The sequence below is a fragment of the Carassius carassius genome, chromosome 20, assembly GCF_963082965.1.
Source record: "Carassius carassius chromosome 20, fCarCar2.1, whole genome shotgun sequence".
Lineage (NCBI taxonomy): Eukaryota > Metazoa > Chordata > Actinopteri > Cypriniformes > Cyprinidae > Carassius > Carassius carassius.
In genome coordinates, this window is record NC_081774.1 from 4,159,104 (window position 1) to 4,231,192 (window position 72,089).

Here is a 72,089-nt window from a genome sequence, read left to right on the forward strand (position 1 = left end):
AGGTCATTATTATACCTACAGTGTTTGCTCATTTTCATGTGGAGCCGACCGGGGTTAGTTGTCACAATCTTTTTCACTTCCATTAATATTGCTCACTTTTATTTCTTTAGATGGTATATGTTCTGTGAAACAATATCAATTTCAGAATTCACACAAAAAAGTTCAAAATACACACAAAAATATTAAGACAGCTTGGTTGTGGAAGTTTGAAATGAATATATTAAACCAATGCTAGAGAAGACAACAACTTACTGAAAAGTAGAACTGCATACCCTTTTTTAACCATTTAAAGCTATGACAGAGAATATTAAGAGTCTGTAACATGATCAAAACTACTGCAAAGAAAACTACAAACATGACAGGAAACAAGAACAGAATGGGGCAAAATACAATTTAAAAGTCACTGTAAAGAAAAGCAGTAAAGTAAACCACAAGAAATATAAAACATGCGGCATGTGACAAAGGAAGCCATTTTGAGATCAAGTCTCATAACAACTTCCCCATGACACATAGCCAGTTTCATTTTAAGTGTCATCGGCTGAAATGGCGAATAGTTTCTCATTTGGTTGTTTGTACACCTCTGAATAAACAGTATGGTCTGTTTCAGGGGGGATTGTAGGTTTTTTGTGTTGTCCTAATGTCCAGTAGACTGTGATGGGTCGATCATTTCCCGTTTTCTCTCGTGTCTGGTCTTCAGCCTAATGAAATGCATCAAGGAAGTGTTTTTTTAATCCCTTACTGAGAAAAAAAATTAATGAATTAATTAAAATAAAATATGTATAAATATATATATATATATATATATATATATATATATATATATATATAGTTGTAAATATAGTTGTAAATATAGATTATTGGAGTACATTTTACAAAAAATAAATAAATGTTGTTTTTCATGCATAATTGAGTGTGTAACTTGCCGTTCCTTTTTAATTGAGAAAGAACACTTGAATCAAGCAAGAAAACAAAAGTACAAAAACACTGCACAGTTACCCAGGTAGATCAACAGTTTCATCCACAGATGTAACGCACAACAAATATATAATAATACTGTATGTCCTGGGACATAACAAATCTAAAAAAAAAAAAATCTAAATATCTACAACACTTTTTAGGTGTCTATAGTTTCATCCTTTAACATTGACACAACCTGTGCATTGTGCCAAAGGTTTTTTGAAGTGAAAAAAAATCTTTCTTTAGATTAACAAGTAGTTCATCATACTGAGAAAAGTATGTCCTTTTATTTAAATGATGTGTTTATGTTTGATATACTGTTAAAGATAACATGAAGATATACGTTTGAACAGTTTGGGAATCGCTGATTTATGGAAGCTTTGTGTTACTGAAACCAAAACATTAATACATACAAATAACCAATCATTACAGAAATAGATGTACATGTTATATCCTCCCATATTATTATGAATTATATTGAACATGATTAATAAGAACTACACTGCATGAGAACACATGGTGTCTGCGAGCTTAGTGATGAACAGTAGTTTGAAGCTTACCTCGACTTGAGCATAGACTGTATTACCTTCTACTACCTCCTCCTGAGCACCTGTGAGATTTACAATGTACAGCAACATATCAGCATCAAGACATATCAAATAATATATATATATATATATATATATATATATATATATATATATATATATATATATATATATATATATATATATTCGTTTATTTATCTTATATTGGCTGTTAATTCCAAACTGCTCTAAACTGAATTCTTTTAATATTATGTTGTGAAACTTCTGCATCTAGGGCTTTCCTCGTGTTCTCAGTTGAATACAGCAGGTGTAGTGTAAAGCATTTCATAAATTAAGACAATATTCTACAGTATTAAAATTTACTAAAAGAGAGAAAAAAATACAATAAATCTGTTTTCATCTTTCTTTTTTATTTCTTTACAAAAGCAGTAAAGTACTTAATTTATTAAACTGATGAACACAGAGATCATTTTTTTCATAGAGAATGAGGCAACATGGACATACCTTTTTTATACTTGAAGTACAGAAAGACTAAAAGACATATCAAAATGCACAATGCCACCGAACAGACAACTGGCCACAGGAGAGAAGACACAGTCTGGTCATTGTTTAATTCATTCTCTGGAAAATAAGACACAATAAGAGTACAGTTGTCAGTTTAGTTGAGCTTGTTAGACTAAATTTATTCAACCAAAGTGAGATATTTTGAGAGATGTTGATTTGCACTCTGAATGATTGAGTGTCTCTGTGTTTGGTCAGATACCTTTATAAATGCAGAGTTCTTTGATGTTTATTTTGTCTTCATTCCAGCTGACAGGGTTGCTATGGTTACAGATGATGGATTCCTCACTGCAGTCCAGGATGAGAGTGTTGATCTGTGATGTCACTTCCTGTGGAGAGCATCTGTTGTTCTGATAGCTGGAGTTAATCATGAGCTCATGAGCTCTGCATGTGAAGTTCACAGTACAGGAGTCACTGCTGGACCAGTTTGAGTTCACAGTCAGGACAGGAGCCTCCAAAGAGTCTGAAACACACATTTAAACCAAGATCCCAATCGCATCTAAGCACAACACAAATTATTAATGTTTTTTTGCAGTAGCAGATGCTGAATTAAAGACAATGTGCCAAAAGCTGGTCTTAATGTGCACATATGTAAAACTGTTAAACTGTTCATAAACTGCACTTATGAATTATCTTTTATGCAGGAAAACATATAATCACACAAAGAAATGAGACTCACCTATAACAGATACTCTGTATGAGACCAAATCTATGTTTATTGATCCACTTATTCTTGCTCTGTAGAGTCCACTGTCGTTCTTCTGCATGTTCTTCAGAGTCAGAGAGAAGGTTACATCATTGAAAACCACTCTGTCCTTGTAGGAATCATGAGGTGTTACTCTTTTGGTATCACTGATATATCTAACTATACCCTCTGATTTATTATTCATCCAGGCTAAAAGATCAAACTCTGGTAGTTGTTGTGTCTGTATATCCAGGTGAACAGAAGTTCCTGTCTGAACAAACACAGAGATCTCAGCACCGAACCCTGAGGAGAGAGAAAGAAGCCCATTTTTCAAAATGTGTACCGGTACTACAGGAGTTTTATGCTGTTCACTCTTTGTGAAAAGTTTGTATGCAGGTATGTAGTATTTTAATGTATAAAAATACTACATGCATACACACATTTTACAACGATAGAATAGCATATTAAAAATGTAATACAGCAATAATGCCCATATCTGGAGCTTTGTCTCTGCTTACACATATAAAAAATAGGTAGGAGAGATTCTGCTTCAAACTTAGACCTTGTACTCTGTTTGTTTCACATTTTTTTTGTTATTAAATTTAAATTACATTTACATTTAGTCATTTAGCAGACGCTTTATTCCAAAGCGACTAACAAATGAGGACAATGGAAGCAATCAAAAACAACAAAAGAGCAATGATATTTAAGTTCTATAACAAGTATCAGTTAGCTTAAACACAGTACACGTAGCATGGACTTTTAAATAATATAATAAATAAAAAGTAAACAGATAGAATAGAAAAAAATATAGCAAGCTAGTGTTAGAGGTCTTTTTTATAATTGTATAATAAATAAAAAGAAAATAGATAGAATACAAAAAGATTAGAAAGGTAGTCATTTTTTATAGCAGATTTATTGCAGACTGCATTACGAAAGTAAATAATATATGGTTGTTTTGATACGTTTCTGCTACCATACTGTACATATTATATATTACATATTTTAATTAATGTTTTACCTGTTTTGAAGGATAGAAGAAAAAGAAGGAATCTGAGTATGTGATTTAATGCCATTGTAACGAATTTAAAACTTTAAATCACTGCTGTTGCAATGACTTCCTTGTAGATACTGAAGTTCACTCAAAGAAACAGAATTCCTGAAACTACATACAGCAGCAAATTCTGTAACTGACGTCAAGATGCATGTAAGCCAAAAAGAGGAAACTGAGAAAACTGCACATTTGTTTGGAAACGGTTAGGAGTCTCAAGAAATAGTTTTAGCTCAGCTTGTATGGAATTACATTTGGTTCAATAAAAATGAACATAACTTTATACAACTGAACATAACTTTTTCAGAAACTATGCTATTACAAAAGAAGAAAAATACAATGAAAATGAAAAAAATTAACACAGTTGCACAAATGTTACAGGCTCTTCAAAAATGCTTCATTCTTTGTTAACGTTTTTCAAAGATTTGTTTTCGCTAATCGTGGATTCTGAATGCATTGGCTCAGATTTCGCTCACGGTCCACAGTTTTTCGTTTGGTGTTTTGACACAAACTTCTCGTGGGGCGGGGCGGTGATTTGTATTACTAAGTATGTAAATAATATTTAAATATTAAATATTTAAATAATATTTTTCATAGTTTCTGAAAAAGTTACGTTCAATTTTAAAAGGTTTTGTTCATTTTTATTGAACCAAATGTAACTCCATACGCTTGGTCTGTGATAGAAACATGAGCAGTATGGAGTAAGTTGAGACAGCAAAAACACTTACTATTCCTACTCTGCAGAAGGCCGTGAATTAACTATTTCACTAAAAAAGCAAAAATTGATCATAAATGGGAATATCCTCATAACATTTGATTTACTGTAGATGGAAACAAAAACTATTCTGGAAACTACGCAATTGATATTATGGCAATATACAGTATGTAAGAATCTGCACACTTCAATGGATAGTTCACCCAAAAAGTGAAAACGGTCATCATTTACTCACCCTCAAGTTGTTCCAAACCTATATGAGTTTTTTTCTCTTCTTCTGATGAACACGAAAAAGATACTTTCAAAACTGCTGATCCCCTCTGACTTCCATAATATGGAAAATACAAATACAATGGAAGTCAGTGGAGACCAGCAATTTGATTATCCTTTAGACGTTTTTTTTATATTAGTTAATGTTAAATAATGTAGTTAACTAATTATAACTAATAGAATCCCATAAAAATTAATCTTTAATGCAGATAAAAACAGGGACATATACAGTATTCTTACATATACTGTAATATTTCCATCTGGTAGACGACTGTAAGTCATTCTTTTGCTTTGTGTGAAAAACAGACCAAAATATAACATTTGAGTTAAAAATGAGTCAAAATGCTAAATGTTAATAATGCTGAACTCATATTTAACCAGGAAAAAAAAGTATCTCATTACTATGAAAGAGAGGCATGTGCTTCACATTTATTTACTTATTTACTCCAATGATTATATAAATCCAATTAATATTATGAGCTGTTTCAGTGCATAAAAATGTGCAATAAAGTCTGAATACAGTTAATTAAACAAACAAACAGTTTAATGGCAATAAGTCCTGTCAATCATTTCCGAGCAGTTTCCCTGTGTTTGTTCCTTCCGTGTCTGATCTTGGATTGTTATACCGCCTGTGATACTGCTGCCTGCCCCGACCTCTGCCTGGTTTTGTTATTGATTCTGGATATCCCTTAAAACATTTGACACTTTAAACTAAATTGACCAATTCTGACCATTCTTAATAAAATACTGCATTTGGATCCGAACGTCTCTGACTCCTTGCCACATAAGGAAACTTCAAGAAAAAAATTATCACTCATATTATCACTCATTTATAATGAATGACTTAAATTGGCATGCTTACCATATGCTAAAAATGTAAAAAAAAATATTTTAAGACATCTATTGACAAACGCACATTTTTACATAGATTTAACCTTTGGTATTTATGCACAGGTCATCTTCCTTGCCTGTTGAATAATACACTATTGAATAAATTGTATGGTCTGTTTCAGAGGCAGATGAACCATCTTTTACATGAACTTGTCCACATTCTGTATAATCTTTCTGTTGGGCACCTAAGAGATTTAATAGAATAGATTTAGAAAGTGACTTACATACAAAAAAATAATTGCTAGGGCTATACATTCATTTCTATTTCATTAAGGCAGACATACTCTCTTTACGCTTCTTGTAAGAGCAGCATATTACAGGAACTGCTGTGAAAACCAACACTGATACACCAGCGATGACCAAGAGCCAATGGAGAGGAAAGGAACTGTTGATTTCTTTGATATTCTCTGCTGAAATTAAATATTTCACATTAACAGTCATCAGAACACTCATATGATAAAATTAAAGATAATTTGCATTATTTTGTTATGAGAATTAAGTGGTAAGAATTCAAATATGGATGATGTAAGAGTATTTATTTAAGTTCATGAGATGGGCAAAGTTGGTGGATCTCTACTGTGTCATTCTTCCAGCTGATTGGGGTGCTGTTCATTTCTCAATACTTAGGTCACTTTTTAAAAACTCCTCAGTGAGTACAACAGCACTCTATGTGGAATAAACTGTGGATAATTTTTCTTCATTCAGTCACTAAATCTCTCTCAAGAAAAAGTGTGTGTGTGTTTGTTTTATAGGTGACAAAGTACTATATGTTTGGGTAGTAAACTTTGCCAGTGTTATGGAATAAATTAATTTAGAAGTGTTTAGGTAGTTTTAGTGCATTTTTGATGAAACATTTTCTGCTGTGGCAAGATGAAAGTTGATTAGGAAAATACTGTAAAGGGTTTTGAAAAAGTGAACTAAAGCTGCTTGAGATTAAAAAAAAAATAAAATAATTATAATACTTAATAATGGGCTTTTCAAAGTTCATGTTGTAGCCAAGGTGAAGCCTGTGCTAGTCAGTTAATGCCTTATAAAATATATAAAATGAAACTTTCATTCCTACTTTATGCCAATCCATTCCTTTTTTGCCTGTTCTTTCACTAAATTATTTTAATGCTTTTCAGTTCACTTGATGATTGAGCAGACATTCTATATCTGATACCTTTTTAGATGCTCTGTTTAATTTTACATCCTTTTATATTTATTTTGCAGATGCTTTTATCCTAAGTGATTGGGGAATACATAAAGCGATACTTCTTAAAGAGGCAAACAGACACAGGAAGTGCTTGTAATACCAAGTTTTAGGCATTGTTCAAATAAGTACAAGCTAGAAAGGGGAAGGAATAAATAAAGAGAAAGACCAGGGTTTTTTTTTTTTTTTTTTACATTTAGGATGAAGTCAAGTAGTGTCGAAAGAGATGAGTTTTCAGCTGTCACTTGAAAGCCAAGAATGGTAAACAAGAATGTTCTGGAAAGTGATTTTGAGCCTCTCTGTGATGTTACCAGGAGGGACCGCTCACTAGCAGATCACAGACTTCTGGAGGGGATGTAGATTTGTAGTAGTGAGTGGAAATAGGCGGGTACTGAGCCTGTGGCTGTCCTATGTGCAAACATCTATGTCTTGAACTTGATGCGATCCTCAACCGGTAACCAGTGTAAGGAGATTAAGAGAGGTGTAACATGGGCTCTTTTGGGGTTGTTTAAAACCAGTCGTGCCGCTGCATTCTGAAAAATTTGTAGAGATCTGATTGTGCTTGATGGAAGTCCATCTAGAAGAGTACTGCAGCAGTCCAGCCTAGAAATGACAAGGGCCTGGACAAGAAGGGTGCTGAATTCAGCAACCACAGCATCACATGACAATTTATGTCAAGTTAGCTTCACATATTAGTCAATGTAAATTTGTATTTGCTTTCATTTCCAAGTGACATTAATAATCTTTACAATTGTAAATTCTTGAGACTGAAATAAATAAATAAAAATGCATTGTAAACTGTAATGCAAAAACTAAAATTATATCTACCCTCTTTGTTCTGTTCTGTGACATGATTGTGCTGATTCTTATGATATTCTACTCTGTAAAGCTCATCACAACCAGAACATGAATTAAATGTGCAAAAATGAAATTAATTTCACTGAATTATACTCACCTATAACTGATATGTTTTAGTCAGCAACACACATTTCTTGTTTTCCAATAGTCATTGCTCTGTAGAGTCCACTGTCTGTCTTAAGCATGTTCTGTACGTTTTGATTTCTCCAGATTGATTTAGAGGTCTGACTACATTTCCTGATTTATCATTCCTCCAGACTAATCTACTAAAGTGTGATGGTGTATTTTTTATGTCTAATTTAACAGAGCCCCTTGTCTGTATGACCACACTGTCTCCAGATCCGGATACAGAGGAGAGAAACATGAAGAAATTGTATTTTTAAAGAATGTATAATGCCTTTGTTCAGTGGCTTGCACAGACCTCCAGAGGGCAGGGGCAAAATGGTGTTTTATTAACATTAAAGGAATAATTCACCAACAATTTAAAATAGGCTAGTGTTTTATTTGTATACCTTCATTTACTCGCTCAAAATTCATTTTAAACATGAATGAGTTTCCTTCTTCTGCTAAACATAAATGATATTTTGAAGAAGGTGGAAAACCAAACAGTTGCTGGTATCTAGTGACTTCCATAGTATTCTTTCCCCATACTTTCAAAGCCAATGTGGACCAGTAAGAATTCTTTAAAATAACTTTTGTGTTTAGCACAAGAAATAAATTAATACAGTATAGGTTTAGGACAACATGTGAATAAATAATGACAAAAATGTAATTTTAGGGTGAACTATCCCTATAATTACAGTTGGCAGTAGTGGTGAAAATGTTGAGTCTTTCAAGAGATTTGGGCCCGGTTCCCCGACAACGCACAAAGTTGTTTATGTTCCTAAGTGTGTTCCCAGAAGTGTCCCTTAGGAAGCTACTTAGCATGCTGCCTCTTACGTCCGACGTTACAAGAGCGCTGTCCCAAGTAATGGTGCTGAATTAGTTGGCATCGATTGCTCAGGAATCGATTTTCCACTTCACGCGAAGGTGCAATACAGGGTTAAGAAAGACAACACGTTCTATGCAAATGAAACATTCCTCAAATTATTACAATAACATTTATTTTAACATAGTTTAAGTTATCAGTAGAATATAGACTATAAATTAAATTATCAAACGGTCAGTAATATGTTCACACGATGTTGTGACGGTTAGACGAACCGGGTATCCCTCGCTAATCATCCACCCTCCTTATCCCGTTGTGCCACTTGTGCCGCTTCTTGACATGGGTTTAACGACTTCTAAAAATTATTTAATACACTTTTATATTAATGGTAAGATACTTTACAATCAGAATTGATTGCCAAGCAGCTGCAGTTACTTCTGTTTAATGCGGTATTGATTGCCATTGGTTAATGTTTTCAATAAAAAGCAACCTATGAACAGATAGAGAGAGTAAGATACAGAATATGGTCGGGAAGCAACGTATGAAAGGGCACCTAGCTTAGACCATAGCCCTCTCCCACGACCTCGATGAAGCTCTCTGTAGCAAAAAACCTCAGCGCTGCAAGCAGCTGGTCTTCAGGGCTTAAAGCAAAATTCCGCTGTGTTAGCCTGGCAAGCGCAGGTCTGAGAAGGTCCAGCAGCTCCATGAGTTGTCTTGGGAGGCGAATATTTTTTAACGTAGCCACGTCAGGCAAAACGTCAAAAGGGCTTAAGTTTTGCCGAATAAAAAAATTGACATGGACTAAACATCTCCACGGCCAGCGCCGTCTTTGATTCAATACAAGGACACGTTTGATCACTGCCATAGTTGGTCACTTACTTGACACCACCATGCTTACCCATTTATAGATCTTAGTCATTTAGTGCCAAATTGTTTTATTTATCAATTGTTTTAATTGTGAAATTTTAATTATCAAAAGTGATTGCCAATTTAAACGCTTTGACATTACGAAATAGCCTAGGCTAATTATCACCATTTTAGTTCTGATATCACATAAAGTCAACTTCATAAATAGGCCTGTATCCATTGCGAACATATTTTATTATGAGTCTTAAAATGTCCATAACATAAAATCATTGTTGAGCTACAACATTGTCAACATACCATAGTTTGACTTGTACTGCGCTACGCTGATTTCTAAAGACTTCTGTACAGTAGCGTCTTGAGCTCAAACAACAACAAGAGAGAGCTTACGAATGGTCCAGACCAACCTTACGAAAGTGTGACTTACAGAAGATATACTTAGCGTACGAACGTGTCGGGAATCATGCCATAAGGTTAAGAGAGAGGTTAAGGAATAGGATAAGAACTACTTAGCGATAAGAACGTTTTGGGGAACCGGGTAGGTGCTGTGCAGGTAAACCTCACTCCCCTGTTCTCAAGAGACGCACTAGCGACTGACACTAGTGGCTGCAGTCATTTAGCATCCTTGTTAGTGCATCCACCTCTCATGCCTGAGACCAGGGTTTGAGGCCCACTTGTGGCGCTGAGGACCCGGGAGAGAAGGGTTACACATGCAAAAACAAACTTTTGGTACAGCATATAACAATGAGATGAATGAGAATGAAAATGAATGAGAACAAATGTGAGATTAATGTTTTAGCTCAACTTAGCTCTGTGGCGAAAGCATGAGCAATAAAAAAGAACCAGATTTTCCGATGCTCAGTCAGTTGAGACCGTACTTCCTACTCAACAGTGTGTGAGTTTACTACTTCATTAATGAAACAAAGACTGATCAGAAAGAAGGATTAGAAATGGGTATACCCTCATAACATTTGCTTTAGGTGAAAACAAAAACTATTCTGGAAAGTACACACATGATACTATGGCAATAAACTGTATGTAAGGATCTGCACACTTAAAGGGATAGTTCACTGAAAATGAAATCTGTCGTAATTTAATCACCTCAAGTTGTTCCAAACCTGTATGAGGTTTTTCTTCTGCTAAACACAAAAAGGTTTTCTTCTTGCTTCATTTTACAAATAAATGTTCTTCATGGCTATAAGAGAGAGAAGTTTGACACCATACCTTTATTTACTCATGCTCCAATGATAATACTGTATAAACACAATTAATATTATGATCAGTTTCAGAGCAAAAATCTACAAAGAAGTCTGAACACCGTTAATTAAAAAACAAACAAACAAACAGACAAAAAAAACTGTTTAATGGCAACAAGTCGACTTCAACAAAACAATTATCACCAATATTAACACTCATTACTACTGATACTTGTCATGATTTGTTAAAGGGGTCATATGATGCGATTTAAATTTTTCCTTTCTCTTTGTAGTGTCACAAACTCTTAATGCATAAAGAATATCTGTAAAGTTGCAAAGACTTAAGTCTCAAATTCAAAGAGATATTCTTTATCGTCATGCATAGAGATGATTCGTGCTGGTCGCTGAGGAAATACATCAACTTCACGCTGTGGATCGCCAGATCGGTTTTCACTGTATCCACTTTCAAGTGGATAGCTTGCAGATCAGAGCACACCTCGCTTTTCAGAGAGACGAGCCTTGTAAAAATCGACACATTTCAGAAATGTTCACACAAAGAAAGAAGTTGTTGTTTGTCATTTCTTAGATCAAAAATGCAGACATGTTTATATGTTTACATGGTGCCATATGCAAGGCAAAGTGTAAAAGAACAGAATAAATTGTAGAAACTTAATTTTCTTGTTGCCATGCAATGCTTTGTATCGTATAAAGGGTCTATACAAATAAACTTGAATATAAATCATTATAATCAGTAATTATGCCACCACTGGATGCAACAAATGCCTGTTTTATAATGGGCTTTATTGGTTTTGTCTCATCGAGCCAGGACACGTGGCATCACAGTATAGCAAAGGGCACAACATTTCTGTCACATGCTTGAGGCATATGGTAAATCACAATGCACTGGATAGCTGGCTAATCAGAGCATACCTTGATTTTCAGAATGAGGAGCCTTGTAAAAGTCTACACATTTCAGAAAGGCCGGGCATAAAAGAGAAACAATAATGTACAGTATGTGGTAAGTAATATTTGTTTTTTGTTTTTTTTAACCTTAAACCGCATAATCACATTTAATTTCACCAAATACACAAAATAATGTTCTTTTTAGCAAGTCATATGATCCCTTTAAAATATCCTAAAAAATATGTTAAGATATCTATCGAATACACAATTTAACACATTTAACCTCTGCTATTTATGCACAGGTTGTCTGCCCTGCATGGATTTACACACTGCTGAATAAATTGTATGATCTGTTTCAGAGGCAAATGAAGGTTTTTGGTTTTGTCCTATTGTACTGTAGGTGGTGCTGGGGTGATTTTCCTTTTGCACTTGTTTCCGTATCTGTGAATATTTGTATATAGGTCTATAGTAAGTATATAAAATAGTAACAAACATATTTACATATTGGCCTTTTGACATCTATCTATCTATATTTGTAAGGTTTTGCATTAAAGATAGAAGTAAATGTGTCCCTCTCTTTCTTACCTGAGGAGTAGGCATTGTCGGACTGATATTGTGAGTTTGCTTGTATTCCCCTGTAAATCCATACACAGTTTGAGGATTCGCTGATTTCTCCAACATCTCCAAGGGTCTTTGCATGTCATTCCTCAGCTGCAGAGCAATCCAGAAAAACTTTCTGTTCATGCACATTTGCATTTAGACTCTATATACAGTAGCTAATACAATGTGGACACCACCTTCCTACTGAACAAATTTGAAAGACTTCCAATGAAGCACATATTCTAAATTCTAGAGAATTATGTGTTAGGATTTATTGATTCATTCATTCTTGAATTAAGAGTATTATTTTATATGATGAATATACAAAAAAAATATCTGAAGCTTACCTGAACTTGTGCATAGACTGTCTGATCATTCTGTTGAGCACCTAAGAGATTTAGAATAGAATAGATTTAGAAAGTGACTTGCATTATAAAAATTATACTGAGGCTACAGTCATTTCTATTTCATTAAGGCAGACATACTCTTTTTACACTTCTTGTAAGAGCAGCATATTACAGAAACTGCTGTGAAAACCAACACTGATACACCAGCGATGACCAAGAGCCAATGGAGAGGAAAGGAACTGTTGATTTCTTTGATATTCTCTGCTGAAATTAAATCTTTCACATTAATGATCATCAGAATAGTCATATCCTAGTTAAAGATACTTTTTAGTATTTTATTTAAGAATAAACTGCTAAGAATACAAATATGGATGATGTAAAAGTAGTTATTTACGTTCATGACTTGTGCAAAGTTGGTGAATCTCTACTGTGTCATTCTTCCAACTGACTGGGTTGCTGTAGTTACAAACAATTATGTTCTCTATACAATACAGGACTAGAGTCTGGATTCCAAATGATGTCACTTTCTCCTGAGTGCAGTTGTTGCTGTAGTATCTGTTGCTTATTGTATGATCACGGCCACTGCATGAGACATTCACGATACAGACGTTAACACTTATCATGGTGAAGTTCTCTTTCAGAATAGGAAAATCCACTGGATCTGAAACATTTTGCATGGAGAGGTTATAGGTTAAGACTTTTCAAAGTGCATGTTGCAGCTGAGGTGAAGCCTGACTTGGACATGCAATGCAATGAAATAAATGCCATTGTAAAAAATAAAAAAATAGTACAATATGTAATCACCTATAACTGATATGTTGTGTTTAGCAACACATATTTCTTGATCTCCTTTTGTTTTTGCCATGTAGATTCCACTGTCTGTCTTCTTCATGTTCCTCAGTGTGACAGAGAAGGTTTCAGTATTGAACTCCACTCTGTTCTTATATGAACTGTGCTCTCTTATATATCCAGACTGACTTATGAATTTGACTATATTGTCTGACATATCTTTCATCCAGACTAAACTATTAAACTCTGGCAGTGTTTTATTTTTTATATCCAGTTCAACAGAGCCCCCTGTCTGTATGAACACATGGTTTCCAGGTCCGGATGCTGAGGAGAAGAACAAGAAGAAGTGGTGTTCATATTAAAGAATGCATCATGACTTTTTTTTATCAGGTTCATATTTTTGCTATATACAACCTTTTACCCATACAACGAGCTTTACTCCAAACAGTGAGAATCAACAAAAAAATTGAATTTTCATATTCAGTAGATAACTAGATAAAGATCTTTAATGTTTTGGTGATAATTAATATTATTTACAATACAAATATGTGGAAAGATTAATGTGCCTACTCCTTTTGCATTGGACATCACATAGTCCCACACTGTTAGCAAGTGATGCACTTTTTACAACAAATGTTACATTTACAACAATGCATTGTATTCATGTTTTTAGTGTAAATCCAAATGCATGATGGGAAAATTTATAGACAGTCCTGTAATATTATTGTAACTACACTGTAGAAGCATTATTTTAAAGCCACCGCAAAGCATTGTGGGATGACTGCTGTTTGAACTTTGAAATCATGCGGCCAACGGTACCAGAAGTATTTAAACATTTTTGGAAGAAGGAACACGTCTCAGGTATGTCACATAAAATAAAAGATGTAACACACCGCAGGACAGGCTGTTAGCTGGATTATTTCAGACACTGATTTGTAGTGTTCATTTCTAAACGTCATCTCCCCCCTTGGCTCGCCACTACTCGCCCTTAAATAGTCTTTAGTAGTTTAAGCTAGTGTAATAGCCTTTAAAAGTGCCCTTTTGGTCTTATCGATGTGCCCCAAGGAATGCAATTTCTCCCATGCCCCTCCAGTGGTCTGTGCCCGCCACGCATATAGCCAGTTATGGAAATATATCATCACTTAAAATAGTAATAAGTTTTGTGTATTGCACATAACCACATAAATAACCATTAACTAATATTCAGAGCAAAGTAAATGGGCTTTGTTACCTGTGCTGGAGATCAGAACTTTCATGAAGAACACAAGAAATTGACCAATTTCCATTGCAACAGGCGGAGGGTCTCTGTCTTGCTGTTATGATGTGCTACCTACTCTCTAGAAGAGGAAGTAGAGCATTTTTTTGTGAAACACTCTGTGAACCTCATTTAAATCCCCTAGACAGGAAATTTCTAAACAAAACACAAAAACTAAATTAAAATGCAGTACTGTGTGTCTGTTCTGTCCCTCGCTGTTCTAGTATGTTCTTGCAGCCACCTACAGAACTAAACCGTCAGAGATAAAGCAAAGGAAGGTCGATATTACTATGGTTACTTACCACTTTACAAAACCACTAGCCCTTAGAAGAAAGTGTGTGCAGACCAAAGATTTTGCACTTGTCAACCTATCAGCTTGTCTTCAGAGAGCAGTAAATTCTCAACTTTTTATCTCTTATATTTGATGTTCATTTCATCATGATGGACATTTTAAGGCCATCTTAAATTAACAAATGTTAAAATTGATAAAACAGAATTTTTAGTAGAAAGATAAAAGAAAGTTATAGATGTATTCTTCACACAACACCAACAATAACAAAAACCTAAGGATATTTGGTATAACCAAAGTGAGCAGCATAGGAGGCCATATGCAGCATACAGTTTTAGGACATTAGTTTAGTTAATTCAGCCTTAATGCTTAATCTTTAACATGCATTAAAAAACTTTGTACAGAGCATCAATTTTATAAGCTTATGATTTCTAAGCATGCAAAAAATGTTTTATAAAGTAGACTAATTAGAGTCAGAGTTTTCTACCATTTTTGTTTTTGCCAGTAAGTTTTCTTTTGTCTTCAACTTTGCCTTATATGTACTGTAGGCCTGTTTAGGATGAGAAAGATCAGAAAGCTGCTTGAAGCCCACATATTCTTCCTACATCAAGGAGGACATCTAAGCCCTTACCAGAAGCTGTTGCTATATAGAGGGGCATTTAAAAGCTTTTGCATGTCATAGACCAATGAGGCTGTTCTCAGAAATGGTCAATGCACAACTGTGGCTGGTTATTTTTTCTTGCATCACTACATATGTTTCTCATCTGCGGCAAAGAATGTAATTTCATTCAGCCATTTTCTGTAAATGTCTTCTTCTTTAATATTACTTTAATAGGTTATGCTCTTTTTTCACTTTTTACATAATTTATAATAAATTAAATGTATGCATCATTATAATTTTTTGTGCCCTTGAAATAAATTTCTTCAACTACATCTGTTCTTTTCTTTGAAACATTTTTTTCTTGTTCGAGAAGCTGTTCCACTCGGATATGACAATGGAGAATAAAATACTATTGCACCTTCTGTTTCATGCTGATTTTAATGCTCTTTATACAAGAAAAATCAAATTTAAATAAATGTAAAACTAAATTAAACTTAATACAATTCAAAGTAAAGCACAAAGCAACAGTCTATTGATTGTCTGTACCACAGATTACCTGTACCATATTAGTCAAGGCCTGTTGACCCTGTTTTTTTATTTTATTTTTTCTACTGTATAGTGCACTCTTTTGTGTGCTTAGATGAACACCTGCATGTGCACCACCTGAAGGTAAATGTTTCCTTCACTCTAAGCTTCTGTTTTTGAAAAGTAATTGGGAAATTATGGTGTCTCTTGTGAATATTAAGGTAACTTTAGATAATTGTAACACAATAATATTCTACTCGACATTTCACCTAGTGTGTCAAATGTCATAGGTATTAAACATGACTTAAGTGATTAGTATGAAGTAGTGTTAAATTTATATTTTAAGCAAAAAATTAAAATAAATAAATAAAAATAAACACCTGTAATTTGAAGTAATTTGAGTGATCTTGTTCACAAGTAACGCGAGTTAAATAATCAGATTACTTTTTTCAAGTACTGTAACTAGTAAAGTAACATATCTTTATTGCTTTTACTAATAAGTAACACAAGTAACTTTTTTTCCTATTAAGTAACTGAGATCTTTCCTGTCTCTCTGTTGAGAGAAACTGGGAGTTTTTTGGATTTTCTGTTATTAATAATAAATAAGCAAGCCCAGCCCATGTGACAAAAAGTACACAAAAGTAACACAATGCATTACTTTCCATAAAAAGTAACCAATATTGTAATGCATTACTTTTAAAGTAACTTTTCCCAAACCTGCTCATCTCTGCACCTATAAAATGTGCAACACTTTTAGATTTGATGTAGCTAACTACGATAGTCAGCATTCAAAGTGGTTCAAAACCTTTCATCAAAGTTTTCCTAAAACTAACATAATAGCCGTTCTTGTCTCAGGACAACTTTGATGAACTTTTTGGATCCACGTTGAATACTGACTACTATATTTTTACTTTTTTTTAACAAAGTTTTCATGACTGTTGTTGAAACTGATGAATATGAAATGATGAGAGACACTAGTCTGAAGTGGTATTAGAGTGGATCTGTGTGCATAAGACATTTGACATGCATTCAAATTTGGTACATGAGCTAAACCAACATAGTTTTTTTTTTTTTTTTTTTTTAGATTTTACTGTGTAGTACAATGCAATGTTTTACACTGTAATTCAGATGTATAGAGCAAAATGCATATATTTACATTACTTATACATTAATGCATTTGGCAATAGAGGTGGGCGGCAAAAGAAGAGGCTGATAAAGAAGACCACACAAGGCACCATAGAGCAGAGCTCGGACACTTGTCGCCCGCCGACTCTGAAGCAGACCAAGTGCCAGGCAAGTAGAACCAGAGAAGGACACACGGGGACAGGTCAGGAACTCTAACACAAGACTAGACAGGACAAAGCTCCACAAAAACACAAATAAAACCCAAGAGAAGGGAAAATATAAACCAATTAACCAATAAAAAAGTAACAAAAGTAAAAACAAACAAACAAATGACTAAAACAAGGAGCAAGACAAGAACATGTAACTACAAGTACTAGACAAAACAAGGGCACAAGACCAACCAGACAAGGTGACACGGACACATATTCAGCCACATCCACAGACAGAGACCGTGACTGTGACAGAGGGGGTGAAAATGACCACGAACCAGCAAGCATAAAAGGATAAGGGGCACTATAACTATTAGGCTCAATCCCAATTCTACCCCTTATTCCTTCTCCTTTCCCCTACTCCTACGTTTCGCACGTTCACGTGAAGGGGTAGGGGTGTCTCGATTCTCTTTTGGTTGGAGGGGTAGGGGTAAGGGGAAAGGCTAGATAGCCCTTCAAACTAAGATTTTTCAGGACTACACTTCAAACGAAGGGGTATGAATTATCTCGGCAACATGGCTGCTACAAGCAAACAAAAAGACACATAAATGTAAGCTTTTTTGGCATAAATAAAGAAAATAATGAAAAGTAATCATTTGTTTTATGTTACATACACTCTTAAAAATTGATGTTAATTTACGTCAAAATTTTAACTGTATAAACCTGTTATGTTAAAAAGGAGTGTTTACCTGTTTATTTACGTTCAGTGAAATGACGTAGATAAAATTTTACGTTATTTTACCGTATTTATTGCATGAAGGAAAGAAAACAGTACTTAACAGTATTTTGGGAACAGAAAGCTGCAGCGAGCACATGTGGATTTTCATCCATCTTTATATTGTGATTTAACCGGTGAGTGCACCTTTTCCTTGCTCCTTTCTCACAAAATACACGTTTGCAATTGCAAATAACTGTGCAAATAACTGTGATAATAGTGGATGCTGAGGCTGTAACGGTTTTATATTTCCATTTCAGTGCTAAAACCGACAACGTGCCAACGGCATCATAGATTGGAGCTGGATTGATTCAGATATTCCCCGATTACAAGGTGAGTTTAATCAAACATGATATAAACTCTTCTGCAAAGTAAGCCTTTAACACAATAGCAACGAAGTAATATTGATGTATCTGTAACACGCTGAAATTATCGTCACCTCGTTTGCTAATTTTAGCTTGCTATCTTTTCATTTAATGCCTAATAGTGTATATTAGACAAAACATTGATTTCAATAATGTTGTGCTTGCGAATTTGGGTAAGCTTGTTCTAATTTATAACTGTATTCCGAGGGAAGTTTTTCTTTAATAGTGTTGTCGTTTTGTTTCTTTAATGTTGGCTGTATTTTGGATTGCTTCGATCCAAGTTGGCTTGATAGAATAAGTTATGCAATATAATAATCAATAAGAATAATTCATGTTAAATTTTTTTGTGTTGTTGGTTTGTATTGCAATGTTACTTTACCCATTACAGTAGGCCAATGGCAGTTTCATTTTTGTGGAGATTTTCTTTTGTTGTTGTTGAGATTTTTTTGAGTTACGTTTTTTCGTGCCCATAGACTGTCCATTTTGACTTGTCAGCATGTTTGCGTGTCAGTTATGTGGGCAGCAATGCAGTACTCCAGTGGTCTATGTGAAGCACATGAGGATTCACAGCAATACCCCTAACTTGTTTCTTCATTGTTGCATCCAGGACTGTAACAGGAAATTTGCTAAACTAGCAGCTTTAAAATCACATCTTTACAGACAACACAATGAGTGTGTGGTGGTGCCTAGATCACATTTGTACCCAGCAGTAGACCTTGCATGCCATGTTGACTTGTGTAGTGTCAAATGTGATACACTAACTCAGTTTTATTCCCATCTTAGAGTCCACATTAAAGAAGGACGAAGAGTGACATGCCTCTTTATGCAGTGTGATCAATCATTTTCAGTGATATCCACCTTTACCTCTCACATATCAAGGAAACATAAAAATTCAACAGAGGTAAACCTAAATGAATCCATTGTTGCCACATCACTTGTGACTGAAGCTGGAAGCTTTCAAGACATTGACAGTGATATGAAAACGGGAGAACATACTGGTGTAGTTGGAAATAGTGAGAATTTGGAGGTTAGTCCAGAAAATATTGATGAGACATTATTTTTGAAGAATCTTGCTCAGTTGAAGGATATTTTTGAAGATGTGTGGGATGGTGAAAACACCACAAAAAACTTGGCCCAGACAGAAAGATAATCTTTAGGCTTGATACTTTATCAAGATTCATTTGAAGTTGTTAATCCCCTGGGGTCAGGAAAGAAAAAACACAAAATACTAGCTATGTATCTCACACTTGCAGATCTACTGTCACACAACCGGTCAAGTATTGACCAGATGCAACTGGTTTTTCTTTGTAGAGAACAAGATTTCAAGTATTTTGGTCAGGAATTGGTCATGGGACGCTTGATGAAAGACCTTCAAGACCTTGAGACTAATGGCATAATGCTACCTGATGGACAAGTATGCAAAGGGATCTTTCGAGCCATTTGTGGAGACAACCTGGGTTCACACAACATCAGAGATTTTCTTGAAAATTTCAGTGGCAGTAGGTACTTCTGTCGATATTGTGAAATTGACAAAGATGTGTTTCACACAGATCCTTTGTCCAAAGCTAACACTCGGACACCAGAGTCATACCAAGAGCATGTTCAGAACCTTGAGGAGCATTCTGTTCATGCTGGAGGTATTAAATTTGACTTCTTATTCAACAGCCTTTCTAGGCTACTTTTTCATGTATGTCAACCTGGGTTGCCGCCGTGTCTTGGGCATGATTTGTTTGAAGGTGTTGTTGCCTCTGATCTTGCATTGTGTATCCACCATCTTGTCACGGTTGACAAGCAGTTCACTTACACTGAATTAAATCAGATGATTGATCAGTTCCGATATTTAGGTAATGATGCAAATGACAAACCTTGTGAGGTGAGGCCAGGAAGTGATAGACTGAGTGGCCATGCTATGCAGAACTAAGACTGTTACCACTGTTGATTGGAGAGAAGATTACATCTCCTGCTGACAATGAGATATGGCAACTGGTGTTACAACTAAGAGAAATTGTGGCATTGATTTGTGCACCAGCAATTTCTGCTGACCAGATTGTAGGTCCTTATTGAAGAATATTTGCATTCCGATGAGGATGGGCTTGAAGTTGGTAAGATTATTATGATACTCAATCATAAAAACTCTGCGGTCTAATTCGTCGCTGAAAGGTATAAGGCTTTGTGTCTACATGATGTAGGTGTTCACTGCATCACACCAATCAAGAGCTGTTACTACTGTGTGAACCAGGAGGACCTACGGGATTATTACCCTCTACCTCAGTATGCAATTCATGACATGGCACTTATTGTTCTTCACCATTCTTTTCCCTCTTTGTAGTGCAATGAGCATTGTGAATGAAGAGGTATCATCCTCAGAACGTTGCCAACAATTTCCAAAGACACTCTACAGGCATTGATAGACAAGCTATTAAACTCTGGTATGGAATCTACACAAGACCTGAAATATGTCAATCAAGAAGATATTGCTGACCTACTGCCGGCCATTCAATTACGGAATCAATGGCTCTGATGTCAAAAATCTCTTGAAATGATCTTTGAAAATATTAGTGTCATTTGCTTGCCCATTCTGAAAAAGTACTTCATTTATTTTACTAAGTATATTTAAGTAAAGTTCAAGTATATTTTTATGTATACTTTATGTAGCAATTATACAAATATCAGTGTTCTAGTATACTTGTAAGTGTACTGCTTCAATACTCCTAGGGACTAAATTGGCCCACTTTCTAGTACCGGTATATAAAAGTATACTTTTAAGTAAACTTTAAGTATAACAGTAGCAAACTTTGAGTACACAACTAGTTTACCTCTATGTTTGTAGTTTGTTCTGCAATTATACTAAAAGTGAACTTATAGGTACACTGATAGTTTACTAATTAAATACTTTGTACACTTTGAAGTACAGTCTCAGTAAGCTACTAGTTTAGTAGTTGTATACTGCAAGTATACTCAGGTTTTCTTAAAGTGAAATTTACATCATACTTTAAGTATACTACTATGTCCCTATTTTGGTTTGAATTTGTATAGATTTTGTTGTATGAATATCTGAACTTACAAAACATCCAAAGAAAGAACAGGATATCTGCTTGCTAACAAAAACATTTTATTTTAGCTTCATGCATTATTTTTAAACACTTTAATGAGTTTCAGAAAAAAATTAAGAAATAATATTTTGAACACAAAGCTGAAAAAAGACTATGAATTGGATTCAGAATGATAATCAAAACGTAGATGGAGTCGATCAACACTCCAAAACTTGACTGTAATTATTACCTCTTCATCCGTCAACATTTTATTCCATAACGTTACAGTTTTGATGCTGTTTCATGTCAGATGATCATGTTAAATTACATATGTTAGAATCTGGTGTTTCTCTTTTCTTCTTCACTTGTGTTTTTTTTTAATGGAAATTCTGTGCAGAAGATGTGTATCAGCGCCCTCTACCTTATAATAATGAAAACACAGATTCTAGGAATAGCTAGAAAAGTAGTATATGTCAAATATACTTAAATGTCATTTTACTGTAAGTATATTTCTGAGGATAACATAAAGCCAGTTTCTGAACAGTCCATAAAAAGTAAACTAAAAGCATACTTTCCTATTTTTGTTTTTGTTTAAAAGAAGTATACTAATAGCACACATGAATAAACTTCTTTTTCATAAGGGTGTGCATGAAATGAAGAAGCTTAATAATAATTGTAAAGAAAATAAGAGTTTTATTTTTTATTTTTTTTGTCTGTAGCTCCAGTACAGTAGTTGCCTCAAATTAATGCACCCAAAAGGACAAGGAATATGAACCAAGTGAGAGAAACAGATCTGGTGGTTCCATGACTTCTTGTATCTGAAATGTAAGCATTGACTTTAATAAACAGCTCAGAATGTGCTAAACTGAACACTACAAAATTGTGCTAATCTATGAGTTGTAGTGCGACTTAAAATACTTTCAGATTTTTGAGTAGATAGCTTTGAATTTTAAATATTACAACAATTACTTACCAACAGTAACATTGTATTGTCCAATGATGATATCGTAGTCTCCACTTGCTCTAGCAGTGTAGAGTCCACTGTCTATCTCCTGTATGTTCTTAAGTGTTAGAGAGTAGTTTTCAGTATTAAAATCCACTCTCTCCTTATATGATGTGTGAATCTTTACTGTTTTAAAATTATATGAGACTACAATATGTAATCCATCTTTTAGCCATTCCAAATCATCAGATTGTGGGATCTCATCTGCACGTTTTTGTATAGTAAGATGAACAGGATGTCCTTTCTGGACAGTTATTGGTGTTGGTTGGATTGTGTCACTGGATACTGTGGGGAGAAAAAAATATTTAGTTATGACAGTAAAAATTATTGCTGAATTTAATGAAGAGCCTCTAAAAATGTAGTAAATGTAGTTTATAATTTTTTTTTATCAAATAAATGTGCAAAGTTGTAAAGCATTACACTTTATAAGTTCTTTTATGTAAGAATTGACTTTAACACACAGTTCAGAATGCAGGGGCTGGATTTCATTTTGGAAAATGGGGGAATCCACCTTGTGGGGGATTTTTTTTTTTTTTTGAGTGGGGAGTTGTGGGATTTTTTTTATATTTTTTTATATGTGTTTTTAAAGTACAATCATCTTTCCTAAATAATTTGTCACTCAGTGTGTTTGTTTTACAATTGTTAATTAATATTTTTATTTTTAGGAATACACTTCAAATTTAGATAAGTACTATAGGCTGATTTTGTTGCGCAATAGCTTACAGAGCCAGGAACATTTATTTCAACTCTGAATTGAATTTAACTGAACAAGACAAGTAAACTGTCAGTAATAAATTGAGAACAAATAAATGAATGAATGGATAGACTTCACTGTATAAATAAAAATGGTCTCAAGGCAAAAACATACCTGAGGCACATTTTAGTGAGATGCTAAATATGTACCAATAAGTACATATCACTGAAGTTTCTAAAATAAATTAACACTAGAGGCAGTAAAACTCAGACACCTTTAATTCCTTGTCACACAAAGTCTTGATTAATAAAGTGTAATTTTCACACATTTACTTAAAGAATATTATGCTTTGACTTCAAAACATTTTTAACATGCTGGGAGATTTGAGAACTGATGCTTTTGAATGTTAGCATCACACATATCCAGCTTCATTCCTATGGGTTTTCATAGATGGTAGGTTTTTTTGGCAGCTCACGGAGTAAAGAGACGTACTTAGAGGTGAGGAGCTCTGGTTTAAATCCTGTGTAACTACAATTTGACAAAACAGTTCAAATCTGCATATAAGAAAGTTCAGATGGCACGGTTGCTTCAACAAATGTGTATATCATACCCAACTCGATAGAGCATTAACTTTTAGTGACAGTCCCCGGATATTTGAATTCTAAACCGGTGCAATACATACAGGTGCTGGTCATATAATTAGAATATCATCAAAAAGTTTATTTCATTAATTCCATTCAAAAAGTGAAACTTGTATATTCATTCATTACACACAGACCGATATATTTCAAAATTTTATTTTTTTAAATTTTGATGATTATAACTGACAACTAAGGAAAATCACAAATTCAGTATCTCAGAAAATTAGAATATTACTTAAGCCCAATACAAAGAAAGGATTTATAGAAATCTTGGCCAACTAAAAAGTATAAAAATTAAAAGTATGAGCATGTACAGCACTCAATACTAAGTTGTGGCACTGCTCAGGTGTTATGAGAGCCCAGGTTGCTCTGATAATGGCCTTCAGCTCTTCTGCATTCTTGGGTCTGGCATATCCCATCTTCCTTTTCACAATACCCCATAGATTTTCTATGGGGTTAAGGTCAGGCGAGTTTGCTGGCCAATTAAGAACAGGGATACCATGGTCCCTAAAACAAGTACTGGTAGCTTTGGCACTGTGTGCAGGTGCCAAGTGCTGTTGGAAAATAAAATCTGCATCTCCATAAAGTTGGTCAGCAGCAGGAAGCATGAAGTGCTCTAAAACTTCCTGGTATACGGCTGTGTTGACCTTGGACCTCAGAAAACACATTGGACCAACACCAGCAGATGACATGGCACCACAAACCATCACTGACTGTGGAAACTTTACACTGGACCTCAAGCAACGTGGATTGTGTGCCTCTCCTCTCTTCCTTCAGACTCTGGGACCCTGATATCCAAAGGAAATGCAAAATTTACTTTCATCAGAGCACATAACTTTGAACCACTCAGCAGCAGTCCAGTCCTTTTTGAAGCGAGATGCTTCTGACGCTGTCTGTTGTTCGAGAATGGCTTGACACAAGGAATGTGACAGCTGAAACCCATATCTTGCATACATCTTTGTGTAGTGATTCTTGAAGCACTGACTCCAGCTGCAGTCCACTCTTTGTGAATCTCCCCCACATTTTTGAATGGGTTTTGTTTCACAATCCTCTCCAGGGTACGGTTTTCCTTCCCTTCGCCTCTCTATTAATGTGCTTGGACATTAATACCCCTTCCCTTCGCCTCTCTATTAATGTGCTTGGACATTAGAGCTCTGTGAACAGCCAGCCTCTTTTGCAATGACCTTTTGTGTCTTGCCCTCCTTGTGCAAGGTGTCAATTGTCGTCTTTTGGACAACTGTCAATTCAGCAGTCTTCCCCATGATTGTGTAGCCTACAGAACTAGACTGAGAGACAATTTAAAGGCTTTGCAGGTGTTTTGAATTAATTAACTGATTAGAGTGTGGCACCAGGTGTCTTCAATATTGAACCTTTACACAATATTCAGATTTTCTGAGATACTGAATTTGGAATTTTCCTAAGTTATCAGTTGTAAACATCAAAATTAAAATAAATAAACATTTGAAATATATCAGTTTGTGTGTAATGAATAAATATAATATAAAAGTTTCACCTTTTGAATGGAATTAGTGAAATAAATCAACTTTTTGATGATATTGAACATGTGACATCAGAGGGGCAGTTAGAATTTTTTTAAGCATCGAAAATAAATTTTGGTCCAAAAATAGCAAAAACTACGACTTTATTCAGCAATGTCTTCTCTTCCGTGTCTGTTGTGAGAGAGTTCAAAACAAAGCAGTATGTGATATCTGGTTTGCGAATGAATCATTCGATGTAACCGGATCTTTTTGAACCCGTTCACCAAATCGAACTGAATCGTTTTAAACAGTTCGCGTCTCCAATAAGCATTAATCCACAAATGACTTAAATTGTTAACTTTTTTAATGTGGCTAACACTCCCTCTGAGTTCAAACAAACCAATATCCCAGAGTAATTCATTAATTCAAACAGTACACTGACTGAACTGCTGTGAAGAGAGAACTGAAGATGAACACCAAGCCGAGCCAGATAATGAATGTAACATTGAGTCGTTCACGAGTCAAGAACCTGTTGCATCGGTTTTCGGATCACCAGTAGTTCTTTCGGACAGTTCGATTCAATAAACCGGTTGAAGAAAACGGTTCACCGGTTCTTTTGCACTCGACGAATGGCGTCATTGGCGATGAATGCCCTTGATTTCAAGCCTTCGGTTTACCCGCGCTCATAACACTAGCACAGAATCAGTTCAGAATCAATCAACCAAAAGAATCAGTTAGATTCAGATGCTCTGTTTGTCAGTCTGCTTCACACTGAATCACACATGCGCAGTATCATCAGCTCCTCGGTTCTCGAATCGGACGCGTCTGACAGAAACGGTTCTTGACTCGAGAACGAGTCAGTCTTTTGTTCGTTATCTGGCTCGGCTCGGTGTTCATCTTCAGTTCTCTCTTCACAGCAGTTCAGTCAGTGTACTGTTTGAGTAAATTAATTACTCCAGGATATTGGTTTGTTTGAACTCAGAGGGAGTGCCAGCCACATTAAAAAAGTTAACAGCTTAAGTCATTTGTGGATTAATGCGTATTGGAGACACGAACCGTTTAAAATGATTCAGTTCGATTTGGTGAACTGGTTCAAAAAGATCCGGTTACATCGAATGATTTGTTCGCGAACTGGATATCACAAACTCTTCTCTAAGGATCAGGAAACAGTCCTCCATAAAATGTGCTGCACACATCAAAATATTTGGGACAAGTCTTATCCCTCTGGAGTCGATTCACGCGTATACGCATTATGAGCCATTTTCTCCTGATAACCCCGAAAAGAACTTAAATTACACTTTCAGTTTTGATCTTACGTATAAGAGCAATACATCAATCAAATCTCTAAAGGGTCTACTTTTTTGTATACAGACAGAATAACAACAAAACTTTGTGCATTTATAAAATAAAGATAAAAAACAAGTTGTGCTGTCTGCAGCCTTGGTCTGCGGTGATCTTCAACTAGAAATGCATAATTAAAATGGACTGTAACTCAGTGAATACTCAACAAAGAGACATGAGAATAGAATATCAATAGAAAGCTTGACATGTCTACTTTTAAACTAAACAAGTTTAACAACATAAACTTCCTAATTACGGGAAGAAGGAGGCGGAAACCAGCGGACATTCAAATAAAGTCTTTAATAATAAAAATAAACACAAAACAGCACGACAGCCCCTCTAAGACTGTCCAAAAAACCAAACACAAAATAAAGCCCAGGCCTGGTCCTCTCTTGTCCTTCAATGTCGTCGCTCCACTTTTGTATCCTTCCAAGCTCCTCCATGGGATTCGAGACCGGTGAGTGTAGCAGGTGTCGCTCATTTCCAATCACTGCACCGGCCTCGCTCCGTTCCCACGGCTCGCGGCCCCGCCCCACAGCACTGCCGCTCGGCCCTCCACCAGCTGGGTGAACTCCTCTTCGGTGCCTGGCGGTGGCACTGGACGGCCCTCGGTGGACGCTACGACACTCCCTCTGCCGCCCGGTGGATGCCGACGGCTCCTCCGGTTTTGGGCAGCTGGCAGGAGTCCCCCGTTCCCTGCTACTCCCGATTCCATCGCAGATGGCAGCAGGCGCCGGCTCCCTGGCGAATGGCGCCGACTACTCCACTCCCTCATGGACAGCAGCCACTCCTCCACATCTCGGGCGGCCGGCAGTGAGTTCGTCTGTCCCCGGCAACTCACTCCAGCCCACAGCCTCGAGCGTCCCTGGTGCCAGACTGCTATACCTGCCTGATGGCACTGCAGGTTCACCCCAGAGGCGAGAGATCTTCAGCAGTGCATCCCTTCTTCCTCCCGGGTTTCGGCACCAGTGTAACGGAGTACAAACTTCATAATCATCGGGTAGAAGGAAGCGGGAACGGGCGGACATTCAAATAAAGACTTTAATAATAAAAATAAACACAAAACAGCGTGACAGGCCCTCGCGGACGACTGTCGCACACAAACAAAAACCAAACACAAAATAAAGCCCAGGCCTGATCCTCTCTCGTCCTTCACTGTCGTCGCTCCTCTTTTGTATCCTTCCAATCTCCTCAGTGGGACTGGAGACTGGTGAGTGTAGCAGGTGTCACTCCGCCGGCCTTGCACCATTCCCATGGCTCTCGGCCCTGCCCCACTCGTCACAAAGTGCTACCAAGAACGAATATTCTGTGGTGAAGTAATCCATATGAAAACAACGAGATGTCCGTCTTTTACGTCTCCCTTATTATATCTTTTACCAACAAAAAGTGTCTTAGAATAATTTTATCAATATATTGTTTTCTGTGAGTGAGTAAACAAGATGATTTTCACATCATTTAGGAAGAAAAATTCTAGGCTACAAGCTCCAGTTCTCAAAATTTGCGGTAACCAATGTTCTGTATGTGTTTTATGGCCTTATTCAAGTGATTCAACATTTTTCGTTTTTCTCTAACCACGCATATACATTTTTTTCTCAAAAACACAATCATGTACATACATGCTGCTCACATATTATTATAGTCCAGTTTGTGCAGTTTACAGTGATATTAGACTTTAGCCATTTATGCCGCGTTTCCACCGTAATTACCTGGAAACCATTGTACTACTGTAGGAAAGTTTTTCCCCAGGAACTTTTTTCCCCCCAGACCTGTTGCTTTCTGCGTTTCCAAAGTACAGGTATGCTATTTTGGGTATTTTATTTGTAACGCACTTTACATCAATTCAATGACCTCAAAGTGCTACAATGCACATAAAACAACAAACTATATACTATAAACTTTAAAATTAGCGTAAAAAGGAAACAAAGACATAAAAATAGCACTTTTAGCCATAGGCTTTTCTAAAAAGATGGGTTTTAAGTCCTTTTTTAAAAGAGTCAACAGTTTGTGGGGCCCTTAGATGGACAGGGAGAGCATTCCACAGACTGGGTGAAGCTGAACAGAAGGCGCGATCGCCCATAGTTCGAAGCCTAGTCCTCGGAGGCTGGAGGAGGTAGGCCTGTCCAGAGCGGAGATGGCGTGAGGAGGAAAGGGGGGTGATGAGTTGTTTGAGATATAAGGGGGCAGTTCCATGGAGGCACTGGTGGGTCAGAAGGGAAACTTTGAATTCAATCCTGTACTGGACAGGAAGCCAGTGGAGGGATTTTAGGATGGGTGTGATGTGGTGGTACTTCCGCACCCCCATCAGGATCCTCGCAGCACAGTTCTGAATGTATTGCAACTGCTGGATGTTCTTACTTGGGATCCCGATGAGGAGTGCGTTGCAGTAGTCCAGCCTGGAGGATACAAAGGCGTGGACAAGTTTTTCTGCATCAGGGAGAGTGAGTATGGGACGAAGTTTTGCAATATTGATAACATCAGTCAGCTCGCCTTGACTAATAGTATGGTAATGAATAAATGGTGGTTGAAGTCCCAATGCTACGTGAACTCTACCAATCAGCATGTTTAGCACCCAAGTCCCACCCCTGAAAGTGTCGAACTTTGAAAAAGTACCACCTCGCCAGCAGGGACTTTCTGAGGGGCATTTTTTTACCCGGAACATTATTTAGTTCCTGGTTCCTGCGGTGGAAACACACCGAGTACCAGCTTAAAGTCCCTAGTTCTTGGGTAAAGTTCCTGCGATGGAAACGCGGCTTTAGATGTTTAGAAGCAACTGTAAAAAAGCACAAATGTCAGGGCATGACAAAACTTCTCCAGGCCCCAAAAATACCAAAGGAACTGCTTCAGTACTCATTGACTGTCATAAAGATCAAATAAAGAAGCTAAATTAGGGAGCATAGAATTTTTTTGAGAAAATGAAATCCAACCAATTTCAGACAGCATAACAATATGAAGCAAAGCCATAAGTAAATGTTGTATAGCATTCACAAATTGCTCATTGATTTTTACTATTAATGATCATTAAATATGAAAGGATATTTGAATAGTTGAGTTGTAATAAAAATACATGAACATGGCACATCAAATCTTTCCTTCAGTATTTTAAAAAGTGTTGTAAAAACAATTCCTCATAAATTAAAACAGTTTGGTAATGTGTAAGACAAAAACTTAAAACTTAACTTAAATAGATTTTAGGAATCTAAATATTGTCTTACCCTGTCTACATTAAAAAGATCATATTTAACTGATATTATGATATCCAGTGACTCTGTACCTGTGTTGGAGCTCAGATGACTGATAAACATCACAGACACCAGAAGAAGAGGAGTTAACGCCATTTTAGGTCACACTGGTTCATGCTTATATTTTCAAAATCAGCAGAGGGAAGTGTCTGACACACAGGAAGTTATCCAACTTATGACTGTTGGTGACAAAGACACTTTTAAACAATGAAGAAAATCTATTTGGAAGATCCTGATTCCCAAAGGAAAAAAAACGCACATAGTTTTGGCCTTGTTGGGCATATTTAATTGAATTGTCTCGAGTGTTATAAAAAAAAACAATTTCAAAAGCATTTAGACTAGAGTACTGATTTTGCAGAAGTAAGCATGTGATTTTGTTTGTGGGAGGATATGATATGAGGAAAGGGGAAGAAACTTAGACGTTTACTGGAAAGGCCATAACACTGAATTCAACATACATTTAAATTGAATTGTGATGTGAGGAGAGGACACGGCCAGTCCCATTGTTATATATGTTTTTTTAAAGGTGCCATAAAATGCATTGATATTATAATATTTTAAATTATTCTCTGATGTCCTCAGAGTGTGTATGTGAAGTTCTCTTACGAGAGCTCTCTCGTACTGCGTCTTAGCTAAGACGCTACGGGAAAAGTCTCTTTTCACGAAATACTGAAGCAAAAAATTATTCTTAATTTTGTATTTTTGTAAAGCGCATTTGCAGCAGTACACAGCCATAGGCGAGACGGCTCGTTCGCTCATTGGCTTGTTCTGCGGCAACTGCACAGCCTATCGAGCGCAGGCTGATGCAACATCAGACCAATGCTTCGCGCCCTTCTTGCCACTTCCCGCCGAAACGGGTGTTGCCCAACCTATAAAAGGAGCTTGAAAAGGCTGACTCACCTGATTTTTCATCTCTTCAGCGAAGCTCACGCATCGCTGGATCACGGAGGAAGCAAGCGCCGTCTGAGAGAGCATATCAGCGGGATGAGCCATTCTGAAGCTGCTGGCCTCGCCGCCTTCCACTGCCGTTCCTGCTGCGCTGTCCGGCGCCTATATCCTTTCAATTCTGTTATATCCAACTGTTCTTTATGTGTGTGTGTGTGTGTTCGGGCCCATACTGGATCTAAGACAGCTGAACAAGGCATTGATGAAACGCAGTTTCAGAATGCTTACGACCAGGAAGCTCCTCGCGCAGATTCACAGAGGGGACTGGTTCATGTCAATAGATCTGAAGGACGCGTATTTTTAAATACAGATAGCGTCAAGCCACAGGCGATATTTGAGATTCGCCTTCGAGGGCCAGGCATACCAGTTTACAGTCCTGCCGTTCGGCTTGTCCGTGGCTCCTCGTATGTTTACGAGGTGCATGGATGCAGCGCTTGCTCCTCTCGGACTCAGAGGCATGCGAGTGCTGAATTATTTGGACGACTGTCTGATTCTGGCTCGATCATGAGCGGAGCTCGTGTAGCAGAGGGCCGTTTTACTCGATCACCTCGAGAAGCTCGGTCTCAGTGTCAATTGGGCGAAGAGTTTGCTGAACCCCAGTCAGACGATTCTGTTTTTGGGAATGGTTCTGAACTCGTGTTCCATGATGGCACAGCTGTCACCACAGCGCGCGTTGGGCATTCAGCGCGCAGCGAGTTCTTTCCGCTGCGGCGCGACCGTTTCGCTCAAGCATTGTCAGAAGGTGCTGGGTCTCATGGCCTCGGCATCTCCGGTTCTGCAGCTGGGCCTGCTCCGCATGCGCCCCCTGCAGCTCTGGCTGAAGGCGCGGGTGCCGCGCAGTGCGTGGGTATCTGGCCGACTGCGTCTCAAGGTCAATCAGGGTTGTGTGTCACAGCCATGAAACCCTGGACAGCAAACGGTTGGTACCAATCAGGTGTAAGCCTGGAGACTTCCTCGAATGTGAAGATGGTGTGAAGACGCCTCCACTTCGGGGGCGCTGCTCGAGGGCAGACCCGTCCTTTGGCCTGTGGTCAGAATGGGAATAGCTTCATCATATCAACTGTCTGGAAATGCTGGCAGTGGAGAACGCGCTGATGCGCTTTTGTCCCCAAATCAAGGGCCACCACGTCTTAGTCCGTTCGGACAACATGTCTTTGGTGTCCTACATAAATCGCCAGGGCGGTCTCGGGTCCCCAAACCTGTACAGGCTGGCGGAACGCCTCCTGGTTTGGGCTCAGCGCAACGTGCGTTCGCTGAGGGCAGTGCATGTGCCTGGGCTACAGAATCTGGGTCCAGACAGGCTGTCCAGAGGCAATGTTCCCATGGGCGAATGGTCTCTACACCCGCAAACAGTCCGGCTGTTGTGGGAGAGATTTGGCCCAAGAGATTTTTCCAAGAACGAAAGCGTGCTGTCATGGAAATGGCCGTGCTGCCCGCTTTATGCTTTCCCTCCTGTCTCCCTCCTTCCGCAGGTGATAGAACGGGTGAGAGAAACGAGATGTTCAATACTGCTTGTAGCACCTCTTTGAAAGAACCAAGCATGGTTCCCAGATTTGATGCAGTTAGCAGATGTCGCCCCATGGCCAGTGCCGTTGAGGAGGGACCTCCTCTCGCAGGCCAGGGGTTCGATTTGGCACCCTCAACCGGAGTTGTGGTCCCTCCATGTGTGGGCGCTCAACGGTTACCCGCTGATCTCGCAGTGGGAGTGCTAAATACCATCACTCAGGCTAGAGCTCCGTCGACACGACGTCTGTATGCCTCGAAGTGGTCGGTGTTCTCCAGCTGGTGCACAGCTCGAGGATATTCACCCCTTAGTTGTGAGGTGACGGCGGTTCTCTCCTTCCTACATGAGCTGTTGGATAAGGGCAGAGCCCCATCCACGCTCAAAGTTTATGTGGCAGCCATCGCAGCGTTTTCTGAAACAGCGCTCGGTCAGTCAATAGGAAGGAATGATTTGGTCATCCGCTTCCTTAGAGGAGCTAGGAGGCTGAATCCTCCCAGACCTCCGTCAGTCCCTATGTGGGACCTCGCGGCGGTTTTGGAGGCCATGAAGGGTCCCCCTTTTGAGCCTATCCAATCAATTAGCCTTCAGCATCTGTCGTTCAAGACAGTATTCTTGTTGGCTCTCGCTTCAGTGAAGCGTGTGGGTGACCTGCACGCGCTCTCGGTGAGCCAGTCGTGCTTGGAGTTTGGGCCTAATGACTCAAAGGTCATACTCAAACCTAGGCACGGTTATGTACCGAAATCCCTCAACACGCCGTTTCAGGCTCAGGTTATTGCCCTGTCTGCCCTGCCGGTGTCAGGAGAGGATAGAGACTCGAGTCTTCTTAGCCCTGTCAGGGTTTTAAGAGCTTATGTGTCTAGCTCTGCTGCCTTTCGACAGACTGAGCAGCTGTTTGTCTAGTCCGGTGGACTATCCAAGGGAATGGCTGTTTCGGGACAGACTCTATCCAGATGGATAGTTGACGCTATAGCGATAGCTTACGCTTCCAGAGGCCTACAGTGCCCGCTGGGCGTCAGAGCACACTCCACAAGGGGCGTCGCCTCGTCGTGGGCGTGGTCTACTGGGATCTCCTTGCAGGATATATGTATGGCGGCAGGTTGGGCCTCGCCGTCTACTTTTATCAGGTTCTATAACCTGGAGGTTCCCGCCTTGCAAGCAAGGCTGCTGTCGGTATAGTCGAATCAGGGCCCTGAGGGGAACTCTGAGTTCGTGAGCGTTATGCGCTGCCGACTGTTATATGGGCAGTATTGCGTAAGACCTGTATTGCCACATTGGTCAGGCCTTGCCTCGGCTGTGTGATGTCATATTGCCGCATCTACGGATGTTGCTAGATATGGGACGGAGGGCATCCCCCCTTCCTGTCCTGGACTCTCTGTGAGTCCCTCAGGTGACTGTGCACTGTAAATCCTGGGCGTTGCTTCAGGTTTATTGGTGTGTGACCCCTGCGCGCACAGCGTTTTACATTGGGTTCCCGTAGCGTCTTAGCTAAGACGCAGTACGAGAGAGCTCTCGTAAGAGAACGTACTCGGTTACTAAACGTAACCTCGGTTCTCTCTAGAAGAGCGAACGAGTACTGCGTTCTCTGCCGTGCGTACGATTCACTCTGGTTCGATTTGGCGATGAAATAAATCAGGTGAGTCAGCCTTTTCGAGCTCCTTTTATAGGTTGGGCCACACCCGTTTCGGCGGGAAGTGGCAAGAAGGGCGCGAAGCTGGTCTGATGTTGCATCAGCCTGCACTCGATAGGCTGTGCAGTTGCCGCAGAACAAGCCAATGAGCGAACGAGCCGTCTCGCCTATGACTGTGTACTGCTGCCAATGCGCTTTACAAAAATACAAAATTAAGGATAATTTTTTGCTTCAGTATTTAGTGAAAAGAGACTTTTCCCGTAGCGTCTTAGCTAAGATGCAGTACCCGTTCGCTCTTCTAGAGAGAACCGAGGTTACGTTTAGTAACCGAGTACGTTTTATCTCAAAATACCCCACATATAATTTTTTATAGTTTGTTAAAATTGTTGAAAATAGTTGACTTTAAAAAAATGTCCCGATCATTGGTTTACATTAATTATTTCTTAATGCTTTGTCGTTAGTTGAATGATCCACAGCTTTTTTGTTGTTGTTTTTTTGTTTAGTGATAGTTGTTCATGAGTCCCTTGTTTGTCCTGAACAGTTAAACTGACAGCTGTTCTTCAGAAAAATCCCTTAGGACCCGCAAATTCTGTTTTTTCAGCATTTATGTATATTTGAAGAATTATATATTTTTATTTACTTTTGTTAATGAAAATTTTATTAAGTAAGTCTTATTTATATCATTCTGAATGTAAAGTTACAACAACAGTTGTTACGAATTTGGAATTAAAGTTGAAGTGATCATGGTAGATAGCATAAGTGTTTGTTTTTAGCGTGTGAATTTGATTATCCACAATTATTTGAATACCACAAATATTTGTTCACTCTGTTACGAAGCCAACAGAACAGAAAACATGCGGATCCAAATGCAAAGCTTTATTAGACCACATGGTAAGACAGGCTAAGATCAGACAAGGAGTGATGCATATTAGGCGGGCGTGGATCTGCAATCTGCTAACAACATCCAGTAGGGTAGTCAAATGGGGTCATCCGTATCCAGGCGATGATCAGGCAAGGGGCAGACAATCTCCAACAGGGGCAAGACTAGAGAGGTAAAACTAAGGCAGGCAGAAGGTCGAGGCATGGGATGAAACTAGAATGATTCAACTAAAGCAAAGACAAGAAATAACTAGAATGGTAGAACTAAGACTATGAACTTAGAACTAGAATGATAGAACTAAAGCTAAGTCTTATAGATAGAATGAAACTCAGACAGGGAAAAGTCTCTGCAAAGTAGCTAACACGCTCGAGTGCCAAACACTAAAAACACTCAGCCAAGATGAGCAAGAGAGCGATCCTCTTGTAGAGTGTGTGAATTTAACTCAGATGTGCATGTAATCAGTGAGATGCATTGTGGGAACTGTAGTCCAGGGTGATCTGTTAAAGTCTGTATGGTGCAAGAGTCAATGTAAAGCACAGGCATATTCACCTTTAAAATGGAATACATACAAATTGATTTAGGAATTGAGATTTACATATACGTTTTTTAAAGAGTTTGAGTTATTTTATGTATGTATTTATTTATTTTTGAAAACTGTATTTTTTAAGTAATTGTAAAAAAATAAAATAAAATAAAAACTTTAAATGATCCTTTTCTGACCAGTAATGTGATAGAACACTACATCTTCAGTGACAATGAGCAGTATTTGAATATGAAAAAAACTAATCTCTTGTCATCACAAAAATCAGCATGTGATTTTATTATGGTTTTGTTTGTTTTTTGTTTTTTTTTAATCAAAATAACATTTAGACTTTAAAGTACCCACTGTGGAGTGGAAAGGTTCCATGAATGTTAAAAGTTCATTATGGAACCAAAGATGCCAATTTTATATTGATTTTTATTACCTTTATTCTTAAGAGTGTACTGGTTAGAAATGACTAATGTAGTTATAACCAGTGCAAAATGAGTAACAGAGGAGATGTCTCCATCTAGTGTTCTCGGAATATATCACTAACTAAATTTTTACATCTTTGTAGCCATTCCACACTATCAGCAACTTTAGGGAAGTCGTGGCCTAATGGTTAGAGAGTCGGACTCCCAATCGAAAGGTTGAGAGTTCGAGTCCCGGGCTGGCAGGAATTGTGGGTGGGGGGAGTGCATGTACAGTTCTCTCTCCACCTTCAATACCACGACTTAGCTGCCCTTGAGCAAGGCATCGAACCCCCAACTGCTCCCCGGGCGCTGCAGCATAAATGGCTGCCCACTGCTCCGGGTGTGTGCTCACAGTGTGTGTGTGTGTTCACTGCTCTGTGTGTGTGCATTTCGGATGGGTTAAATGCAGAGCACAAATTCTGAGTATGGGTCACCATACTTGGCTGAATGTCACTTCACAAATGCCCCAAAACCCACTAATAGAAAACTTTGCCCTGACTACTCTAATTTTTTGTGTATGCCCTCAAAACTGGAATACTTTCTAAATGTATATGTAGGCTAAGACTTGAAGAACCTCAGACACTTTGATCAAACTGAGTTACAGACAATACACACAGTGTATGAACTAGGGGTGTCGCGATATACCGGTATTGGCGATAACCATGATATTCAAAGCAACAATTATAGATATCGTGTTAATTTAGTTCGTGATGATATACCGGTATTAGCAATAACCGCAATATTTAAAATGAACAGTTCTCTTATGATAACACCACATGTAAATACTCCAGTACCAGTACCTGGTTGAGCTCCCAGGTGGCAGTACTGTGCCTTAACGCTGACACTGTCACACAAGAAGGAGACACAGCGCTCGCTGCTAGTGCTACTCAGAGGAGAGCCGTGTTCATCAGAGTAGGGGTGCTTCTCAATATCCCTCCTCGTCTCCTCTCTCCTCCGTCCTCTATCCTATGACCCGGAAACCGATCGAGCTCAGCCATCTTGAAGGACATCTCAATTCTCTAATTGCACCGCGAGGAGTCGAGGATCGAGGAGTGAGGAGGCTTCCAGAGGAGTCATGAGCGAGGATACACAGGTGCATCCTATGCGGAAGAGTTTTATTGACTAAAACGTGACGCACGTATAAATTCTCCTCCCCCTTCACATCGGTCACAATAATTTTGATTTCTACTTTACTTTTGCAGTTTATATAAACCACACACCTCACATATTTCAACAGGGTATCTTTCTTTATTATTATTTATTATGAATTTCTTAAATAAACAAATTTCAACAACATGAGGGCAGATCCTCTGAGCGCTGCTGATGACGCAACGAAGTGACGCTCGAGTGATCAAGGATTCCAATGTGTAAAAAAAGCTTTCATTCGATCCCTCCGTCCTCGCGTCTTTTCCTTGCAGCCTTCCCTCGCATCCTACAGGGGGCGGAGCTTAGACGCGAGGAAAGGAAGCGAGGAGAGGAAACGAGGATGCACAAATAAGAATTGAGAAGCACCCTAGGTTGCCATTATTTTAATGGTCATAGAATGGGAAACGTTATATTAACCTTTTAACAGCAGTTTTCTGTGTTCATATATTTGATTAAAGGGTGATTGTTTTAATAAGTAACTCGTTTTCTTTACTCGTCTAGTTTTTGTATTTGCAATCAATACGGCCTGTGCGTAGTCAATTTTTTTTTCTTTGTTCAAATCTATTAACAGTTACACGATTAAAACTGATCTTGCTGCATTAAACTCTATAAAATGTTAAGTTGGTCGCAGTGCCATGTACTGAATGCCTCATCTGCGGTCATTCTTCATTTAGGTTCATTAGTTAACATTAGTTAATTACATTAGTTAACATATATACATAACATTAATAATAAACAATATTTCCACAGCATTTATTAAACTTAGTTCATGTTAATTTCAGCATTTACTAATGAATTATTAAAATCGCAAGTTGTGTTTGTAAACATGAATGCACTGTGAACTTACATGAACAATTACTCTATTTTTATTAACATTAACAAAGATTAATAAATTGTGTAATGTATTGTTCGTTGTTCATTCATGTTAATACATTATTGTTAATAAATGACATCTTATTTTAAAGTGTTACCATTAATATTTATTCATCATACTGTTGAACTTGACAGTATTTTCTCTCTTGTTATTTTATAGGAGCTGCAAAGAAGACAGAGAAAGCCAGAGTCTTGTGCCCTGCATTTATCAGTAGCAATATTATGTTCGTTGGGTGAAAAAGAAAAATTCAATAAACAAAGTAAAAAATAATTTGACTTATCTTTTCCCCTCCAAGGTTTCTATTAGTGATGCACCGAAATGAAAATTCTGCGCCGAAACCGAAAATTTAGGATGCACTTGGCCGAAAACCGAAACTGAAGCCGAAAATGGCTTCTTTTAAAAACGTATATATATATTGCTTGGATTTAATGGATCTGAATTGAAAAATCACAATATAATAATCAAACTTTTATTAACAGTTACATAACAAAACATAAAATATTTTTTACAATAAATATAAATAATAATTATTCTTCAAGTTTTATGTTCCATCAAATAAAATAGTTTTTTAAAAAATTGTGCAAAAAAATCAACAATTTTGGAGATTTTTACAGAACAAATGTTACATATTGCAACTTTGGTGTCCTCTCGTATAGGGCTGTCACTTTTGTGAAAAAAAAAATCCTGTTCGATTTTTGAGACATAGGCAAAGTGTTCAATGAATCGTTAGTAAATTGCCTATATTTGGCGTTGATCCGTTTTTCAACGCCAAATATAGGCAAATCCACTGACAACTAAACAGGCATTAGGGCGAACGTAAAGAGGGCGCTTGAGACGCGCACAAGTCAGCAATGTGGACTGCCATAACATCAATGAAAAACATTACTGAAGGCTACATTGATATTATGCACTAATAGGCTCTGTGTGTGTGTGTGTGTGTGTGTGTGTGAGTGTGTGTGTCAGAACCTGCAGTTGCTGTGTGACGCGCGTTCGCTGCGAGCGTATAGTGACGAGCTGGACGCGCTCCGAGAAAAGGCCGTTAAAATCGATTCCCTGTTTTCGTTTTCGAAACTTGTGTTGGTTGGTCCGATCGATTGTGCAGCTTTTGTGACAAGCTTTTTTTGATTGTGACAGCCCTTTGACATGCTTAATCTTTGATAGGCAGACGCGTGATAACAGCTCGACCGTGAGTGAAACCTAAGCGCTTGCTCACGGATGGGAGGGGCGAGTGATATTCATTTTCGGTTTACGTTTTCGGCTGTTTTTTTTATTTCGGCCCGAAACCGAGAATGCCATTTCGGCCGAAAATTTTCGGCGGCCGAAATTTCGGTGCACCCCTAGTTTCTATAGATATCACGATATATCGATATCGTGAATTATTATGGCCACAATAACCGTGATATGAAAAATCGAATATCGTGACAGCCCTAGTATGAACATACAGTGTATTAACAAAACTCCTTTCTCACCTAACCTTTCATACACTTCCTTCCTCTCACCCATCTCCTTTTACTCAGCTCACCCAGAAAGGTCAATAGCATTACAGTCAATGCTGAATATCATTAAGATGGAGTTTTGTTGATCTCATAATTGACATTTATGTAATGTAACAATAGCAGTAGATCTCTTTTGGCAACAAAACGTCAAGTGACCAGCGACTGTGTATGTGATACAGTATGCAAATGGTAATGACAATATGCAGGTGGAAATGACCTATTTGAATATGAAAAGTATGCACTGCTTGGTATCATGTTAAAAATGTGATCTAATCCTTTGCTGCAGTATGCTAAAAAAATAAAGTGCTTAATCTTACAGTGTTGATAAAGACGCTGGAATAGAATTTTCCATGATTCTAAAAAAAGTGTGTAAGCAGCTATAGAGTGCGATGATTCAGAGCCAAACAAGTTTTATCACAGCTGTCTCAATAAAGGCAAGTGTTGTTGGGTCTTCTTCACAACTTAGGGTGTATGTTTCTCCCATCAGAGATTTTTTTAAATGTATAAGAAATATTTCAACTTTGCTCTGCTGAGAACAGGTGGAGAGTCTTGTTCATTAAGTTGATAATCATCTTCACATCTTATTGTTGTCTCCACACCTTGTGATTTTAGATACAAAGTCCAAAAGTATCTTTGATGAAAATGGGCTATTTGAAAATGAAATTTGCTTTTCATGTCATCACAATAAACAGCATATCATTTTAATGTGCTTGACCTGCCCTTGGGCAAATGTATGTATATGTATGTGCCCTTAATTGGAAAGTAAAATATGAGATTATTGCCAAAATAAACTTACAGGAGATCCAGCTGCAATAATACAATGCATATTTTCCTATTTTAAGATTTCTGTATGTCAGATTTTAAATTGTAAAAACAAAGCACTTTTATTGTATGTTTTTAATTTAAAACAGTAACTTAAAGGGACTGTTTTAGGAGGACAGCTCCTCCTTGAACTGCCACCTTAACGTGGTGGAGGGGTTTGAGTACCCGAATGACCCTAGGAGCTATGTTGTCCGGGGCTATATGCCCCTGGTAGGGTCTCCCAAGGCAAACAGGTCCTAGGCGACGGGTCAGACTAAGAGCAGTTCACAAACCCCTTATGAAAAGATCACATAAAAGGACCGTGACGTCGCCCGGTATGGCGCAGCCGGGGCCCCACCCTGGAGCCAGGCCCGGGGTTGGGGCTCGTATGCGAGCGCCTGGTGGCCAGGCCTCCCCCCACGGGGTCTGGCCGGGCTCAGCCCGAAGGAGCGATGTGGGGCCGCCTTCCCGTGGGCTCACCACCTACAGGAGGGACCGTAAGGGGCCGGTGCTTAGAGAATCGGGCAGCAGTCGAAGGCGGGGGCCTCGACAGCCCGATCCCTGGACACGGAAACTAGCTCTAGGGACGTGGAATGTCACCTCACTGGCGGGAAAGGAGCCCGAGATTGTGCGTGAGGTTGAGAGGTTCCGACTAGCGATAGTCGGGCTCACCTCTACGCACAGCTTGGGCTCTGGAACCACACTCCTCGAGAGAGGATGGACTCTTCACCACTCTGGAGTTGCCCATGGTGAGAGGCGGCGGGCTGGTGTGGGTCTGCTTATAGCCCCCCAGCTCAGCTGCCATGTGTTGGAGTTTACCCCGGTGAACGAGAGGGTCACTTCCCTGCGCCTTCGGATCGGGGATAGGTCTCTCACTATCGTTTGTGCCTACGGGCCGAACGGCAGTGCAGAGTACCCGGCCTTCTTGGAGTCTCTGGGAGGGGTGCTGGAAAGTGCTCCGACTGGGGACTCCGTCGTTTTACTGGGGGACTTCAACGCCCACGTGGGCAACGACAGTGACACCTGGAGGGGCGTGATTGGGAGGAACGGCCCCCCGATCTGAACCCGAGTGGTGTTCAGTTATTGGACTTCTGTGCTAGTTACAGCTTGTCCATAACGAACACCATGTTCAAGCATAAGGGTGTCCATCAGTACACGTGGCACCAGGACACCCTTGGCCGTAGGTCGATGATCGACTTTGTGGTCGTTTCATCCGACCTCCGGCCGTATGTCTTGGACACTCGGGTGAAGAGAGGGGCGCAGCTGTCAACTGATCACCACCTGGTGGTGAGTTGGATCCGATGGCGGGGGAGGAAGCTGGACAGACTCGGCAGACCCAAACGTATTGTGAGGGTCTGCTGGGAACGTTTGGCCGAGCCTCCTGTCAGAGAGATCTTCAACTCCCACCTCCGGCAGAGCTTCGACCGGATCCCGAGGGAGGCTGGAGATATTGAGTCCGAGTGGACCATGTTCTCCATCTCCATTGTCGAAGCGGCCGCTCGGAGCTGTGGCCGTAAGGTCTCCGGTGCCTGTCGAGGCGGCAATCCCCGAACCCGGTGGTGGACACCGGAAGTAAGGGATGCTTGCAAGCTGAAGAAGGAGTCCTATTGGGCCTGGTTGGCTTGTGGGACTCCTGAGGCAGCTGACAGGTACCGGCAGGCCAAGCGGACTGCATCCCGGGTGGTTGTGGAGGCAAAAACTCGGGCCTGGGAGGAGTTCGGTGAGGCCATGGAGAAGGACTATCGGTCGGCCTCGAAGAGATTCTGGCAAACCGTCCGGCGCCTCAGGAGAGGGAAGCAGTGCCCTACCAACGCTGTTTACAGTAGAGGTGGGGAGCTGTTGACCTCAACTGGGGATGTCGTTGGACAGTGGAAGGAATACTTCGAGGATCTCCTCAATCCCGCTGTCACGTCTTCCATTGAGGAAGCAGAGGCTGAGGGCTCAGATGTGGACTCGTCCATCACCCAAGCTGAAGTCACCGAGGTAGTCAAGAAACTCCTCGGTGGCAAGGCACCGGGGGTGGATGAGATCCCCCCTGAGTACCTCAAGTCTCTGGATGTTGTGGGGCTGTCTTGGCTGACACGCCTCTGCAGCATCGCGTGGCAGTCGGGGACGGTGCCTCTGGGATGGCAGACCGGGGTGGTGGTCCCTCTTTTTAAGAAGGGGGACCGGAGGGTGTGTTCCAACTACAGGGGGATCACACTTCTCAGCCTCCCTGGGAAAGTCTATGCCAGGGTACTGGAGAGGAGAATCCGGCCGATAGTAGAACCTCGGATTCAGGAGGAACAGTGTGGTTTTCGTCCAGGCCGTGGAACACTGGACCAGCTCTATACCCTCTACAGGGTGCTGGAGGGTTCATGGGAGTTTGCCCAACCAGTCCACATGTGCTTTGTGGATTTGGAGAAGGCATTCGACTGTGTCCCTCGCGGCGGCCTGTGGAGGGTGCGCCGGGAGTATGGGGTCCGTGGCCCTTTGCTAAGGGCTATCTGGTCCCTGTACGACCGGAGCAGGAGCTTGGTTCGTATTGCCAGCAGTAAGTCAGACTTGATCCCGGTGCGTGTTGGACTCCGGCAGGGCTGCCCTTTGTTGCCGGTTCTGTTCATGATTTTTATGGACAGAATTTCTAGGCGCAGCCAGGGGCCGGAGGGGGTCAGGTTTGGTGACAACACGATTTCGTCTCTGCTCTTTGCGGATGATGTTGTCGTGTTGGCTTCATCAAGCCAGGACCTTCAGCATGCACTGGGACGGTTTGCAGCCGAGTGTGAAGCGGCTGGGATGAGAATCAGCACCTCCAAATCAAAGGCCATGGTCCTCAGTCGGAAAAGGGTGGCTTGCCCACTTCAGGTTGGTGGAGAGTTCCTGCCTCAAGTGGAGGAGTTTAAGTATCTTGGGGTCTTGTTCACGAGTGAGGGAAGGATGGAACGGGAGATTGACAGACGGATCGGTGCAGCTTCTGCAGTAATGCGGTCGATGTACCGGTCTGTCGTGGTGAAGAAAGAGCTGAGCCGCAAGGCGAAGCTCTCGATTTACCGGTCAATCTACGTTCCTACTCTCACCTATGGTCATGAGCTTTGGGTCATGACCGAAAGGACAAGATCCCGGATACAGGCGGCCGAAATGAGCTTTCTCCGCAGGGTGGCTGGGCGATCCCTTAGAGATAGGGTGAGAAGCTCAGTCACCCGGGAGGAGCTCAGAGTAGAGCCGCTGCTCCTCCACATCGAGAGGGGTCAGCTGAGGTGGCTCGGGCATCTGTTCCGGATGCCTCCTGGACGCCTTCCCGGGAAGGTGTTCCGGGCGTGTCCCACTGGGAGGAGACCCCGGGGAAGACCTAGGACATGCTGGAGAGACTATGTCTCCCGGCTGGCCTGGGAACGCCTCGGTGTCCCCCCAGAAGAGCTGGAGGAAGTGTCTAGGGAGAGGGAAGTCTGGGGTTCTCTGCTTAGACTGCTGCCCCCGCGACCCGGCCCCGGATAAGCGGAAGAAGATGGATGGATGGATGGATGGATGGATGGATGGATGGATGGATGGACTTAAAGGGATTAAAGCCATTCTGTAGTTGATTCACTTGTTGCATTGTGGAAAAATATCCAGGATCATTTTTAAAAGTAGTTTCAGTTATTTTATTTCTTTTTTGTTGTTTGTTTGTTTGTAAGTTTGTTTTTGTTGTTTTCAATTGTGTTTTCCATATGTGGACGCATAAATTGTGACTTTACGTAATCTTGTGTTACGTTGGCCTTTTTTACTTTCGCAAACGAACAGTGACTGCCAAATTTCAAATGTAAAAGCAAAGTTCATTTGCAAATGGATTCCCCGTGTCTTACGAGTTATCCGCCTGCCAAATATAATAACAATATTAATTATCACGTCTGCTTTTTAAATCTCTCTGCGTTACTATAACCCGCCAAAATTATAAAATGTTAAATTACTAATACTAATACTAAATACTACGCATATTGAAGGCGGTTACCTGATGCTTGAGAAAATGATATGATGCAATTTTTGCGTGAGCAGGCAGTATTTGTATTTATGTAATTATATTCCAATGCCTAGTCCTACCCAAAATCGAGTAGGAGTTTGTTTGGAGCTATTTACATTTTGACCACCAGATGGTACACTTCCTGTTGTGTTCTGTTAAAACGGACACAAATAATGATATTTAGAAAAGCCTGAATTATATCGTTTAGAGCAGTGGTTCCCAACCTTTTTCAACTCTCGGCCCACACACCAGACTGCTCACCCGGAGGCTGCTTTTATTGTCGCTGTGATTTTAATCACGGCTCAATTATAACAAACCTGCTGTTATGAAACTTGGTTAAGTAGTAATGTACGTGATGATTAAATAAATCCAGTCGTGGTGGAGGAGTTGCTACTTATGTTTCTACAAGTTTATCTTCTGAATTATTACTGCAAGTGAAAGCGACATGCATTCTGAATGCCTTTTTGTTAGAATATGTTTTCATCAAAACAAACGGTTGATCATAGGAAACATATAAAGACCCCCTTATTCTCCATCTGAATCAATAAATAATATTCTTAGTACAATTCAAGATGGCAGACAAGCCACACCTATGTGTGGACCTCAGTGTTTAAGATCTCAAGATTTTAGTTTTTTTTCTGTTATGTTTTATGTCTTTTTAATGTCTTTTGACTTTTCCATTGCTCACAATTTGAATTTGTTCACACTGCAGATGAGGAGACTGCTCCTCAACCAAAAAAGAGAGCCCGTTTGGGGACTGACCTGACATAGACAGCGAAAGATGGCACAGGCGTGAAGAACAGGTGGGGACGCGTCTCCCTTTCACCCCAATCAAAGCGTTCGCTGCAGATGGAGAGCCAACGGCTAAGGCCAGGAAAAGTATCTCGAGTCGCCTTCAGAGCTTCCTGTGTTTCATCACTCTTGAAATGCTTCATAGCATTCAAGAATGGACTATTCAACATGCACAGGAAACGGAGCATGTTCATTGGTTCATGGTCCTCCCTGAACTAATGGCATTTATTGCAATTGTCATCTTGCAGGGGGTTACCAAGGTTCCATCACTACGTGACTGCTGGTCAGCAAACCTGGGAAACCCACATATCATTGGAACAATGCCGCGAAACCGCTTCCAAGACATCATGCAACACCTACGCTTTGATGACAGGTCCACCCGGAGTGATCGAGCAAAGACTGATAAGTTTGCTGCAATTTCCAGTGTGTGGGGATCATTTGTCACCAATTGCATCACGTCCTACAACCCTGGTCTACATATCACCGTTGATGAACAGCTTTTCCCGTCAAAGACTCGCTGCTGTTTCCTGCAGTATATTGCAACTAAACCTGACAAGTTTGGGATCAAGTTTTGGGTGGCTTGCGACTTAAAATCCAAGTACATTTGTAATGTCCTCCCATATCTTAGCAAGAACCCTAGTCGTCCCAATGGAGAGAGACTGTCTGAAAATGTAGTGATGAAGAAGACCGTCTACATTCTTAGCAGCATGCACAGCGTGATTCAGACTGATAATACCACCAAAAGGAAGCCAAACACTGTCACCCTTTACAACACCACAAAGTGCGGCATGGATGTGATGGACCAGATGGTGCGGGAGTACACTGTCCGCACAGGGACACGGCGCTGGCCAGTTGCCGTGTTCTATAACATGATTGACATGGCAGCACTGAATGCACATGTGCTGTATCAAGCATGCACCGGAAGGCAGGAAAGACGGGTGGACTTCCTGGTGGAGCTTGCAAGAGAGTTGGCTAACGAGAGTTATGTGTATGCGTACGTGTGTACACATATGTGTGCGAAGAAGGCAAGAAAAGAACAATTGCTTCGGACACAACCCTCCACACCTAGCCCTGGAAAAAGAGCCATGTGTCAGGTCAAACACCAATGCAAGAACAATCATGCCACTGTGCGATGTGTTTACTGCTACAGATACACATGTGGTAAATGCAGACGGGTGATACCATGGCAGTGCCAGGATTGTGAGTGATTGCTGGAATGTACTCACTCACTTTTTAATATTATTTGTAAATGTGTACAAATGGTTGCTTTCTATTTTATTTTGTACTGTTTTTATCAATATATCTCAGCAACAAAGGAAAAAAAAAAACATGTGTGTTGATTTCTCCCTAAGATGGCAAAGTGAAACACAAGTTTCCTTGAAGTGGCTCAGCATGGCCCCACATTGTTTACATAACAAAGCAACTGTTCACAGCTGATTAAGGATATTAGCCTAAAGCCTTCCAGCCCATCGGCTGTCCTGCGGGTTTTATAGGTAGAAAAGCCAAATGGCTGCTCTCTGGGACTTCTAGTGTTAAACTCAAATGAGTATACTTTCAAGAAACAGGACATTCTTTTCCATACTGGGATTATTTTTATAGCAAATAAGGCTGAATTTTGAACTTAAAACCTGGACATTGACCACCTGGTAGCCCTGCTTGCTATCCACCACCTGGATGCCCTGCTAGCAGCCTGCTACAGGTAGCCCTGCTTGTTAGCCTGCTGCAGCTAGCCCTGCAACTAGTTACCACCTGCATGATCTATTGCTAGCTTGCTTGCTGTCAGTAATCCTGCTTGGTTGCTAGCCGCTTCTAGGATACCCTGCTGCTACCCTGCTACTGGTAGCTCTGCTGCTAGCCCCACTAGCTAGCCACCACCTGGATGCCCTGCTGCTAGTTTTGTTACTGATAGCCCTACTCCTCGCCTGCTACTATTAGCCTTGCATGCTGCTATCACCTGGAAGCTTCCCTGCTAGCCTCCATCCTATAGCCCTGACTTTTTGACTCCAAGCTACTGTTCACCCCTGTCTTTAACTAAACCTGGTAACTTGACATCATGCATTTGTTTATACTCTTCATACTTTTACAGTCCAGCCCTATACTAGATTAATTTAATATGCCCAAAATGAGAAGTATGATGATACAGTTAAATTACGGTCATTTCTCAATTTCATCTACAAGTCATTATGAGATGTACCGCCAGAAAATCAACCTCTGTAACCAAAAAAATAGTTCACAAATTAATAACACCCTGTATCTCCAGAACTTACTGTTGTTAAATGATCATTTTACTGTCTCAGATTACTCTTTTTCTCAGTTCATAGAGGACAGCGGTAATGATAAATATTACCCAGCTAAACGAACACTACATTGTTTGTATGTTCAGCCCAATCCTGGTCCTGTTCTTGGTCTTCTTAATACTTTGCAATCCTTAGCCACTCCTTCAGATTTCAAAAGCAGACATGGCCTTGGTTTTTTACATTTAAACGTTAGAAGACTAGTCCCTAAAATGGTTATGATTAGGATCTGGGCTAATACAACCAATGCTGATATCATTATTATCTCTGAAACCTGGCTTAAAAAAATCTGTATCTGATCAATTTATTTCTATTGAAGGTTTTAAAGTTTATAGAACTGATCGGGTTGGCAAAGGAGGTGGGGTTGCCATATATGTGTAATCCAAGTTTGTAACCCTGTCACTAACTAAAGCTAAACAGTTGAAAATTCTGACTGTGAAAGTGAATATTTCAAAAGATATTACAGGAGCTTGGTGATATAGAGCTCCTTCTGCTTCAAAGGATGCATTCCAATCTATATTGAAATATTACATGAAATTATTAATGACTCTGAATTTATTCTTATGGGTGATATGAATTGGGACTGGCTGTCTGGGAACTCTGATTGTTTTAATATAGCCTACTGGCTAGCGAAGGGGTATTCTCCCCTCTACTGAGACAGAGAATAGCGGGCCTCTCTTTAATTAAGTAGCTGGTAATAGCACCGAAGGGTATTCTCTCCTGCGGCAGAACCGCAAGAACAAGCACCCTTTTTTCATCTCCTTCTCATTCTCATTCTAACTATAACAGCAAAGGGTGTTCTCTGCAGCTTTCTTCTGAGGGGTGTTCGTCCCTCGCTTGAGGGATAAAACAGCGGACCCCTACATGTATCACAGCAAGGGGTGATCTCCCTAGAGAAAACAGCCCCCCCCGTTGTATTATTTTATTTATTTATTTATTAAATGTACGTTGTACTAATTATCCACTAGTTATAACCAACACTTCAATATTTAGCTGTAGATCATGCTGTAGACCATTACTCTGCCTCAGAAACCTGTCCAAAATTGGTTCATGAAGAGAAAACAGACATGGCAGCCGAACACTATGCTCCTATTAATGGCACTCACATGGTGCTCGCATACTTATCACAGATGAGGTAAATAAGATGCAGGACTGTCAATACGCAGGCGTTTCAGAATGTTTCATGAGCACAGATAGACTTTATACTGCTTAATACGGCACCATATATTTCAAGAATAAAGTTCAACATGATCATATGCTGTTTAAATGCTAACACAGAGGGGTATATATAAACTTTGATCTGTATAGTATGATGAACGTAACTCAATACAACGGCGACTAGATTAAAAGTCTTTTACCATTGTAAAACAAAGATTGTGGCCATTATTGGAACTGAAAATGTTGAATAAAACCCTTAGACTGTATAAAAACAGTATTTTTTATGTATTGTTTTTGAAGCTCAAAGTGTACAGAGCAGGCCGTCGCCATCTTGGCAGCGTGTCACTGCGTGACTCTCCCGGACAATCGAAAATGGGCAAAATGTGGGAGTTGGTTGCTGAAGCAACGCCCACCTAGCTTGACAGCGATGTCCGCAGCGACAATCCACCTGTCAGTCAAGTGGCCATGCCACTAATTATGCAGAACTTTAAGGCTTAATATAATTTAAACGGATGAATTATAAAAATGCACCCCCCTCACAGTTGTCATGAAGGGCAAAATTAGCTATATAGACCAAAATCTTTTTTTTTTTTTTTTGTATGCATCAGGCTGTAAACATGTTTTTTTCTGCTGTAAACTTGGGCATTTTAACATGGAGAGTCAATGGAACTGACTCCCATTTGCAGCCAGCCTCAAGCGGCCAGTCGATGAATTGCAGTGTTAGTCACTTCCTTATTGGCTTCATGAGAGAGGGCGAGAGGTTGGCACTCTATAAAACCCCGAAACACACGTGATCGTTGTCATGTGGTGAATCTGGCCAATCGTGAACAGCTGTGTCGTCAACAGCTGTGTCATCATCAGTGCTCCTCAGTCACTCTGGAGAAACTGCAGCGGCTGAGTCAGCCAGCTGCTCTCGAAACACTCTCGCGGTACTTTGATGCCACATGTGACAGTCATGTGCATCTGCGCAGTCTCAGTCGGACAATATTTCTAACCGGTTTACACTGCTTCAGTCAGATTGCTATCAGTTTGCACAGTGCTGGTGAGTTGAACACACCTAATGCCTGATGCTCAGCAAGTCAGCTGCCTGATCGGATTCAGCCATTACTTCTCACTAGTGATTCCCGACGGTTTTAGAGGATGGTTAGTCTTTTTTGCCCCCTTTGTTCAGAGAATGGTATACCAGGGTTCCGCTGTTTATATGACGATGTGCGCGAGAGACCCGCCCAGTGATGCATGATCTTAACTCAACTGTAGCGTTCAACGCCGTGTGTGATTATTTATATGCCAATAATACCTACCCAGATGCTGGGGAACCCTGCATAAGATTGTATGCATGCGGTCTTAGGATGTTGTTTAACTGAGCAGGGAAATTTTGATTGCCTTATATGTTCAAAGTGCACGCTCTCCTGTGGAAAACAACCAAGCATACTTTTCTCTTTAATCGGATCGTTAAATATTTATATAATGAAACCATGGTTACCCATCCATTAAAGAGGCAAATATTAACCCAGTGCACGCATTTCCAGGCACTTATTTAAATCCAGGCATTTTTATAATTAACCTTGAAAACATTGCATTAAATTCCAGCATTTTCGAGGATTTGAACACCCGTATGACCCTGTATGACGGCTAATGTGACGAGTATGATGCCTTAACCATTTGATCATGTGCGCGCTCAGTCAGCAGAGGCTCGCAGTGGATCCCTCCTATGCAACGGCAGGACTAGCACATGATGCTGGACAATAGATAAACCTCACAAGCAAGCAGTCCCATATCTTGATAGCTTTGAGCAAAGACCTTCTTAAATGTGTGGAGTGGGACGGGATCATCTACGGAGATAGGAGTAGCGAAGGGTGCTCTTTTAACCAGCTAAAAGATCAGCATGCACCTGTAAAGCAGTACGCCATATGGTCAGACTCCAATTAAGGCAACAGCATTGCCCTTGTCGGATAACGTTTTAGTATTGATACGAGCAAAATTTATGATCTGTACATTTAGGATCAAGCACTTGATAGATAAACACTAGTTTGAGCAACAGCAGATCACTGATTAAACCCAGTGTGTTGGAGTAGTCGGATAAGTTTGATGAAAGCATCCCCAATAGATGAGCCTGAAGCATCGGCCCGTTAATATCGACAGCCTTGACCACAGATTAACGAGGCTCGTGGGTATATTTAACTGGTAGTGTTACTGGTGTAATAATATGATAGCATGCCTTGCAACATAACTGAACAATTAGCTTTGTACAATAAGCAACGTCTAAAGCATGTTCGCCAAAATAACACTAGGCAATAAAAAATGAAAGAACTTTGCTTAGCTTCATGAAGACCTCCAGAGATGAATTAAAGGTGAAATTGCCAGTTGTTCGTGGATGCTTTGATTCTTGTTGAATATCTACCCAGCTAACAGGGAACGTTCCCAGAACTTTCACTAACGTTCTTTAAAAGTTGTGTAAATGTTAGCACAAAACTTTATTAAAATAATGTTTTCGGAACGTTCATACAACGTTATTAACGTTCTTGTAACATTGAGTAAAAAACGTTCTTAGAACAACGTTCTTGGAACGTGTTTTTGACGTTATTTCTGATTGATGAAAGTTCTTATAACGTTGATAGAAAACGTTCTTAGAACAACGTTCTTGGAACGTCTTTTTGACGTTATTTCTGATTGATGAAAGTTCTCATAACGTTGATAGAAAACGTTCTTAGAACAAGGTTCTTGGAACGTCTTTTTGACGTTATTTGTGATTGATGAAAGTTCTTATAACGTTGATAGAAAACATTCTTAGAACAACGTTCTTGAAACGTCTTTTTGACGTTATTTCTGATTGATGAAAGTTCTCATAACGTTGATAGAAAACGTTCTTAGAACAAGGTTCTTGGAACGTCTTTTTGACGTTATTTGTGATTGATGAAAGTTCTTATAACGTTGATAGAAAACATTCTTAGAACAACGTTCTTGAAACGTCTTTTTGACGTTATTTCTGATTGATGAAAGTTCTCATAACGTTGATAGAAAACGTTCTTAGAACAACGTTTTTGGAACGTCTTTATGATGTTATCTGTGATTGATGAAAGTTCTCATAACGTTGATAGAAAACGTTCTTAGAACAACGTTCTTGGAACATCATTTTGACGTTATTTCTGATTGATGAAAGTTCTCATAATGTTGATAAAAAACGTTCTTAGAACAACGTTCTTCGAACGTCTTTATGACGTTATTCGTGAAGGATGAAAGTTCTCATAACGTTGATAGAAAACGTTCTTAGAACAAGGTTCTTGGAACGTCTTTTTGACGTTATTTGTGATTGATGAAAGTTCTTATAACGTTGATAGAAAATGTTCTTAAAACAACGTTCTTGGAACGTCTTTATGATGTTATCTGTGATTGATGAAAGTTCTCATAATTTTGATAGAAAACATTCTTAGAACAACGTTCTTGAAATGTCTTTTTGACGTTATTTCTGATTGATGAAAGTTCTCATAACGTTGATAGAAAACGTTCTTAGAACAACGTTCTTGGAACGTCTTTATGATGTTATTTCCGATTGATGAAAGTTCTCATAACGTTGATAAAAAACGTTCTTAGAACAACGTTCTTGGAACATCATTTTGACGTTATTTCTGATTGATGCAAGTTCTCATAACGTTGATAGAAAAACGTTCTTAGAACAACGTTTTTCGAACGTCTTTATGATGTTATTCGTGAAGGATGAAAGTTCTCATAACGTTGATAAAAAACGTTCTTAGAACAACGTTCTTGGAACATCATTTTTACGTTATTTCTGATTGATGAAAGTTCTCATAACGTTGATAGAAAAACGTTCTTAGAACAACGTTCTTCGAACGTCTTTATGATGTTATTCGTGAAGGATGAAAGTTCTCATAACGTTGATAGAAAACGTTCTTAGAACAACGTTCTTGAAACGTCTTTTTGACGTTATTTCTGATTGAAAACATTCTTAGAACAACGTTCTTGAAATGTCTTTTTGACGTTATTTCTGATTGATGAAAGTTCTCATAACGTTGATAGAAAACGTTCTTAGAACAACGTTCTTGGAACGTCTTTATGATGTTATTTCCGATTGATGAAAGTTCTCATAACGTTGATAAAAAACGTTCTTAGAACAACGTTCTTGGAACATCATTTTGACGTTATTTCTGATTGATGAAAGTTCTCATAACGTTGATAGAAAAACGTTCTTAGAACAACGTTTTTCGAACGTCTTTATGATGTTATTCGTGAAGGATGAAAGTTCTCATAACGTTGATAAAAAACGTTCTTAGAACAACGTTCTTGGAACATCATTTTGACGTTATTTCTGATTGATGAAAGTTCTCATAACGTTGATAGAAAAACGTTCTTAGAACAACGTTCTTCGAACGTCTTTATGATGTTATTCGTGAAGGATGAAAGTTCTCATAACGTTGATAGAAAACGTTCTTAGAACAACGTTCTTGAAACGTCTTTTTGACGTTATTTCTGATTGATGAAAGTTCTCATAACGTTGATAGAAAAACGTTCTTAGAACAACGTTCTTCGAACGTCTTTATGACGTTATTCGTGAAGGATGAAAGTTCTCATAACGTTGATAAAAACGTTCTTAGAACAACGTTCTTGGAACATCATTTTGACGTTATTTCTGATTGATGAAAGTTCTCATAACGTTGATAAAAAACGTTCTTAGAACAACGTTCTTGGAACGTCCTTTTGACGTTATTTCCGATTGATGAAAGTTCTCATAACGTTGATAGAAAACGTTCTTAGAACAACGTTCTTGGAACGTCTTTATGATGTTATTTCCGATTGATGAAAGTTCTCATAACGTTGATAGAAAAACGTTCTTAGAACAACGTTCTTCGAACGTCTTTATGATGTTATTCGTGAAGGATGAAAGTTCTCATAACGTTGATAGAAAACGTTCTTAGAACAACGTTCTTGAAACGTCTTTTTGACGTTATTTCTGATTGATGAAAGTTCTCATAACGTTGATAGAAAAACGTTCTTAGAACAACGTTCTTCGAACGTCTTTATGACGTTATTCGTGAAGGATGAAAGTTCTCATAACATTGATAGAAAACGTTCTTAGAACAAGGTTCTTGAAACGTCTTTTTGACGTTATTTGTGATTGATGAAAGTTCTCATAACGTTGATTAAAAAACGTTCTTAGAACAACGTTCTTGGAACATCATTTTGACGTTATTTCTGATTGATGAAAGTTCTCATAACGTTGATAGAAAAACGTTCTTAGAACAACGTTCTTCGAACGTCTTTATGATGTTATTCGTGAAGGATGAAAGTTCTCATAACGTTGATAGAAAACGTTCTTAGAACAACGTTCTTGAAACGTCTTTTTGACGTTATTTCTGATTGATGAAAGTTCTCATAACGTTGATAGAAAAACGTTCTTAGAACAACGTTCTTGGAACGTCTTTATGACGTTATTCGTGAAGGATGAAAGTTCTCATAGAAAACGTTCTTAGAACAACATTCTTGGAACGTCTTTATGACGTTATTTGTGATTGATGAAAGTTCTCATAAAAAACGTTCTTAGAACAACGTTTGAGGAATGTCTTTATCACATTATTTCTGATTGATGAATGTTCTAAAAATGTTAACAGAAAACATTCTTAGAACAACGTTATCGGAACAACTTTATGACATTATTTGGGATTGATGAAAGTTCTAATAATGTTGACAGAAAACGTTCTTAGAACAACGTTTTCGGAACGTGTTTATCACGGTTTTTATGCTTGAAGAACATTCTCATAATGTTTAGAGAAAACATTCTCATAACATTCTCAGAATGTCCTGGTATTATTTGTTAAGTTACCCATTAACATTAACATAACCCTAACCCTAACCCTAATCCTAACCCTAATCCTAACATAATACAAATATTGCTTGGAACCTGAAAGGATTAAAAATATAATTGGTACCAGAGAAAATATTCGTATAAGAAACTGACTTCACCCTCAATGTTTGTAACTTTAAAAATGTTGACATGCTGTTGCAAATACATTTCACCACCATCCATTTTTACTGTTTCTTTCCTCCCCTAGACCAATCAGGAAAACGTAACACAACCAAGGGAAAAAAAACAATCCCTTTTAGTCAGGGCTCAGTGTGAAGTCCAATTTTCCTATTTAAAGGTGGGAAAAAAAATCTGGTTGTAAGGGACACTCACTCTGGTCTTTTTTTAACACTCCATGATACATAAAAGAGCCATATTCAGACATATCAGCCGAATGGCTTAGTGCAGGCACTAACGGCTATGTATCTCGTAAATTACCCCACTAATAATGCCCAGAATGGGACCAAACTTCTACAGTAGTACAAATAGTTTCTGTACTCAGAAACGAGGCATTGGAAAGTTTGTAAGTACATCAGGAGTTTATTTTAATAATACTTGCTGACGGTTCATTCTTCTGATAAACCGGATCACTTCATTGAGTTGAGAAAAGCATGTAAAAGTCCTGGCAGAAACCAATGCATAAGCATGTACTGTAACAAAGATTTGTTTTTCGAAGTGTTGACAACTTAGTGTTAACTAATAATTTTTGTAAATTATACTACCAACAAAATATTAGCATGCCTGTAACTTGGCATCATATTACACTACATCCTTATGCATCACTTTCTGACAGGCACTTACGTGCTTTTCCCAAATCACTGAAATGACTTCAGGTTAACAGCATTATGCAGCATTAACCTTAATTTAAGTGGAAATTAAATAAAAAGAAATTGTACAACAACAATGATTCAAAAAAGTCTATTTAAAATTGTGTTTATTTGCAAACGCTCAAGCGCACACAAAATCAAACAACCACCTCGACCAGACAGCAATGAAGACCATCTCGACCATCACATCAATGGTAAGAGACTATATCCATAGCGAATGAGAAAAATAGAAGCAGTTAAACTACATTTTTTTTAATAGAAGAGAATAGAATTTGAGAATGTTAGTATTACTTAAGTGCTGCCATGAAATGTATAGCTTTATTTATTGCCATTTACAATCTTTATATTTTGTCAGCTAATTGTTGCCTATATTTCACTGATTTTAGCTAGATGATTTCATTGCAGTAAAATAGGCAAAATAATCTGGGCGAACCGGCAGAAGTCTCGGTTTTCCACACAGGGAAGTTGCTTGATGCAACCATTTGTTGTAACCGACTTACTGATAAACAACAATGCTTTATTTTTCCAAACTATTTTTTTTAATATATATTTTATATAGGCCTATCCAATAAAAAATAATAATAATAATAAAAAAAAAATCTGAGGAAAGGAAGAAAAGGAAAATAAACTGCTCAGTGCACAGTAAACCAAAAATCACATAACACAGCTATAGGCCTAGCAGCCGATATAGAATATTATTAACGACATAAGTACCCTTTCATTTTATTTGCTACATGTCATTCGGTTCCAAATATGCTTCTTTCTGTCATTGACAAACTTTATTTAAAAATAAATAAAATAAAAATAGGAATAAAGCATTCAAGAGCTCAATCAAAAAGATAAAAGTTTATATATATATATATATATATATATATATATATATATATATAATTTTTTTTTCTTTTTTTTTTTTCTGTATCCTATTGAATCAAATTAGTTTGTGAACATAAAATTGGGATCTTCATATTTTGCTTATATTTACACAAAATGAACAAGAATTTAAGAACTAACAATTTGTCCAAGGCACATTTATACAGGTTTATTTCAGTTATTGCATTCAACAAAACAATAAATAAAATAACTGAAATTAAGTTGAGTCTGCTTAATCCTCATCCTGCAAGTGTAGGTCAACTGCAAAAACAAAACTTTCACAAAATGAACAGTTAAGGCATAAAACTGCACCACACCAGATGTCCTTTATTTTTTATTTTTTTAAAAATTAACAACTGAGAATTGAATTGTGCATGCGCTGTATGGGAAAAGCTCCACCCACTTAAAACGATCTCAAACCAAACCACATGTGCTGTGCAAAGTGTGTGCAAACGCCATTTTGTGACGGTTCGCTTGATTCTGCTCTTCTTCGATCAATTAATGGTAGGTCCAGTTAATTTTGGAAATATCTTTTAATGCTATTTGTTTCAGGATAACAATCTAGATGTATAGCATATTGTAGATGGAACGTTAAATGAAAATAATCTATATGCTATAACGTTAATGCATTTAAATTAGTAACATTACCCTGAGTTTTCAAACTGACTCTTATCAACGCGTTTGGCGCCATTTCATGAGGAGAGCCGTAACGTTAAGTGTAACATTAGATATTTTTTTAATAATGTGAATTATTTTAATAAGAATTTGGCTAGGTGATTATGTATGTAATGTTAAACGATAACGTTAACTCTGTCGTCGTTAGATATCTGTTTCTTTCGTATTTCGTGGTACCTTTCATATTAGAATAATTTGACACTTTAGTTTAAACATGCAAGAGAAAATGAATAATGGATGTTATCAATAGTTATTAAGCGCAATAAGCCATTAATAACGATTTAATGCGGCGTTCAACAACCACGCACATGGAAATCCAGGCCAACTCAAAGCTGGAGCCTTCATCGGTGTGATCCCGAATTCAGATCTCGGCCGCTTCCACATATAAATACAGTGTCAAAATGACCATCGTGTATGTTTTCACTTCAACACAATTGGGTGAAAACAAAATATGTGTCATCTGTGCATAGGTATTAAATTGACTGTGGCCTGCTGCTGTCTGTTAATGTTAATCAAGCCTCTAAAGACAAATAGACATTATTATAACGTTTGAATATTTTATAATTTAGTTTAAATATTAAATGCGATGTCTTGTTCTCTCTCCGTCGCTCATATTAATCAAAAAATCAATTGATAGTTTATATAATAAAAGGTCGGAACATTGAAGTTTCACGTGGAGCATATCGCTATAGGTGTGAATTGTGCTATAAAAAAAAAAGTGTCTCTTCCGCACATTCAGCAGACATAAACCACACTTTCAAATAAAAAGGAAAAAAAACTATCCAGTGATGAAATGTTTTCTGTGTTGACACATTTTTGCATTTTGTTCTTGTTTTTAGCAACATTTACATTAAATTTGCTTAAAACTAAAGGCTGCGAATGCACAAACTTAATTATGAGTTTAACTCAAGGGTGTCTAGCTGTATAATGGTCCCGGACATAAATTTGACTCGATTTTCAATTTTCCTCATGTCTGCTTAGTTTGTTTCGCGGTTGAGCATAGTTGATAAGTTTTAACGATTCAATGTATTATGAACAATTAATTTTAATTAATTGTTTGTCGATTAATTGTTAACATCCCTCATTAATACACAACATTCAAAGGTGCTCTGTACTTATGTTTACAATTTCTCTTTTTTTCCATTCCACAGAGAGAGACTGGTGTCAAGATGGAATCTGACATGGTATGTTTGTGATCTTTTTTTTTTTTTTTTTTTTTTACTTTTTGTGAGAGAGGTTATTAACAATGTCTGCAAAACAAAAATACAACACACTCTGGAAAAGAGTGAAAAGAGAACAGCAGAAATCTGATTCCTCTCATGTAGACCGCACCGGCTCTAGTCTGGAGAGCTTTAGTGAGCCCCTTCATCAAGCACAGCCCATTGAGGGAACACAGAGTGAATGTGATGTTGAAATGCAGGGGGCCTGTGCAAATTCTTGTTCAGATTCAAATTCTGATAATGAAGACTTGGATGACATGCCTTCTTTAGAAGTTAGGCTTGCACGGTGGGCCAATGAATTTCAAGTAAAACAAAATGCAGTGGATAGTCTTCTTAAAATCCTAGCTGAACATCACCCAGAGCTCCCAAGAACTGCAAGAACATTACTTGGAACATGTGAAAATGTGCATTTGGACATGAAATCTGGGATGCAATACTACTACTTTGGATGCAAAGAACAGCTCTGTAGGCATTTAAATATGTACCCCCGTGATGATGTTACCCAGTTAGATTGTGTAGACATTTCCTTGAATATTGATGGCTTGCCACTTTTCAAAAGTAGCAGTCAGTCACTGTGGCCCGTTTTGTGTAAAATCAATTTGGCTCCTTCCATTGTTTTTCCTCTTGCTCTCTGTTTTGGTGTGTCAAAACCTAAAAATCTGGATTTTTTGACAGATGTTGTGCATGACCTTAGGGACCTTTTGATGAATGGATTGGAAACTGACAGGGGTCGTTATAGAGTTCATCTACGCTGCATCAGTTGTGATGCACCTGCGAAAGCATTTGTCAGATGCACAAAGCAATACTCAGGTTATTTCGGTTGTGATAAGTGCACACAGAAAGGCTTCTGGGATGGCAGTCGGGTTATATACCCAGAGACGACTAATGTTACTCTGAGAACAGACGTATCTTTCCGTGAGCAGCTTCAGGAAGAGCACCACCTATCATCTGGTGTGTCTCCTTTTTGTATGCTCCAAATAGACATGATTCAGCAATTTCCTGCAGACTACATGCATCAGTGCTGTCTTGGTGTTATGCGAAAACTGATTGTTTTGTGGTTGTGTGGGAAGCTTAGGACCAGATTATCTTCTGGCCAAGTAAGGGAGATTAGTTCCAGGCTTCTTGGTTTGAGACCATTCATTCCAGACCTTTTTGCAAGGAAACCACGTGGCCTAGAAGACATTGACCGGTGGAAAGCTACTGAACTGCGACAGTTTGCCCTTTACACAGGCAAAATTGTGTTGAAAGGTGTTCTCTCTGATGAACTTTACAAGCATTTTATGCTGTTCAGTGTGGCATTGGCCATCCTAGTGTGCCCACAACTAGTGAAACAGTACACCTCTTTTGCAACAGATCTGTTGGTTCACTTTGTAGAGGAAGGCAGAAAGTTGTATGGGGATGAGTTCCTTGTGTACAATGTGCACTCTATGGTTCACCTTGCTTCTGATGCACATGTGTACGGAGGGCTAGATGAATGTAGCGCTTTTGCCTTTGAAAATTACCTGCACCAGCTGAAAAGATTGGTACGCTCGGGTAGAAACCCTCTGTCACAAATTATAAAACGTCTTGGTGAAATTGACCAGCACAGAGAGGAACTGAATAACAAGCCTGCAGCTGTGGTGAAAACACAAAAACCCAACAATGTTTTTGTTCTCAGTGACTTTCAGTGCTGCGAGGTCATTTCTGTGGGGAATGCAACAGGGGAAGTGGATAGAATGGTGCTTTGTCGTGTCTATGACAAACTTGAGCAGCTCTTCATGCAGCCTTGTGACTCCAGGTTAATTGGTGTTTACAAGGCCCAAGTGAGGCACAGCAGGATGAAAGAATTGTCTCAAAGGCTATTGGTCAGAAAGGCATTTTTAATTGATGCAGAAGATGGTGTCCAAATTGTCCTTACAGTGCTCCATTCATTTTGAGCCATTATCTAAAATCTTTATCACCTTTTACACATTAGACTGTTGCATCTGAATGCTGATTTTTACGTTTAGCATCAGCAAATAATTAGGCTATGTTGTATTCACAAAATTGTTTAGGGAATCATTTGCCTGAAAATTTTAAATCTTATAATTTACTCACACCTTATTAGGCTCCAAACCTGTGTAACTTTTTTTCTTCTGTAGACTGCAAAAGATTGAATAAACAAGTTTTTGGACTTTGTTTGCTCCTTACTCGCTTCGGTCCGTTGCTCAAGCAAAACTGTCATGTGGCTTTAGAAGACTTGGTAAGGGATAGTTCGCCCAAAAATGACAATTAGCCCATGATTTACTGTACTCACCCTGAAGCCATCCTAGGTGTATTCAGACAAATAAAAAATGTCCTGGCTCTTCCAAGCTTTATAATGGCAGTAAATGCGTCAGTTTTATAAAGCTTGGAAGAGCCAGGACCTTGTTTATTCGTCTGAATACACCTAGGATGGCTTCAGGGTGAGGCTAATTGTCATTTTTTGTTAACTTTCCCTTTAATGGAGTATTTTAATGGTACTTTTTTTCTCTTTATGGAGCTTCTCCCCGCTGTCATTTTGGGGCAAATAGGAGTCAGAGTATTCTTAAAATTATCTGTTTATTTATTACATAGAAGACTGTCATGACGCATAAGGGTTCTAAAATGATGAACATTTAAATTTTATTTTTTGTTTGTTTAATTGGTAAATGGTGAATTGTGAAAAGTTAATGGTGAGAGTGGAATAAAGACAATGCTATAAGGAACTGGCGACACTGAGCTAAATGCTTGTTTATACTTGTCTATAGCCTAATCTTAATGTGCAGTATCTCACTTATCAAGGGGTTGGAGCAAAAGGGGATCTGAGTGCAGATCACCTTAATTGCACTTATGCCCCCGGGGCTCCAAACCCTCAGTATGGTTTCTCTTGCAGAAATACGCTGTGATTAAGTTTCCCCAAGACAACACAGTTGATGTTGTGGCTTCCAACTGGCTTGAAGTAACAAAAGAGGTATTTATAAATAGTAGTATGAATAGTTCACCTTAAATTAAAATTCTATAATTTACTCACCCTCAGGTTGTTCCAAAATAAATTTCCTTGTTCTGTTGAACACAAAGGAAGATATTTTAAAGAATCTTTGTAACCAAATGAATACTAGTGGCACTATTGATGAACATAATGGGCTTTTTTTTTTTTGGAAATCAATAGTGCCCCATAAGTTTGTATGAACAACCTTTATTAAATTCTTTTATTTTTTTTTTAACTAATGTCCATTTTGAAGGGTTAATATGAAGATCTGCTCTCAACAGGGTATATTTTGCTACTGGCCAAGGAAGAATTTTACTGCCAAAGCAAAAAAAAAGAGCCACTCCAGATACTTCCTTGTGGTCGAAACATGATGCAGTGGTTCTGGTGTATGCAGGTATTTAGGATGTATTAGAAGTTTTCTAACATATGTTACATACCTGGTTTATACTGTTCTCTTACTGGTCAAACTAAGCTGCCATGTTCTTTCCAGATAGCTATGAGGAAGCAAGACTAAAAGCCAACCAGGCCACAGTAACATCTAACCTGGAGAGCGATGATGAGGAACCAGGACGAAGACCAGTACGACCTCCAGCCAGATACTCGAGAAAGCAGGATAGTGGTAAATAGTTTTCTGAAAATTTGACAGAGTAGAATTTAAATAATTTATTTATGGTTGCTTTTAGAGTTCGAAATCAGAGCATCCGATATGTTTGCCCCCCCCCCCCCCCCCAAATGAACGTCCAGAACGCATTAAAAGTTTTCTGTTTTCATGTTCCTCTGTAGCCCCTTTTTGGTATGAGATGTTGTAACACTAACATATACTGTTAAGTAGGTGATGATGATGATGTTGAAGACCCACCACCAAAGATGTCACGCATTTTAAGCACACCTAAATGTGAGTTACTTGTTTAAAACCTTTTTGTTACCCAATTACATAGCTACTTTAAACTGTCAATTAAATATTTATTTAAAGGTTGTTGTTTTTTTTGTGCTTTTTTTTTTAGTCACCCCAAGACCAGAATATTTTGCAGAAAAAAGAATGAGTAAGTATAAGTTCACTTATTCTTTCCTGTCGGCATTACATTCAGAGAAGACAGAGAATCCTTTAATAATAATACAGCATTGTGTTCTGTTACTAGTTCTGTTACTAAATTGGCTTGTCATGAAATAAATATATATTTCAAGCTGTGGCATAGGGTTGGGTACCAAAACCCGGTGGCGGTGCCAATATGGAACCAGGTAAATGGTATGTAACCGGACCAAATCAAAACACAGATTTCGGTGCCACTTAAATGCCTCAGCTGTCGGTTGAAATATTTGCACATAATTTTAATATATGGTTCGATTTTAAGAATTTTTTTATTTAATTTATTTTGATAAAAAAAGATGTTATAAAAAAAGAGCCTCAAAATGATGGTGAATGAGATTAAGGGTGTATTCACACCAGGAAAGTCCGATAGTTCACTTGCTTTGGTCCGGACCAAATAGAATGTTGATTTTTTTTGTTTGGTACGGTTCGCTTTCACACTGCTCTTTTTACAAGTGAACCAAAATGTGTAAACAAAACCACACGTGTGCTAAGGTCGTCCATTCATTGGACAGGAATTCTCAAGCAGGGAAAAGCAGGAAGTGCACAAACAGGCTCAGCATGGAGATATTTCATTATGTAATATTTGTTATTTTACTGATTTGGCGTTATTCTCTACAAACGCAATATGAAGAAACTATATGGTATAGATAAAAGCCCGCCCGCACTGACAATTGATTGCTTGGGCCGTTACATGCGCTTCGTGAGGCACACTAGCGCACACACACGCACAAGGTCTCTCGCTCCCTCTCTCTGCCGTGCGTGCGCTCTTGCTCGCTCGCTTTAGACACCGTTATGCCAAAATGTCAGTTTTGTTAAGTATCCTCATAAGAGCAGTAATAAAAAGGTGCAGTTTTCTGCAGTTGGGTCGGTTCATGTTCACACCGTAAACGAACCGTACCAGAGTTCGTTTGGAACCGTACCGAGACCACCTCTTCAGCTGGGTCTCGGTTCGATTGTTTGTCCGCACCCGAGTTCGATTGCTGTATTCACACCTGCCCAAAAGGTCCGCACCAAGGGGGGAAACGAACTAGAGTTCGATTCAATCGAACCAAACAAGGCAGGTGTGAATACACCCTAAAATATCGGTATATATATATATATATATATATATATTTTTTTTTTTAAGTACCGTTTAAAAAAATAAATGATACCCAACCTTAATGTGTCACCACTCAACAAAATGAGTGTTACTATTACATCAACTTTTATAAAAACTAAATAAAAAAGCATCCCTGAATAATTTCCAGGAACCATGTTTTTGGAATCTTGTTTTTCAGGTCTTCAAAGTGCCCAAGATCCACCCATGTCTGAATGTGAAACTCAACATGAAGGTGGAATAAGACATTTAAAAGATTATAAATGTTTTCTGTTTTCAGTTTCCTCTGTAGCCCCTTTTTGGTATGAGATGTTGTAACACTAACATATACTGTTAAGTAGGTGATGATGTTGAAGACCCACCACCAACGACGTCACGCTTTTTAAGCACACCTAAATGTGAGTTAATTGTTTAAAACCTTTATTTTGTTACCCAATTACATAGCTACTTTAAAACTGTCCATTAAATATTCATTTAAAGGTTTTTAATTTTGTTTCAGTCACCCCAAGACCGGAACATTTTGCAGAAAGAAGAATGCGAAAGTGTAAGTTCACTTATTCTTTCTTGTCGGCAATACATTCAGAGAGGACAGAGAATCCTTTAATAATAATACAGCATTGTGTTCTGTTACTTAATTGGCTTGTCAGTCAATAAATACATATATTACGAGCTGTCACCAGTCACCACTCAACAAAATTAGTGCTATTATTACTCCGCCATTTATATAAAAAAAAAATGCATAAAAAAGCATCCCTGAATAATTTCCAGGAACCTTGTTTTTGGAATCTTGTTTTTCAGGTCTTCAAAGTACCCAAGATCTACTTATGTCTGAATGTGAAACTCAACATGAAGGTGGAATAAGTCATTTAATTCATAATACTATTTCAAGTGAAGTAATTTGTTACTATTTGATGAATATATTTATTAATTATCTGAAAATAGTTGGTTACCGTAATTCTTTTTAATGAAAGTGACTATTAAAGGTTTATGAAACCCCCTTTTTCTAAAATTCTGGAATTAGACACCTTTGAAATGTCAACAAACATTTATGTAAGAATTTTTAGCTTAATATCTAGAGTTAGTAAAAATGCAATGGTGTGTTCATGTATAATTTTGATGTTGAGTACAAATGCAAACATATGACTTATTTGACCATTAAAATAAACAGATTTTATCTGTGTGCACTGTGAGATGTATTATGATCTTGTAAATGTATAATATATTCATTCAACTTGTTATTGTATTTCTCATCTTCAGCTGATGTGGCCGTAGATGTTCCTGCATCAGGCGGGGAAACAAATTTGTGTGAGTACAAGATTTGTATTTTTCTTTCATTCAAAAGTTTGGTGCCAGTAAGAATGTTTTTGAAGGAAGTCACTTTTGCTCACAAATGTTACATTTATTTGATCAAAAATACAGTGATATTGTGAAATAATATTACAACTTAAAAATGTAACAAGTAAATTTTGTCAAATGTAATTTATTCCTGTGATCAAAGCAGAATTTACAAAGTCATTACTCCTCACTTCATCCTTTAGAACAGGGGTTCCCAAACTTTTCCATGCCTCTGTGTGTCTGTCCGTTTAAATTTTGATTATTTCGAGAACCATTCATACAATCGACTTCACAAGGGAGTGCAGTGTCGCATTCGGTGCAATATAGATGGACACGCGAGACACGACACGTTCAGAATTAATAAACTTTTAATAAACTACAGAACAGCGCGAGCGGGAAGTGCCGCACCTCAAGCGGGCAGGGCTTATGCTCCGAAAACAGACACACTAGTGATATTAAACGCGCACACACACAGGTCTGTTAACTTAAGCAATACTTTTAATAAGGTAGTCTAATATTTCTCTGACTAACAAATCAATGACACCGTAAAGGGTATTTAAATAAAGAAAAATGAGATTTAAATAAAGAAAAAAGAAATTTATATAAATAATAACAAAATTAAGTTAAATTAAAAACGAGATTAATTTAGACTGATAATAAGGGGTAAAAAGGCGAATACATATTGTTTCTATTATTCTATTTTCCACAATGTCAAAGCAACGCAGCTTAACCCAAAACTAGTGATCGACCGATGTATCGGTTTACCGATATTTTTCCCGATATTTAAGCATTTTCCCATAATCGGGTATCGGTTTTGTAATATCGGATTCGCCGATAAACGGCGCCATCTTGTGGCCGTTTTGAGAATTTCGCCATTGCAGCCCGCGTCTGAGGAGATCTGGGTTGATGACCAGGAATGCTCAAGCACGGCTACTGCATGGAACTTTTGACAAGATTATCTCATTTAAACACCCTAAATTATATGATCGTTTACTACATAACCATTATTTCGCTAATACAAATCTAAATAAATACCGCTCTGTGGAAATGAATTATTTATTATCTCCACGCGAGATCATGTTTGAGTAGCCTAAGTTATAGTTCTGTGTTGCATAGATAAACAGCACTTTGTCAGAAAGGATTTTATGATCTAGACCGACAAAAACATTTTTAATAATTAATAGCATACTAGTTGGAAAATACAAATATGCTGTTTTGTTTGTTACTTTCCTGACAATGTTATATTCCAGCTAATATTATTCAGTGAATTAATATTACCCAGTGAATTATTCCTCACTCTTTAAACCTATCAAATGGCACATAAACCTTCTAAAACTGTTTAAAATAAATTACATTTCAATACAAAATACAATACAAAAATACCTCCAATATGTGGAACCACTTAAAGATACATCACTCAACTATCTTTGAATATATGTTAGAATAAGTTTTGTGCAAATTTTTTACCTCATCAAAGCTTTTATTTAAACAAAGACACTTAACAGTGCACTTTATTTTTTGGACTCAGACCCCTCTATTTATTTGTGTATAAGTATAAAGTTTTTTTATGTATGCAAGGAGGGAGTGATTGTTATAAATAAAATTGTTTGTTCAGTTCATTTGTGTTGTGATAATTGTGTCAAAAACAGAAGTATAACAGTAAATAAATATCGGTTCTGCATATCTGTAATCGGCACATAAACATGCAAATAATCGGTATCGGTTATAAAAATTCAATATCGGTCGATCACTACCCAAAACACAAGCTCGCAGGCATGCACTTCGGTCCATACAAACTCCGCTGTTCTGCGCTCTAGCCAGAGAACACTCCCGTTGCTAGGCGTCGGGTTCTATTTCTAGCATGCACGCGTTTTCCGCGCCTGAGACACGTCTCACTTAGGCAGTGTGCAAACTCCAACCTGTTAACATGGGAGCCGAAATAAAAACGAACACGCCACCAGCTGAGACACTCATGCCACGCAGCCAGTGTGTCGCTGGCCTTATTCAAGCGCTAATGAGAACCGTTTGGCGGGGGGATCCCAGGTGTGCAAAAAAAACCCTGAGTATTCGAATGTCAAATTTTCAAATCGAATACCAACCCACCAAATGAATATTCGAATATTCGGATCCAGCCCTAGTGCTCACATGCATTTCTGACTACTTTCATATGGTTTCGGTGATCTGATCACATTTCGGTGATCTGGACTTATAACTATGTCATGACATTATTTTTTTTTATTTTTTTTTTTTAGGTCTGTTTTCCCAAGATTTTTACTGAACTTCCACTAAACCATTATGTAAACTTCTTTTTAGAAGCTTGCCAAAAGATGTACCCGAAGGTGCCCGTCAAGTTATTGGAGGACCACATTTCAGACACCTTGAAGTACGCTCCTCATCGGGAATCAAGGGTAAGTAACATTCCTGCATGGTTTCTTTTCATTTTCAGGTGTAATCCTTTACGATGTGTAGTTGAACCTTTCCATTGTAATTCCATTACATTTGTAAGCTATATTCGAATCTTGTGTGATTTAATGGCACTCAAAGCACAGCCTAATTAACTTAAAGGATTAGTTCACCTCAAAATTAAAATTTCCTAATAATTTACTCACTCCAATTACATCCAAAATATCCACGTCTTTCTTTCCTCAATGGAAGAGAATTTTTTTTTTTTTAAGGAAAATATGTCTTAATTTTTCTGATTGAAGATGAAGAACGCGCTTAATTCTGATTACAAGAAGACTGAAGCAAACACGAATTTGTGTACAATATTTTAGGGTGCTAGGCAGAAGTTTAGGGGGCCTGAAGCTCAATAATAACAGTCAATCTGTTCACTTTACAGACGGAGCATGAGGAGACTAGGTCACAGACTGGACCACACCCTGAAGAAATTGGACCACAGACTGGACCACAGTGCTAGTTTGGCACCAGAACTGTTTCCTTTTCATTAAAATGTTAAGATAATTTTTGCACTTGTAATTCACATGGTTGTGTAAATATAGTTGAAAGTATGATGTAGAAACATTATTTTTAAAGGAATACTCTACCGAAAAATTCTGTCATCACATACTCACCCTCATGTTGTTTCAAACCTGTATGGATTTCTTTCTTCTGCTGAACAGATAGGAAGATATTTAGAAGAATGTCAGTAACCAGGCAGTTTTAGATACCATTGACTTCCATAGTATATTTTTTTCCTACTATGGAAGTCAATGGTATCAAAAACTGTCTGGTTACTGACATTCTTCTAAATATCTTCCTATCTGTTCAGCAGAAGAAAGAAATTCATACAGGTTTGAAACAACATGAGGGTGAGTACTGAAAAATGAAAATTCTGTCATCACATAGAGTATCCCCATAATATTCTAACCTTAAAATAACATAACAACAGAAAGTTCACATTTTTATGTTCTTGAAATGTTCCAAATAAACGTTATTTGAATGTTGTATTGTTGATACAATTTTTGGGGAACGAACGTTCCTGAACTTTATACTAACCTTAATATCACGTTCCAGCAACACTATGCTAACCTTAAGATAACGTTCCAGCAACAGTATGCTAACCTTAGGATAATATTCTAGCAACATTTTGCTAACCTTAAGATAATATACCAGCAATGTTATGCTAACCTTAGGATAACATTCTGGCAACGTTATGCTAACCTTAAGGTGATGTTTCGGCAACATTATGCTAACCTTAAGATAACATTCCAGCAACATTATGCTAACCTTAAGATAACATTCCGGCAATTTTATGCTAACGTTCCAACGACGTTGTGCTAACCTTAAGATAACATTCCAGCAACATTATGCTAACCTTAAGATAACGTTCCAGCAACATTATGCTAACCTTAAGATAACGTTCCAGCAACGTTATGCTAACCTTAAGATAATGTTCCAGCAATGTTGTGCTAACGTTCCAGCAATGTTATGCTAACCTTAAGATAACGTTATGCAAATGTTCCTGCAACGTTATGATTACCTTAAGATAACGTTCCAGCAACGTTATGCTAACCTTAAGATAATGTTCCAGCAATGTTGTGCTAACGTTCCAGCAATGTTATGCTAACCTTAAGATAACGTTCCAGCAATGTTATGCTAACCTTAAGATAACATTCCAGCAATGTTATGCTAACCATAAGACAACGTTCCAGCAACATTATGCTAACCTTAAGATTACGTTCCAGCAACGTTATGCAAACCTTAAGATAATGTTCCAGCAATGTTGTGCTAACGTTCCAGCAACGTTATGCTAACCTTAAGATTACGTTCCAGCAACGTTATGCTAACCTTAAGATAATGTTCCAGCAATGTTGTGCTAACGTTCCAGCAATGTTATGCTAACCTTAAGATAACGTTCCAGCAACGTTATGCTAATCTTAAGATAATGTTCCAGCAATGTTGTGCTAACGTTCCAGCAATGTTATGCTAACCTTAAGATAACGTTCCAGCAATGTTATGCTAACCTTAAGATAACATTCCAGCAACGTTATGCTAATGTTCCGGCAACGTTATGCTTACCTTAAGATAACGTTCCAGCAACATTATGCTAACGTTCCAGCAATGTTTTTCTAACATTAAGATACCATTCCAGCAACGTTAAGCAAACTGGACATTTCAACATTTTTAGAACGTTTCAAGTCAACGTTCCCACAACGTTCTTAGAACATATTTTTTTTAGCTGGGTAGCTTCTTCCAGCGGGGAAGCAGATCTCATGTAAGTTGTGAGTCGGTCGTATTAGTACAACTTGGTGATGAATTGCGGGCGAAGTATCTATATCAAGTGCTCGCTCATATCAATTCAGTCCGTTGCTTGATAAACAACTCAGCAAATTTGCTTAAGTTCATGATCTGGTGAGATACTTTGTGGGAATCCTGCCAAATCCTGATTTTAACGCTTCCTATGGAGATAGATTTGCAATCTGATAGTTCCTGAGCGAGCGATAGCTCTCGCGAGCAGTTTGAGCCTTGCGAGCCATTGAGCATTCTTACCGAGCAGTGGTGCCACATATATACAGTACAAACCAAAAGTTTGGAAACACCTTCTCATTCAAAGAGTTTTCTTTATTTTCATGACTATGAAAATTGTAGAGTCACACTGAAGGCATCAAGGGCTATTTGACCAAGAAGGAGAGTGATGGGGTGCTGCGCCAGATGACCTGGCCTCCACAGTCACCGGACCTGAACCCAATCGAGATGGTTTAAGGGTGAGCTGGACCGCAGACAGAAAGCAAAAGGGCCAACAAGTGCTAAGCATCTCTCGGGGAACTCCTTCAAAACTGTTGGAAGACCATTTCAGGTAACTACCTCTTGAAGCTCATCAAGAGAATGCCAAGAGTGTGCACAGCAGTAATCAAAGCAAAAGGTGGCTACTTTGAAGAACCTAGAATATGAAATATTTTCAGTTGTTTCACACTTTTTTGTTATGTATATAATTCCATATATAATTCCACATGTGTTAATTCATAGTTTTGATGCCTTCAGTGTGAATCTACAATTTTCGTAGTCATGAAAATAAAGAAAACTCTTTGAATGAGAAGGTGTGTCCAAACTTGTGGTCTGTACTGTATGTCTCGTGTCTAATAGGAGAGTGGAAGTGATTGGAGCGATTTGACAGCTGACCGCATCAGCTGGTCACAGTCTATGCCACAGTCTAGGCCTGACTGAACTAACGCTGCACCCGATAAGGGATACATTTGGCACTACTGGGAATGCATACAGCCTAATTTGTCACACTGTACAACATTAATTAGTATTTCATTATTGTAAAGGGTAAGTTTAAGGCTATGTAGGTGCAGACGTTAATAAAACACAATCTAACAGGTAGAAAATTAAAGTAGAAACATCTAAATCTTTCAGAATGCAGCAAGTGCACCACTGGTCATGTGACAAGAATCAACGAATCAGCTTCATCCTTTCCCGTAACAAAACTGAAAACTAATGCTGGGTACACACCAAAAGATAATCGGGCTGATTCTGGGCTGAGTTCCCCCCTTCCGACAATCCTAGCTCTGTCCCGATTATCTTGATGGTTCTACAGATTATCTTATCAGCTGTTCCCTTGGTGTGAGGTGTGTTAAAAGTGTCCAAACCTGATCGGAAGAACGTCGGAGCCTCCTCAGTCGTGAATCGTAAATATTCAACATGTTAAATATCTTGATGTGTGGGAGGAATCCCGAGGACAAACGCGCGGACACTCTGAAGATTATCACGTGAAACTAAACCATATCCAATCAGAAAGCGAACTATCATGTTCTTAAGGAGTGATGTAAGATCTGATAACAATTATTTAAAGTTTATTTAATAAGGTAGTTTCAAAGAGAATAAGATCTATTTTCCAAGAGAGAAATGAGAACAACAATTATTAAAAATAAAAACATATCGGTGTGATTTTGAGACCATTGCTCACTTCTAGCTCACTCTGTAACTTGTACAGACCATGTCCCCGCCATCTCCACGACTTCACCCAAACCCTTTTCTTTTTTTATTAATTTTTTTGTGAAAATCATTCCAAACACTATCATTGCAATTTCTTCCTGCATATCGTCCAGAATGCTTATTCTGAAGTCTCGCAAGATTTTGCGAGGTTTTGGGTGTTCACAGTCGAGACACTGGTTGAAAAATCTGTTTGTGTGTGGTGTGCTGTCTTTGTCACATTTTGGCACACCACACACATTGCTTAGCAACGGCAGATGACACTGGAGCGCAAGCATAGAGTGCAGGCTACAGAGTGCTTTCAAAAAAAGGAGAAAGGTGGCAGTGGCTCAGTGGTTCATGTAGGTTGTCTACAAACCGGAAGGTTGGTGGTTCAATCCCTGTCTCCACAGTCCATTTACCAAAATGGCTAAGTGATGTGTTTTCAGGTGCTACATGCAATTGTGGTTTTGCTCTGAAGGAGAAAAAAAGATATTGCTGCAGTTGGACGAGCCAACGAGAACATTTGGCAAGTCCCCTGACCAAGTCCGAGACAAGTCCGAGTGCAAACACCAAAGAGTCAGAGACGATAGAAAAATGTCTCGAGTCCAGACTCGAGTACTACAGCCCTGATGCCAACTAGTTACTGACCTGTTGCAGACATTGCTATAGCGGATTGAAATCGTCTTGGTGAAGGAGCAATGTTCATGTAAGGTAACGTGAAAATAAGCGTGGCAGTCTTAAAACTGCGCCAATGCCTCTCAATTAGAGCACGCTGCAGTTCCTCTTTTCACCATACATTTACGTGACTTTACGACTTCAAAAAGTTTAGAAAATCCAATCCATTGTGGATTCATATTTTGGTGGCGCTCTGCCCCACCTGACCATTTAGACAAGCAATGCCTGCTAACCACACAATTGAAGTGATCATGGTAGATGGCATAAGTGTTTGTTTTTAGCGTGTGAATTTGATTATCCCCAATTATTTGAATAACACAAATGTATTTGTTCACTCTGTTACGAAGCCAGCAGAACAGGAAACATGCAGATCGAAATGCAAAGCTTTATTAGACCACATGGTAAGACAGGCTAAGATCAGACAAGGAGTGATGCATAGCCGGGCGTGGATCTGCAATCTGCGAACAACATCCAATAGGGTAGTCCAATGGGGTCATCCGTATCCAGGTGATGATCAGGCATGGGGCAGACAATCTCCAACAGGGGCAAGACTAGAGTGGTAAAACTAAGGCAGGCAGAATATAGATGTTTTTATATTAATGCACAGGATGAAACTAGAATGATTAAACTAAAGCTAAGACAAGAAATAACTAGAATAGTAGAACTAAGACTAGGAAGTAAGAACTTGAATGATAGAACTAAAGCTAAG

The 72,089-nt window shown here is 38.6% G+C and overlaps 2 protein-coding genes across 4 annotated transcripts in view; both read right to left on the bottom strand.

Moving 5' to 3' along the window:
* LOC132096092 (SLAM family member 5-like) overlaps positions 1–4,006 on the bottom strand; it is a 34,399-nt gene extending 30,393 nt beyond the window's left edge. The window contains exons 1-6 of one of the 2 annotated variants that reach the window (XM_059501240.1): positions 3,773–3,974; positions 2,746–3,054; positions 2,269–2,529; positions 2,010–2,126; positions 1,518–1,567; positions 1–698 (exon numbers count right to left, since the gene is read on the bottom strand). The exon at positions 1–698 is cut by the window's left edge and continues 69 nt beyond it. In XM_059501240.1, the coding sequence (XP_059357223.1) occupies positions 525–698; positions 1,518–1,567; positions 2,010–2,126; positions 2,269–2,529; positions 2,746–3,054; positions 3,773–3,827 (966 nt within the window). In that variant the 5' untranslated portion in view covers positions 3,828–3,974 and the 3' untranslated portion in view covers positions 1–524. Of the gene's footprint in view, positions 699–1,517; positions 1,568–2,009; positions 2,127–2,268; positions 2,530–2,745; positions 3,055–3,772 lie in introns of both variants that reach the window. The other variant, XM_059501239.1, reaches the window with a different exon arrangement.
* A 7,229-nt stretch (positions 4,007–11,235) lies between these two features.
* On the bottom strand, positions 11,236–14,718 carry LOC132095732 (natural killer cell receptor 2B4-like). Of its 2 annotated transcripts, none has more exons than XM_059500844.1 (7): positions 14,587–14,718; positions 13,371–13,679; positions 12,961–13,227; positions 12,705–12,827; positions 12,567–12,607; positions 12,205–12,330; positions 11,236–12,060 (listed from the first exon to the last, which is right to left on the bottom strand). In XM_059500844.1, exons 1-7 carry the CDS (start codon positions 14,639–14,641, stop codon positions 11,908–11,910), a joined length of 1,074 nt encoding a protein of 357 aa, XP_059356827.1. In that variant the 5' UTR covers positions 14,642–14,718; the 3' UTR covers positions 11,236–11,907. The 2 variants fall into 2 exon arrangements, with proteins under 2 accessions (XP_059356827.1, XP_059356826.1); XM_059500843.1 differs by having other exon boundaries at positions 12,705–12,830.
* Between the last annotated feature and the right edge of the window lie 57,371 nt (positions 14,719–72,089).

Bases quoted from the DNA above. Each gene is read 5' to 3' on its own strand.
- LOC132095732 (XM_059500843.1), bottom strand. From the start codon at position 14,641: ATGGAAATTGGTCAATTTCTTGTGTTCTTCATGAAAGTTCTGATCTCC. The intron at 12,331-12,566 runs GTAAGCTTCAGA...ATTGCTCTGCAG, and splicing joins CAGTCTATGCACAAGTTCAG to CTGAGGAATGACATGCAAAG. The intron at 12,061-12,204 runs GTAAGAAAGAGA...AAATATTCACAG, and splicing joins CGACAATGCCTACTCCTCAG to ATACGGAAACAAGTGCAAAA.